Source organism: Carcharodon carcharias, chromosome 10 (genome assembly GCF_017639515.1).
Source record: "Carcharodon carcharias isolate sCarCar2 chromosome 10, sCarCar2.pri, whole genome shotgun sequence".
NCBI lineage: Eukaryota > Metazoa > Chordata > Chondrichthyes > Lamniformes > Lamnidae > Carcharodon > Carcharodon carcharias.
Genome location: NC_054476.1, coordinates 21,482,819 through 21,554,183, shown reverse-complemented (window position 1 = coordinate 21,554,183; position 71,365 = coordinate 21,482,819).

The following is a 71,365-nucleotide window of genomic DNA, read 5'->3' as shown; positions in this document are numbered from 1 at the left end:
CTGCACAGCCTGTGCAGTGTGACACTTTGCCCAAAGCCAATGTGGTGTGTCAGTTTTCCCACAGTCAGTGCAATGTGTCTCTTTTCCCCGCAGTCAGGGCAGTTTGTCCCTGTTCCCATAGTCAGTGCAGTGCGTCACTTTGCCCACAGTCAGTGCAGAGTGTCACTTTTCCCCACTTTCAGGGAAATATGCCACTTTGATTCTGTCCGTGCAATATGCCACTACGCCCACAGTCAGTGCAATGTGTCACTTTGACCACTGTCGGTGAAGTGTGTCACTCTGCCCACAGTCAGTGCAATGTGCCACTTTGCCTACAGTCAGTGCAGAATGTCAGTTTTCCCACAGTCAGTGCTGTGTGTCACTTTCCCCACAGACAGTGCAGTGTGTCACTTTCCCCACAGACAGTGCAGTGTGTCACTTTCCCCACAGTCAGTGCAGTGTGTCACTTTCCCCACAGTCAGTGCAGTGTGCCACATTGCCCACAGTCAGTGCAGTGTGTCACTTTGCCCACAGTCAGCGGTGTGTCACTTTTACCCACAGTCTGTGCAGTGTGCCGCTTTGCCCACAGGCAGTGCAGTGTGCCACATTGCCTACAGTCAGTGCAGTGTGCCACATTGCCCACAGTCAGTGCAGTGTGTCACTTTGCCCACAGTCAGCGGTGTGTCACTTTTACCCACAGTCTGTGCAGTGTGCCGCTTTGCCCACAGGCAGTGCAGTGTGTCACTTTTCACCACAATCAGTGCAGTGTGTCACTTTTCCCATAGTCAGTGCAGTCTGTTTCTTGTCCCTACAGTCAGGGTTATGTGTCACATTTCCCGACAGTCATTGCAGTGTGACACTTTGCAAACAGTCAGTGCAGTGTGACTCTTTTCCCCGCAGTCAGGGCAGTGTGTCACTTTTACACACACACCATGCAATGTGCCACTCTCCCCACATTCAGTGCATTGTGCCACTTTTACCCATAGTCAGTGCAGTGTGTTTCTTTTCCCTACAGTCAGGCAGTGTGTCACATTTCCCCACAGTCAGTGCAGTGTGTCACTTTGCAAACAGTCAGTGCAGCATGTCTCTTTCGCCGCAGTTAGTGCAGTTTGTCCCAGCTTCCACATTCAGTGCAGTGTTTCTCTTTTCCTCACAGTCAGTGCAGTGTGCCATTTTTCCCCACAGTCAGTGCAGTGTGCCACTTTGCCCACAGTCAGCGGTGTGTCACTTTTACCCACATTCAGTGCATTGTACCACTTGACCCCAATTCAGTGCAGTGTGTCACTTTTCCCCACAGTTAGTGCAGTTTGTCACTCTGCCCACAGTCAGTGCAGAATTTCACTTTTCCCAAAGTCAGTGCAGTGTGGCACTTTTCACCATAGTCGGTGCAGTGTGTCACTTTTCCGAAACAGAGCAGTGTGTCACTTTTCCACACATTCAGTGCAGTGTGTTTCTTTTCTCCATCGTCAGGGCAGGGTGTTAGATTTCCACACAGTCAGTGAAGTGTATCACTTTGCATACAGTCAGTGCAGTGTGACACTTTGCCCACAGCCAATGCGGTGTGGCACTTTTCCCACAGTCAGTGCACTGTGTCTCTTTGCCCCACAGTCAGGGCAGTTTGTCCCTGTTCCCACAGTCAGTGCAGTGTGTCACTTTTCCCCAAATTCAGTGCAGTGTGTCACTTTTCCCAAAGACAGTGCTGTGTGTCACTTTTACCCACAGTCAGTGCATTGTACCACTTTGCCCACAGTCATTGCAGTGTGCCACTTTGCCCACAATCAGTGCAGTGTGTCACTTTGACACAGCCCGTGCAATGTGCCTCTCTCCCCACAGTCAGTGTATTGTGTCACTTTTACCCATAGTCAGTGCAGTGTATTTCTATTCCCCACAGTCAGGGCAGTGTGTCACATTTCCCCACATTCAGTGCAGTCTGTCACTTTTCACCACTGTCCGTGCAATGCGCCACTACACCCACAGTCATTGCAGTGTGTCACTTTCCCACAGTCGTTGAAATGTGGCACTTTGCCCATTGTCAGTGCATTGTGCCACTTGGCCCACAATCAGTGCTGTCAGTTTCTCTTCCACACAGTCAGGGCAGTGTGTCACTTTTCCCCACAGTCAGTGTTGTCTGTTACTTTTACCCACAGTCAGTGCAGTGTGACACTTTGCCCACACTCAGTGCAGTGTGCCACTTTGCCCATAGTCATGCTGTGTTTCTCTTTTCCCCACAATCAGTGCATTTTTGCTACTATTCCCCACAGTCAGTGCTGTCTGTTACTTTTACCTACAGTAAGCACTGTGTGGGACTTTGCCCACAGTGTATGCAATGTGCAACTTTGCCCACAATCAGTGCAGTGTGTAACTTTTCTCCGCAGTCAGTGCATTGTGCCACTTTGCCCACAGTCAATGCAGTGTGCTCACTTTGCACACAGTCAGTGCTGTGTCACTTTTACCCAAAGTCAGTGCAGTGTGCCACTTTGCCCACAGTCAATGCTGTGTGTCACTTTTACACACAACCCGTGCAATGCGCCACACTCCCCAGTCAGTGCGGTGTGTCACTCTGCCCACAGTCAGTGCAGAATTTCACTTTTCCCAACGTCAGTGCAGTGTGACACTTTTCACCATAGTCAGTGCAGTGTGCCACTTTTCCGAACAGTCAGAGCAGTGTGTCACTTTTCCACACAGTCAGTGCAGTGTGTCACTCTGCCCACAGTCAGTGCAGTTTGTCACTCTGCCCACAGTCAGTGCAGAATTTCACTTTTCCCAACGTCAGTGCAGTGTGACACTTTTCACCATAGTCAGTGCAGTGTGCCACTTTTCCGAACAGTCAGAGCAGTGTGTCACTTTTCCACACAGCCAGTGCAGTGTGTTATTTTTCCCCACAGTCAGTGCAGTGTGTTATTTTTCCCTACAGTCAATGCAGTGTGTCACTTTTCCACACAGCCTGTGCAATGTGACTCTTTGCCCACAGCCAATGCGGTCTGTCACTTTTCCCACGGTCAGTGCAGTGTGTCACTTTTCCCCAAATTTAGTGCAGTGTGTCACTTTTCACCGCAGTCAGTGCAAGGTGCCACTTTGCCACTGTCCGTGCAATGCCCCACTACGTCCACAGTCAGTGCAGTGTGGCGCTTTGCCCACAGTCAGTGCAGTGTGTCATTTTTCCCCAAATTCAGTGCAGTGTGTCATTTTTCCCCAAATTCAGTGCAGTGTGCCACTTTGCCCACAGTCAGTGCAGAATTTCACTTTTCCCAAAGTCAGTGCAGTGTGACACTTTTCACCATAGTCAGTGCAGTGTGCCACTTTTCCACACAGTCAGTGCATTGTGTCACTTTTTCCCCGGAGTCAGTGCAGTGTGTTATTTTTCCCCACAGTCAGTGCAGTGTGTCACTTTTCCACACAGCCTGTGAAGTGTGACTCATTGCCCATAGCCAATGCGGTGTGTCAATTTTCCAACAGTCAGTGCGGTGTGTCTCTTTTCCCGCAGTCAGGGCATTTTCTCCCTATTCCCACAGTCAGTGCAGTGTGTCACTTTTCCACAAATTCAGTGCAGTGTGTCACTTTTCAGCACAGTCAGTGCAAGGTACCACTTTGCCACTGTCCGTGCAATGCCCCACTACGTCTATAGTCATTGCAGTGTGTCGCTTTGCCCACAGTCAGTGCAGTGTGTCATTTTTACCCACAGTCACTGCAGTGTGCCACGTTGCCCACAGTCAGTGCAGTCTGTCTCTTTTCCCCACAGTCAATGCAGTGTGTCGCTTTTCCCCAAATTCAGTGCAGTGTTACACTTTTCACCATAGTCAGTGCAATGTGTCACTTTTCACAGCAGTCCGTGCAATGTGATCCTTTGTCCACAGTCAGTGCATTTTGTCACTTTTCCCACATTCAGTGCAGTGTGTCACTTTTCACTACAGTCCGTGCAATGTGTTCCTTTGTCCACAGTCAGTGCATTGTGTCACTTTTCCCACATTCAGTGCAGTGTGTCACTTTTCCCCACAGTCCGTGCAATGTGTTCCTTTGTCCACTGTCAGTGCATTGTGTCACTTTTCCCACATTCAGTGCTGTGTGTCACTTTTACCCTCAGTCAGTGCATTGTGCCACTTTACCCACAGTCAATGCAGTGTGTCACTTTTATACACAACCCATGCAATGTGCCACACTCCCCAGTCAGTGCAGTTTGTCACTCTGCCCACAGTCAGTGCAGAATTTCACTTTTCCCAACGTCAGTGCAGTGTGACACTTTTCACCATAGTCAGTGCAGTGTGCCACTTTTCCGAACATTCAGTGCAGTGTGTTATTTTTCCCCACAGTCAGTGCAGTGTGTCACTTTTCCACACAGCCTGTGAAGTGTGACTCTTTGCCCACAGCCAATGCAGTGTGTCACATTTCCCACAGTCAGTGCAGTGTGTCATTTTTACCCACAGTCACTGCAGTGTACCACGTTGCCCACAGTTAGTGCAGTCTGTCTCTTTTCCCCACAGTCAATGCAGTGTGTCGCTTTTCCCCAAATTCAGTGCAGTGTTACACTTTTCACCATAGTCAGCGCAGCGTGTCACTTTTCACTACAGTCAGTGCAATGTGTTCCTTTGTCCACAGTCAGTGCTGTGTGTCAATTTTCCCCACAGTCCGTGCAATGTGTTCCTTTGTTCACAGTCAGTGCAATGTGCCACTTTTCCCACATTCAGTGCTGTGTGTCACTTTTCCCCACAGTCCGTGCAATGTGTTCCTTTGTTCAGTCAGTGCAATGTGCCACTTTTCCCACATTCAGTGCTGTGTGTCACTGTTACCCACAGTCAATGCTGTGTGTCACTTTTACACACAAACCGTGCAATGTGCCACATTCCCCAGTCAGTGCGGTGTGTCACTCTGCCCACAGTCAGTGCAGAATTTCACTTTTCCCAACGTCAGTGCAGTGTGACACTTTTCACCATAGTCAGTGCAGTGTGCCACTTTTCCGAACAGTCAGAGCAGTGTGTCACTTTTCCACACAGTCAGTGCAGTGTGTTATTTTTCCCCACAGTCAGAGCAGTGTGTCACTTTTCCCCCTCAGTCAGTGCAGTGTGTCACTTTTCCACACAGCCTGTGCAATGTGACTCTTTGCCCACAGCCAATGCGGTGTGTCATTTTTCCCACAGTCAGTGCAGTGTGTCTCTTTTCCTCGCTGTCAGGGCAATTTCTCCCTATTCCCACAGTCAGTGCAGTGTGTCACTTTTCCCCAAATTCAGTGCAGTGTGTCACTTTTCCCCACAGTCAGTGCAGTGTGTCACTTTTACACACAGCCCATGCAATGTGCCACTCTCCGCACAGTCAGTGCATTGTGTCACTTTTACCCATAGTCAGTGCAGTGTGTTTCTTTTCCCTACAGTCAGGGTTCCGTGTCACATTTCCCGATAGTCATTGCAGTGTGTCACTTTGCAAACAGTCAGTGCAGTGTGACTCTTTTCCCCGCAGTCAGGTCAGTGTGTCACTTTTACACACACACCATGCAATGTGCCACTCTCCCCACATTCAGTGCATTGTGTCACTTTTACCCATAGTCAGTGCAGTGTGTTTCTTTTCCCTACAGTCAGGCAGTGTGTCACATTTCCCCACAGTCAGTGCAGTGTGTCACTTTGCAAACAGTCAGTGCAGCATGTCTCTTTCCCCGCAGTTAGTGCAGTTTGTCCCAGCTTCCACAATTTGTGCAGTGTTTCTCTTTTCCTCACAGTCACTGCAGTGTGCCATTTTTCCCCACAGTCATTGCAGTGTGCCACTTTGCCCACAGTCAGCGGTGTGTCACTTTTACCCACATTCAGTGCATTGTACCACTTGACCCCAATTCAGTGCAGTGTGTCACTTTTCCCCATAGTTGGTGCAGTTTGTCACTCTGCCCACAGTCAGTGCAGTGTGTCACTCTGCCCACAGTCAGTGCAGAATTTCACTTTTCCCAAAGTCAGTGCAGTGTAGCACTTTTCACCATAGTCGGTGCAGTGTGTCACTTTTCCGAACAGTCAGAGCAGTGTGTCACTTTTCCACACATTCAGTGCAGTGTGTTTCTATTCTCCATCATCAGGGCAGGGTGTCAGATTTCCACACAGTCAGTGAAGTGTATCACTTTGCATACAGTCAGTGCAGTGTGTCACTTTTCTGCACAGCCTGTGCAGTGTGACACTTTGCCCACAGCCAATGCAGTGTGGCACTTTTCCCACAGTCAGTGCAGTGTGTCTCTTTTCCCCGCAGTCAGGGCAGTTTGTCCCTGTTCCCACAGTCAGTGCAGTGTGTCACTTTGCCCCAAATTCAGTGCAGTGTTACACTTTTCACTACAGTCATTGCAGTGTGCCACTTTTCCCAACATTCAGTGCAGTGTGTCACTTTTCCCAAAGACAGTGCTGTGTGTCACTTTTACCCACAGTCAGTGCATTGTACCACTTTGCCCACAGTCATTGCAGTATGCCACTTTGCCCACACTTAGTGCAGTGTGCCACTTTGCCCATAGTCATGCATTGTTTCTCTTTTCCCCACAATCAGTGCATTTTTGCTCCTATTCCCCACAGTCAGTGCTGTCTGTTACTTTTACCCACAGTCAGCGCTGTGTGGGACTTTGCCCACAGTGTATGCAATGTGCAACTTTGCCCACAATCAGTGCAGTGTGTAACTTTTCTCCGCAGTCAGTGCAGTTTGCCACTTTTCCCCACAGTCAGTGCAGTGTGCCACTTTGCACACCGTCAGTGCTATGTGTCACTTTCCACTACAATCAGTGCAATGTGACACTTTTCCTGAAATTCAGTGCATTGTGTCACTTTTCCCCACATTCAGTGCAGTGTGTCACTTTTCCCCACATTAGTGTAGTGTGCCACTTTTCCCCGCAGTCAGAGCACTGTCACTTTGCCCACAGTCAGTGCTGTGGGTCATTTTTCCCACAGTCAGTGTGGTGGGTCACTTTTCCCCACAATCAGTGCAGTGTCACTTTTCCCCACTGTCAGTGCATTGTGCCACTTTTCCCACAGTCAGTGCTGTGTGTCACTTTTACCCACAGTCAGTGCAGTGTGCCACTTTGCCCACAGTCAGTGCAGTGTGTCACTTTGCCCACAGTCAGTGCAGTGTGCCACTTTGCCCACAGTCAGTGCAGTGTGCCACTTTGCCCACAGTCAGTGCAGTGTGTCACTTTTACCCACAGTCAGTGCAGTGTGTCACTTTTACCCACAGTCAGTGCAGTGTGTCACTTTTACCTATAGGCAGTACAGTGTGTTTCTTTTCCCCACAGTCAGGGTAGTGTGTCACATTTCCCCAAAGTCAGTGCAGCGTGTCACTGTGCAAACACTCAGTGCAGCGTGTCTCTTTTCCCCACAGTCTGGGCTGTTTGTCCCAGTTTCCACAGTCAGTGCAGTGTTTCTCTTTTCCTCAAAGTCACTGCAGTTTGCCACTTTTCCCCAAAGTCAGTGCAGCGTGCCACTTTACCCCAAGTCAGTGCAGTGTGCCACTTTTCCCAACAGTTAGAGCAGTGTGTCACTCTGCCCACAGTCAGTACAGAATTTCACTTTTCCCAAAGTCAGTGCTGTGCGTCACTTTTACCCACAGTCAGTGCAGTGTGCCACTTTTCCGAACAGTCAGAGCAGTGTGTCACTTTCACCCACAGTCAGTGCAGTGTGCACTTTTACCCACAGTTAGAGCAGTGTGTCACTATGCCCACAGTCAGTACAGAATTTCACTTTTCCCAAAGTCAGTGCAGTGTGTCACTTTTACCCACAGTCAGTGCAGTGTGCCACTTTTCTGAACAGTCAGAGCAGTGTGTCACTTTTCCACACATTCAGTGCAATGTGTCACATTTCCACACAGTCAGAGCAGTGTGTCACTTTGCCCACAGCCAATGCGGTGTGTCACTTTTCCCACAGTCAGTGCAGCGTGTCTCCTTTCCCCGCAGTCAGGGCAGTTTGTCCCTGTTCTCACAGTCAGTGCAGTGTGCCACTTTTCCCCACATTCAGTGCAGTGTGTCACTTTTCCCCACAGTCCATGCAATGTGTTCCTTTGTCCACAGTCAGTGCATTGTGCCACTTTTCCCACAGTCAGTGCTGTGTCACTTTTACCCAAAGTCAGTGCATTGTGCCACTTTGCCCACAGTCAATGCAGTGTGTCACTTTTACACACAACCCGTGCAATGCGCCACACTCCCCAGTCAGTGCAGTTTGTCACTCTGCCCACAGTCAGTGCAGTGTGTCACTCTGCCCACAGTCAGTGCAGTGTGTCACTCTGCCCACAGTCAGTGCAGAATTTCACTTTTCCCAAAGTCAGTGCAGTGTGACACATTTCACCCTAGTCAGTGCAGTGTGCCACTTTTCCACAGTCAGAGCAGTGTGTCACTTTTCCCACAGTCAGAGCAGTGTGTCACTTTTCCACACAGTCAGTGCTGTGTCACTTTTACCCTCAGTCAGTGCATTGTGCCACTTTTCCCACAGTCAATGCAGTGTGTCACTCTGCCCACAGTCAGTGCAGAATTTCACTTTTCCCAATGTCAGTGCAGTGTGACACATTTCACCCTAGTCAGTGCAGTGTGCCACTTTTCCGAACAGTCAGAGAAGTGTGTCACTTTTCCACACAGTCAGTGCAGTGTGTTACTTTTCCACACAGCCTGTGCAATGTGACTCTTTGGCCACAGCCAATGCGGTGTGTCACTTTTCCCATAGTCAGTGCAGTGTGTCACTTTTACACACAGCCCGTGCAATGTGCCACTTTGCCCACAGTCAGTGCATTGTGTCACTTTTACCCATAGTCAGTGTAGTGTGTTTCTTTTCCCTACAGTCAGGGTTATGTGTCACATTTCCTGGTAGTCAGTGCAGTGTGCCACTTTGCACACAGTCTGTGCTATGTGTCATTTTCCACTAGTCAGTGCAGTGTGTCACTTTTCCCCACATTCAGTGTAGTGTGCCACTTTTCCCCGCAGTCAGAGCAGTGTGTCACTTTTCCCCACAGTCAGTGCACTGTCACTTTGCCCACAGTCAGTGCTGTGGGTCATTTTTCCCACAGTCAGTGAGGTGGGTCACTTTTCCCCACAATCAGTGCAGTGTCACTTTTCCCCGCTGTCAGTGCAGTATATCATTTTTCCCCACCGTCCATGCAATGAGTTACTTTGTCCACTGTCAGTGCATTGTGCCACTTTTCCCACAGTCAGTGCTGTGTGTCACTTTTACCCACAGTCAGTGCAGTGTGCCACTCTCCCCACAGTCAGTGCAGTGTGTCACTTTTACCCACAGTCAGTGTTTTGTGTCACTTTTACCTATAGGCAGTACAGTGTGTTTCTTTTTCCCACAGTCAGGGTAGTGTGTCACATTTCCCCAAAGTCAGTGCAGTGTGTCAGTCTGCCCACAGTCAGTGCAGAATTTCAATTTTCCCACAGTCAGTGCAGTGTGTCACTTTTCCGAACAGTCAGAGCAGTGTGTCACTTTTCCACACATTCAGTGCAGTGTGTTACTTTTCCCCACAGTGAGTGCAGTGTGTCACTTTTACCCACGGTCAGTGCAGTGTGCCACTTTTCTGAACAGTCAGAGCAGTGTGTCACTTTTCCACACATTCAGTGCAGTGTGTCACATTTCCACACAGTCAGAGCAGTGTGTCACTTTGCATACAGTCAGTGCAGAGTCTCACTTTTCTCACAGCCTGTGCAGTGTGACACTTTGCCCACAGCCAATGCGGTGTGTCACTTTTCCCACAGTCAGTGCAGCGTGTCTCCTTTCCCCGCAGTCAGGGCAGTTTGTCCCTGTTCCCACAGTCAGTGCAGTGTGCCACTTTTCCCCACATTCAGTGCAGTGTGTCACTTTTCCCCAAAGTGCATGCAATGTGTTCCTTTGTCCACAGTCAGTGCATTGTGCCACTTTTCCCACATTCAGTGCTGTGTGTCACTTTTACCCACAGTCAGTGCGTTGTGCCACTTTGCCCACAGTCAATGCAGTGTGTCACTTTTCCCCACATTCAGTGCAGTGTTACACTTTTCACCATAGTCAGTGCAGTGTGTCACTTTTCCCCAAAGTCCATGCAATGTGTTCCTTTGTCCACAGTCAGTGCATTGTGCCACTTTGCCCACAGTCAATGCAGTGTGCCACTTTGCACACAGTCAGTGCTGTGTCACTTTTACCCAAAGTCAGTGCATTGTGCCACTTTGCCCACAGTCAATGCAGTGTGTCACTTTTGCACACAACCCGTGCAATGCGCCACATTCCCCAGTCAGTGCGGTGTGTCACTCTGCCCACAGTCAGTGCAGAATTTCACTTTTCCCAACGTCAGTGCAGTGTGACACTTTTCACCATAGTCAGTGCAGTGTGCCACTTTTCCGAACAGTCAGAGCAGTGTGTCACTTTTCCACACAGTCAGTGCAGTGTGTCACTTTTCCCCAAATTCAGTGCAGTGTGTCACTTTTCACCACAGTCAGTGCAAGGTGCCACTTTCCCACTGTCCGTGCAATGCACCACTACGTTCACAGTCCATGCAGTGTGTCGCTTTGCCCACAGTCAGTGCAGTGTGCCATTTTTACCCACAGTCACTGCAGTGTGCCACTTTGCCCACAGTCAGTGCAGTCTGTCTCTTTTCCCCACAGTCAATGCAGTGTGTCGCTTTTCCCCAAATTCAGTGCTGTGTGTCACTTTTACCCTCAGTCAGTGCAATGTGCCACACTCCCCAGTCAGTGCGGTGTGTCACTCTGCCCACAGTCAGTGCAGAATTTCACTTTTCCCAAAGTCAGTGCAGTGTGACACTTTTCACCCTAGTCAGAGCAGTGTGCCACTTTTCTGAACAGTCAGAGCAGTGTGTCACTTTTCCACACAGTCAGTGCAGTGTGTTACTTTTCCCCACAGTCAGAGCAGTGTGTCACTTTTCCCCTCAGTCAGTGCAGTGTGTTATTTTTCCCTACAGTCAATGCAGTGTGTCACTTTTCCACACAGCCTGTGCAATGTGACTCTTTGCCCACAGCCAATGCGGTCTGTCACTTTTCCCACAGTCAGTGCAGTGTGTCATTTTTCCACAGTCAGGGCAGTGTCACTTTGCCCACAGTCAATTCAGTGTGTCACTTTGCCCACAGTCAGTGCAGTGTGCCACTTTGCCCACAGTCAGTGCAGTGTGTCACCTTTACCCACAGTCAGTGCAGTGTGCCACTTTGCCCACAGTCAGTACAATGTGCCACTTTGCCCACCATCAGTGCATTGTGCCACTTTGCCCACAGTCAGTGCTGTGTGTCACTTTTACCCACAGTCAGTGCAGTGTTTCACTCTGCCCACAGTCAATGCAGTATGTCACTCTGCCCACAGTCAGTGCAAATATCAGTTTTCCCACAGTCAGTGCCATGTGATACTTTGACCCGAGGCAGTGCAGTGTGCCACTTTTCCCCATAGTCAGTGCAGTGTGTCACCTTTCCCCACAGTCAGTGCAGTGTGACACTTTTCACCATAGTCAGTGCAGTGTGCCACTTTGCCCACAGTCAGTGCAGTGTGTCATTTTTCCCTAGTCACTGCATTGTGCCACTTTTCCCCACAGTCAGAGCAGTGTGTCACTTTGCCACACATTCAGTGCAGTGTGTTACTTTTCCCCACAGTCAGCGCACTGTGTCACTTTTTCCCCTCAGTCAGTGCAGTGTGTTATTTTTCCCCACAGTCAGGGTAGAGTGTCACATTTCCACACGGACAGTGCAGTGTGTCACTTTGCATTCAGTCAGTGCAGTGTGTCACTTTCCCACACAACCTGTGCAGTGTGCCACTTTGCCCACACCCAATGCGGTGTGTCACTTTTCCCACAATCAGTGAGTGTGTCTCTTTTCCCCGCAGTCAGGGCAGTTTGTCCCTATTCCCACAGTAAGTGCAGTGTGTCACTTATCCCCAAATTCAGTGCAGTGTGACACTTTTCAGCATAGTCAGTGCAGTGTGCCACTTTGCTCACAGTCAGTGCAGGGCGTCACTTTTCTCTACAGTCAATCCAGTGTGTCACTTTGCCCACAGTCAGTGCAGTGTGCCACTTTGCCCACAGTCAGTGTAGTGTGTCACCTTTACCCACAGTCAGTGCAGTGTATCACTTTGCCCACAGTCGTTACAGTGTGCCACTTTGCCCACAGTCAGTGCATTGTGCCACTTTGCCCACAGACAGTGCATTGTGCCACTTTGCCCACAGTCAGTGCTGTGTGTCTGTTTTACCCCCAGTCAGTGCAGTGTTTCACTCTGCCCACAATCAGTGCAGTATGTCACTCTGCCCACTGTCAGTGCAAATATCAGTTTTCCCACAGTTTGTGCTGTGTGACACTTTGACCCGAGGCAGTGCAGTGTGACACTTTTCCCCATAGTCAGTGCAGTGTGCCACTTTGCCCACAGTCAGTGCAGTGTGTCACTTTTCACTACAGTCACTGCAGTGTGCCACTTTTCCCCACAGTCAGAGCAGTGTGTCACTTTGCCACACATTCAGTGCAGTGTGTTACTTTTCCCCACAGTCAGAGCAGTGTGTCACTTTTTCCCCTCAGTCAGTGCAGTGTGTTATTTTTCCCTACAGTCAGGGCAGAGTGTCACATTTCCACACAGGCAGTGCAGCGTGTCACTTGGAATACAGTCAGTGCAGTGTGTTACTTTTCCACACAGCCTGTGCACTGTGACTCTTTGCCCACGCCCAATGCGGTGTTTCACTTTTCCCACAATCAGTGCAGTGTGTCTCTTTTCCCCGCAGTCAGGGCAGTTTGTCCCTATTCCCACAGTCAGTGCAGTGTTTCCCTTTTCCCCACAGTCAGTGCAACGTGCTACTTTACCCACAGTCAGTGCATTCTGCCACTTTTCCCCACAGTCAGTGCAGTGTGTCACTCTGCCCACAGTCAGTGCACAATGTCACTTTTCCCAAAGTCATTGCAGTGTGACACTTTTCACCACAGTCAGTGCAATGTGTCACTTTGCCCACAGTTGTTGAAATCTGCCACTTTGCCCACAGTCAGTGCATTGTGCCAATTTGCCCACGGTCAGTGCTGTGTGTTACTTTTACCCACAGTCAGTGCAGTGTGCGACTTTGCTCACAGTCAATGCAGTATGCCACTTTGCCCATAGTCATGCAGAGTATCTCTTTTCCCCACAATCAGTGCATTTTTGCCACTTTTCCCCACGGACAGTGCAGTGTAGCACTTTGCCATCAGTCAGTGCTGTGTGGGACTTTGCCCATAGTGAGTGCAGTGTGTACCTTTTCACCACAGTCAGTGTAGTTTGCCACTTTTCCCCACAGTCAATGCAGTGCGCCACTTTGCCACAGTCAGTGCAGTGGGTCACTTTGCCCACAGTCAGTGCAGCATGCCAATTTGCACACAATCAGTGCAGTGGGTCACTTTGCCCACAGTCAGTGCAGCGTGCCAATTTGCACACAGTCAGTGCAGTGGGTCACTTTACCAACAGTCGGTGCAATGTGCCACTTTGCCCACAGTCAATGCAGTGTGTCACTTTTCCAAACAGTCTGTGCAGTGTGTCACTCAGCCCACAGTCAGTGCAGAATGTCAGTTTTCCCACAGTGCAGTGTGACACTTTCACCTGAGTCATTTCAGTGCGCAACCTTTCACCACAATCAATGCAGCGTGTCTCTTTTCCTCGCAGACATCACATTTTGTCCCAATTCCCACAGTCAGTGCAGTGTGTCTCTTTTCCTCACAGTCACTACAGTGTGCCACATTTCCCCACAGTCAGTGAAGTGTCACTTTGCCCACAGTCGATCCAGTGGGTCACATTTCACCACAATCGTTGCAATGTCACTTTTCCCCGCAGTCAGAGCTGTGTATCATTTTTCCCAAAGTCAGAGCAGTGTGCCACTTTTCCCCACAGTTAGTGCAGTGTGGCAGTCCGCCCACAGTCAGTGCAGTGTGTCACTTTGCATACAGTCAGTGCAGTGTGTCACTTTTCCGCACAGCCTGTGCAGTGTGACACTTTGCCCACAGCCAATGAGGTGTGTCACTTTTCCCAAAGTCAGTGAAGTGTGTCAATTTTCCGCACAGTCTGTGCAGTGTGCAACTTTGCCCCACAGTCAGTGCTGTGTGTCACTTTTACCCACAGTCATTGCAGTGTGCCTCTTTTCCTGACAGTCAGCGCAGTGTGCCACTTTTCCCCACATTCTGTGCAATGTGCCACTTTTTCCCATAATCAGTGCAGTGTGCCAATATTGCCCACAGCCACTGCGGTGTGTCACGTTCCCCACATTCAGTGCAGTGTTTCTCCTTTCCCTGCAGTCAGTGCAGTGTACCACTTTTCCTCATAGTCTCTCCAGAGTGTCACTGGGCCCACAGTCCGTGCATTATGTCACTTTTACCCACAGACATGCAGTGTGTCAATTTTCCCAACAATCTGTGCATTTTTGTCACTTTTGCCTTCAGTCAGTGCAGTGTGGCAATTTACCAACAGTCAGCGCTTTGTGGGACTTTGTCCACAGTCCGTGCAATGTGTTACTTTCCCACATTCAGTGCAGTGTGCCAATTTTCCCTGCATTCAGTGCAGTTTGCCACTTTGTCCACAGACAGTGCAGAGTGCCACTTTGCCCACATTCAGTGTAATTTGCCACTTTACCCGACAGTCTGTGCAGTGTGCCACTTTTGCCCACATTCAGTGCAGAATGCGACTTTGCCCACAGTCAGTGCAGTGTGTCTCTTTTCCCAGCAGTTCTTGCAGTGAAACACTTTGTGCACAGTCAGGGCAGTGTGTCACTTTACCCTGAGTCGGTGCAGTGTGCCACTTCTCCACACAGTCAGGGCTGTGTGCCACTTTACCCACAGTCAGTCCAGGGTTCCACCTTTCCCCACAGTCATTGGAGATTGTCACTTTGCCCACAGTCAGTGCAGTGTGTCACATTTTCCACGGTCAATGCAGTGTGCCACTTTGCCCATAGTCATGCAGTTTGTCTCTTTTCCCCACAATCAGTGCATTTTTGCCATTTTTCCCCACAGACAGTGCAGCGTGGCACTTTGCCAACAGTCTGTGTTGTGTGGGACTTTGCCCACAGTCAGTGCAGTGTGTCTCTTTTCCCTGCAGTCAGGGCAGTTTGTCCCTATTCCCAAAGTCAGTGCATTGTGTCTCTTTTCCCCAAACTCAGTGCAGTGTGTCACTTTTCAGCACAGTCAGTGCAAGGTGCCACTTTGCCACTGTCCGTGCAATGTGCCAGTACGCCCACAGACAGTGCAGCGTGTCAATTTGCCCACAGTCAGTGCAGTGTGTCACTTTGCCCACAGTCGGTGCAATGTGCAAATTTGCCGACTGTCAGTGCATTGTGCCACTTTGCCCTCAGTCAATGCAGTGTGTCACTTTTACACACAGTCCATGCAACCTGCCACTTTCCCCACAGTCAATGTATTGTGTCACATTGCCCACAGTCAGTGCAGCGTGTCGCTTGTCCAATCAGTCAGTGCAGTGAGTCACTCTGCCCACATTCAGTGCAGAATATCACTTTTGCAACAACAAGTGCAGTATGACATTTTGGCCTGAGTCAGTGCAGTGTGTCACTTTTCACCACATTCAGTGCAGTGTGCCACTTTTTACCACAGTCAGTGCAGTGCACTACTTTTCCCCACAGTCAGTGCATTGTGTCACTTTTACCCAAATCCAGTGCAGTGTGTCAGTTTTAACCACTGTCAGTGCATTGTGTCACTTTTACTCATAGTCAGTGCAGTGTGTCCCTTTTCCCCACAATCAGTGCATTGTGTCACTTTTCCCAAAGTCAGTGCAGTGTGTCTCTTTTCCCCGCAGTCAGTGCAGTGATTCAATTTGCCCTGACTCAATGCAGAGTTACACTTTTCCACACAGTCATTGCAGCGTGTCAATTTTCCCCACAGTCGGTGCAGTGTGCCACTTTGCCCACAGTCATTGCAGTGTGTCACTTTTCACCACAATCAATACAGTGTGCCACACTTCCCCACAGTCAGTGCAGTGTGTCACTTTTCCCCGCAGTCAGGGCGGTTTGTCCCTATTCCCACAGTCAGTGCAGCGTGTCACTTTTCACCAAATTCAGTGCAGTGTGTCGCTTTGCCCAACAGTCAGTAGTGTGTCACTTTACCCACAGTCGGTGAAATGTGCCACTTTGCACACAATCAGTGCATTGTGCCTCTTTGCCCGCAGGCAGTGCAGTGTGTCACTTTACACCACAATCAATGCAGTGTGCCACTTTTTACCACAGTCAGTGCAGTGTGTCACTTTTACCCAAATCCAGTGCAGTGTGTCAGTTTTAACCACTGTCGGTGCATTGTGTCACTTTTACTCACAGTCAGTGCAGTGTGTCTCTTTTACCCAAATCCAGTGCAGTGTGTCGGTTTTAACCACTGTCGGTGCATTGTGTCACTTTTACTCACAGTCAGTGCAGTGTGTCTCTTTTCCCCACAATCAGTGCATTGTGTCACTTTTACTCACAGTCAGTGCAGTGTGTCTCTTTTCCCCACAATCAGTGCATTGTGTCACTTTTCCCCACGGTAAGTGCAGTGAGTCACTTTGCCCACAGTCAGTGCAGTGTGCCACTTTGCCCACAGTCAGTGCAGTGTATCACTTTTCACCACAATCAATACAGTGTGCCACACTTCCCCACAGTTAGTGCAGTGTGTCAGTCCGCCCACAGTCAGTGCCTAATGTCACTTTTCCCAAAGTCAGTGCAGTGTGACTTTTACCCACAGTCAGTGCAGTGTGTCACTTTTCCCCACATTCAATGCAGTATATCACTTTTCAGCACAGTCAGTGCAGTGTGTCACTTTTACCCACAGTCAGTGCAGTGTGTTTCTTTTCCCCACAGTCAGGGCAGAGTGTCACATTTCCACACAGTCAGTGCAGTGTGTCACTTTGCATAAAGTCAGTGCATTGTGTCACTTTGCATAAAGTCAGTGCAGTGTGTCACTTTTCCGCACAGCCTGTGCAGTGTGACACTTTGCCCACGGCCAATGCGGTGTGTCACTTTTCCCACAGTCAGTGCAGTGTGTCTCTTTTCCCTGCAGTCAGGGCGGTTTGTCCCTATTCCCACAGTCAATCCAGTGTGTCACCTTTCCCCAAATTCAGTGCACTGTGTCACTTTTCACCACAGTCAGTGCAAGGTGCCACTTTGCCACTGTCCGTGCAATTCGCCACTACAACCTCAGTGAGTGCAGTGTGTCGCTTTGCCCAATAGTCATTGCAGTGTGTCACTTTGCCCACAGTCGGTGAAATGTACCACTTTGCCCACAATCAGTGCATTGTGCCTCTTTGCCCGCAGGCAGTGCAGTGTGTCACTTTTCAGCACAATCAATGCAGTGTGTCACTTTCCCCACAGATAGTGCAGGATGTCAGTCCGCCCACAGTCAGTGCAGGGTGTCACTCTGCCCACAGTCAATGCAGTGTGATACTTTTCACCACAGTCAGTGCAGTGTGACTCTTTTCCCCTCAGTAAGTGCAGTGTGTCACTTTTCCCCACAGTCAGTGCTGTGTGACACTTTTACACACAGTCCATGCAATCTGCCACTTTCCCCACAGTCAGTGCATCGTGTCACATTGCCCACTGTTAGTGCAGTGTGTCACTTGTCCAAACAGTCAGTGCAGTGTGTCACTCTGCCCACAGTCAGTGCAGTGTGTCACTCTGCCCACAGCAAGTGCAGAATGTTACTTTTCCAACAGACATTTTGGCCTGAGTCAGTGCAGTGTGTCACTTTCTACCACAGTCAGTGCAGTGTGCTACTTTTCCCCACAGTCAGTGCATTGTGTCACTTTTCCCCACAGTCAGTGCAGTGAGTCACTTTGCAAACAGTCAGTGCAGAATGTCACTTTTCCCAAAGACGGTGCAGTGTGACACTTTTCATCACAGTCAGTGCAGTGTGCCACTTTTCCCCACAGTTAGTGCAGTGTGTCAGTCCGCCCACAGTCAGTGCAGGGTGTCACTCTGCCCACAGTCAATGCAGTGTGATACTTTTCACCACAGTCAGTGCAGTGTGACTCTTTTCCCCTCAGTAAGTGCAGTGTGTCACTTTTCCCCACAGTCAGTGCAGTGTGTCACTTTTATCCACAGTCCATGCGGTGTGTTTCTTTTCCCTACAGTCAGTTCAGAGTGTCACATTTCCACACAGTCAGTGCAGTGTGTCACTTTGCATACAGTCAGTGCAGTGTGTCACTTTTCCGCATAGCCTGTGCAGTGTGACACTTTGCTCACAGCCAATGAGGTGTGTCACTTTTCCCAAAGTCAGTGAAGTGTGTCACTTTTCCGCACAGTCTGTGCAGTGTGAAACTTTGCCCCACAGTCAGTGCTGTGTGTCACTTTTACCCACAGTCATTGCAGTGTGCCTCTTTTCCCGACAGTCGGTGCAGTGTGCCACTTTTCCCCACGTTCTGTGCAATGTGCCACTTTTTCCCATAATCAGTGCAGTGTGCCAATATTGCCCACAGCCACTGCGGTGTGTCACGTTCCCCACATTCAGTGCAGTGTTTCTCCTTTCCCTGCAGTCAGTGCAGTGTACCACTTTTCCTCATAGTCTCTCCAGAGTGTCACTGGGCCCACAGTCCGTGCATTATGTCACTTTTACCCACAGACATGCAGTGTGTCAATTTTCCCAACAATCTGTGCATTTTTGTCACTTTTGCCTTCAGTCAGTGCAGTGTGGCAATTTACCAACTGTCAGCGCTTTGTGGGACTTTGTCCACAATCAGTGCAATGTGTTACTTTGCCCATATTCAGTGCAGTGTGCCAATTTTCCCCGCATTCAGTGTAGTTTGCTACTTTTCCCACATTCAGTGTAATTTGCCACTTTACCCGGCAGTCTGTGCAGTGTGCCACTTTTGCCCACATTCAGTGCCGAATGCGACTTTGCCCACATTCAGTGCAGTGTGTCTCTTTTCCCCGCAGTCCTTGCAGTGAAACACTTTGTGCACAGTCAGGGGAGTGTGTCACTTTACCCACAGTCAGTCCAGGGTTCCACCATTCCCCACAGTCTGTGCAGTATGTCACTTTGCCCACAATCATTGGAGATTGTCACTTTGCCCACAGTCAGTGCAGTGTGTCACATTTTCCACGGTCAATGCAGTGTGCCACTTTGCCCATAGTCATGCAGTTTGTCTCTTTTCCCCACAATCAGTGCATTTTTGCCACTTTTCCCCACAGACAGTGCAGCGTGGCACTTTGCCAACAGTCAGCGTTGTGTGGGAATTTGCCCACAGTGAGTGCAATGTGCCACTTTGCCCACATACAGAGCAGTGTGTCACTTTTCACCACAATCAGTGCAGTGTGTCACTTTGCCCGCATTCAGTGCAGTGTGTCACTTTGCCCCACAGTCTGTGCATTGTGTCACTTTTACCCAAATCCAGTGCAGTGTGTCAGTTTTCACCACTGTCAGTGCATTGTGCCACTTTTACTCACAGTCAGTGCAGTGTGTCTCTTTTCCCCAAAGTAAGTGCAGTGAGACACTCTGCAAACAGTCAGTGCAGAATATCACTTTTCCCAAAGTCAGTGCAGTGTGCCACTTTGCCCACAGTCAGTGCAGTGTGTCACTTTTCACCACAATCAATACAGTGGGGTACATTTCCCCACAGTTTGTGCAGTGTGTCAGTCCGCCCACAGTCAGTCCAGAATGTCACTTTTCCCAAAGTTAGTGCAGTGTGACACTTTTCACCACAGTCATTGCAGTGTGCCTCTTTTCCCCACAGTCAGTGCAGTTTATCTCTTTTCACCACAGTCCGTGCTGTGTGTCACTTTTACCCACAGTCAGTGCAGTGTGTTTCTTTTCCCTACAGTCAGGGCAGAGTGTCTCATTTTGACACAATCAGTGCAGTGAGTCACTTTGCAAACAGTCAGTGCAGAATGTCACTTTTCCCACAGTCAGTGCAGCATGTCAATTTGCCCACAGTCAGTGCAATGTGTCACTTTGCCCACAGTCAGTGCAATGTGTCACTCTGCCCACAGTCAGTGCAGAATGTCACTTTTCCCAAAGTCAGTGAAGTGTGACACTTTTCACCACAGTCAGTGCAGTGTGTCACTTTTAACCACAGTCAGTGCAGTGTGCCACTTTGCCCTCAGTCAGTGCAGTGTGTCACTTTTACACACAGTCCATGCAATCTGCCACTTTCCCCAGTCAGTGTATTGTGTCACATTGCCCACAGTCAGTGCAGTGTGTCACTCTGCCCACAGTCAGTGCAGTGTGTCACTCTGCCCACAGTCAATGCAGAATGTCACTTTTCCAACAGGAAGTGCAGTATGACATTTTGGCCTGAATCAGTGCAGTGTGTCACTTTTCACCACATTCAGTGCAGTGTGCCACTTTTTACCACAGTCAGTGCAGTGCACTACTTTTCCCCACAGTCAGTGCATTGTGTCACTTTTACCCAAATCCAGTGCAGTGTGTCAGTTTTCACAACTGTCAGTGCATTGTGTCACTTTTACTCACAGTCAGTGCAGTGTGTCTCTTTTCCCCACAATCAGTGCATTGTGTCACTTTTCCCCACAGTAAGCGCAGTGAGTCACTTTGCAAACAGTCAGTGCAGAATGTCACTTTTCCAACAGGAAGTGCAGTATGACATTTTGGCCTGAATCAGTGCAGTGTGTCACTTTTCACCACATTCAGTGCAGTGTGCCACTTTTTACCACAGTCAGTGCAGTGCACTACTTTTCCCCACAGTCAGTGCATTGTGTCACTTTTACCCAAATCCAGTTCAGTGTGTCAGTTTTCACCACTGTCAGTGCATTGTGTCACTTTTACTCACAGTCAGTGCAGTGAGTCACTTTGCAAACAGTCAGTGCAGAATGTCACTCTTCCCAAAGTCAGTGCAGTGTGTCACTTTTCACCACAATCAATACAGTGTGCTACATTTCCCCACAGTTAGTGCAGTGTGTCATTCTGCCCACAGTCAATGCAGAATGTCACTTTTCCCAAAGTCAGTGCAGTGTTTCACTTTTCCCCACGTTCAGTGCTGTTTATCACTTTTCACCACAGTCAGTGCAGTGTGTCACTTTTACCCACAGTCAGTGCAGTGTGTTTCTTTTCCACACAGTCAGTGCAGAGTGTCACATTTCCACACACAGTGCAGTGAGTCACTTTGCAAACAGTCAGTGCAGAATGTCACTTTTCCCAAAGTCAGTGCAGTGTGACACTTTTCACCACAGTCCGTGCAGTGTGCCATTTTGCCCAGTCAGTGCAGTGTGTCACTTTTCACCACAATCAATACAGCGTGCCACTTTTCCCCACTTTTCCACAGTTAGTGCATTGTTTCAGTCGGCCCACGGTCAGTGCAGTGTGTCACTTTTCCCAAAGTCAGTGCAGGTGTGTCACTTTTCACCACAATCAATGCAGTGTGCCACTTTTCCCCACAGTTAGTGCAGTATGTCAGTCAGCCATCAGTCTGCGCAGTGTGTCACTTTGCCCACAGTCGGTGCAATTTGCAACTTTGCTGACAGTCAGTGCATTGTGCCACTTTGCCCTCAGTCAGTGCTGTGTGTCACTTTTAACCACAGTCAGTGCAGTGTGCCACTTTGCCCTCAGTCAGTGCAGAATATTACTTTTCCCAAAGTCAGTGCAGTGCGACACTTTTCACCACGGTCAGTGCAGAATGTCACTTTTCCCAAAGTCAGTGCAGTGTGTCACTTTTCACCACAATCAATACAGTGTGCCACTTTTCCCCACAGTTAGTGCAGTGTGTCACTCTGCCCACAGTCAGTGCAGAATGTCACATTTCCCAAAGTCAGTGCAGTTTGTCACTTTTCACCACAATCAATACAGTGTGCCACTTTTCCCCACAGTTAGTGCAGTGTGTCACTCTGCCCACAGTCAGTGCAGAATGTCACATTTCCCAAAGTCAGTGCAGTGTGACACTTTTCCCCACAGTCAGTGCAGTGTGTCACTCTGCCCACAGTCAGTGCAGAATGTCACTTTTCCCAAGTCAGTGAAGTGTGACACTTTTCACCACAGTCAGTGCAGTGTGTCACTTTTAACCACAGTCAGTGCAGTGTGCCACTTTGCCCTCAGTCAGTGCAGTGTGTCACTTTTACACAGTCCATGCAATCTGCCACTTTCCCCACAGTCAGTGTATTGTGTCACATTGCCCACAGTCAGTGCAGTGTGTCACTCTGCCCACAGTTAGTGCAGTGTGTCACTCTGCCCACAGTCAGTGCAGAATGTCACTTTTCCCAAAGTCAGTGAAGTGTGACACTTTTCACCACAGTCAGTGCAGTGTGTCACTTTTAACCACAGTCAGTGCAGTGTGCCACTTTGCCCTCAGTCAGTGCAGTGTGTCACTTTTACACACAGTCCATGCAATCTGCCACTTTCCCCAGTCAGTGTATTGTGTCACATTGCCCACAGTCAGTGCAGTGTGTCACTCTGCCCACAGTCAGTGCAGTGTGTCTCTCTGCCCACAGTCAGTGCAGAATGTCACTTTTCCAACAGCAAGTGCTGTGTGACATTTTGGCCTGAGTCAGTGCAGTGTGACACTTTTCACCACATTCAGTGCAGAGTGCCACTTTTTACCACAGTCAGTGCAGTGTGCTACTTTTCCCCACAGTCAGTGCATTGTGTCACTTTTATCCAAATCCAGTGCAGTGTGTCAGTTTCCACCACTGTCAGTGCATTGTGTCACTTTTACTCACAGTCAGTGCAGTGTGTCTCTTTTCCCCACAGGCAGTGCATTGTGTCATTTTTCACCACAGTAAGTGCAGTGTGTCACTTTTCACCACAGTCAGTGCAGTCTGTTTCTTTTCCCCACGGTCCGTGCAGTGCCATTTCTCCCTGTCAGTGCAGTGTGTCTCTTTTCCCCACAGTCATTGCACTGTGTCAATTTGCAAACAGTCAATGCACCATGTCACTCTTCTCCACAGTCTGTGCAATGTGAAACTATGCCCCACAGTCAGTGCAGTGTGCCACTTTTCCCCACAGTCAGTGCAGTGTGCCACTTTGCCCACAGTCAGTGCAGTGTTGCACTTTTCCCCGCAATCTGTGCAGTGTGTCACTTTGCCAAAAGTCATTGCAGGTTGTCACTTTGCCGACAGTCAGTGCAGTGTGTCCCTTTCCCCAGAGTCAGTGCAGTGTGTTTCTTTTCCCCACAATCAGAGCAGTGTGCCACATTGCAAACAGTCAGTGCATTTTGTCACTTTTCCGCACAAACTGTGCAGTGTGAAACTTTGACCACAACCAATGCGGTATGTTACATTCTGCAGAGTCTGTGCAGTGTGTCTCTTTTCCCTGTTGTCAGTGCAGCATGTCCATTTTCCAACAGACAGAGCAGTGGGTCACTTTGCCCATAGTCAGTGCAATGTGTCACTTTGGCCACAGTCAGTGCAGTGTGTACTTTGCCCACAGTCAGTGCAGTGTTCCACTTTTCCCTACAATCTGTGCACTGTGTCACTTTGCCCACAGTCTTTGCAGATTGTCACTTTGCCCACAGTCAGTGCACTGTGCCACTTTGCCCGACAGTCTGGGCAGTGTACCACTTTGCCCACAGTCAGTGTGCCACTTTGCCCACAGACAGTGCTATATGTCACTTTGCCCACAGTCAGTGTGCCACTTTGCCCACAGTCAGTGCTGTGTGTCACTTTTCACCACAGTCAGTGGAGTCTGTTTCTTTTCCCACAGTCAGTGCAGTGTGTCACATTACCCCACAGTCAATGCAGTCTGTTTCTTTTCCCCACAGTCAGTGCAACGTGTCACATTTCCCCACAATCAGTGTTGTGTGCCACTTTGCCCACAGACAGTGCAATGTGCCACTTTGTCCCACAGTCTGATCAGTGTGTCACTTTGCCCACAGTCAAAGTGCCACTTTCCCACAGTCAGTGCATTGCCACTTTTCCCACAGTCAGTGCAGTGTGTCTCTTTTCCCCAGTCATTGCACTGTGTCAATTTGCAAACAGTCAATGCAGCATGTCACTCTTCTGCACAGTCTGTGCAATGTGAAAATTTGCCCCACTATCAGTGCAGTGTGCCACTTTTCCCCACAGTCGGTGCAATGTGTCCCGTATCCCAACAGTCAATGCAATGTGTCACTTTTCCCCTCTGTCAGTGCAATGTGCCACTTTTCCACACTGTCAGTGCAGTGTTGCAGTTTTCCCCATAATCTGTGCAGTGTGTCACTTTGCCAAAAGTCATTGCAGATTGTCACTTTGCCCACAGTCAGTGCATTGGGTCCCTTTCCCCGGAGTCAGTTCAGTGTGTTTCTTTTCCCCACAGTCAGTGCAGTGTGTCACTTTTCCCCACACATTGCAGTGTGTCAATTTGCAAACAGTCAATGCAGCGTGTCACTCTTCTGCACAGTCTGTGCAGTATGGCATTTGCCAACAGTCATCGCAGTGCGGTACTTTCACCAATATCTGTGTAATGTGCCACTTTGCCCACACTGACTGCAGTGTGTCACTTTTCCCCTCAGTCAGTGCCATTTTTTCCCACAGTCAATGAGGTATGTCAATTTTCCCCACAGTCATTGCAGTGTGTCAATTTGCAAACTGTTAATGTAGCGTGTCACTTTTCCACACAGTCTATACAGTGTGAAACTTTGCCCCACAGTCAATGCAATGTGCCACATTGCAAACAGTCAGTGCATTGTGTCATTGTTCTGCACAGTCAGTGCAGTGTGACACTTTGCCCACAGCCAAAAAGGTGTGTCAACTTTCCCACAGTCAGTGCAATGTCCCTATTTTCCCCAAAGTCAAGGCAGGGTGTTCCTTTTCCCACAGTCATTGCAGTGTGCAACTTTGCCCACAGTCAGTGCAGTGGGTCACTTTGCCCACAGTCAGTGCAGTGTGCCACTTGGTCCACAGTCATTGCAGTGAGCCACTTTGCCCACAGTCAGTGCAATGTGCCACGTTGCCCACATTTAGTGCCGTGTTTCACTTTTCCCCGCAGTCAGTGCAGTTTGCCACTTTTTCCCACAGTCAGTGCAGATTGGCACTTTGCCAACAATCAGTGCAGAGAGCCACTTTGCCTACAGTCAGTGCAGTGGGTCATTTTGCCCATAGTCATTGCAGTGTGCCACTTTGCCCCCAGTCAGTGCTGTGTGTAACTTTTCCCCATAGTCAGTGAAGAATGCCACTTTGCCCACAGTCAGTGCATTAGGTCACCTTTCCCCACTGTCAATGCAGTGTGTCACTTTGCTCACAGTCAGGGCAGTATGTCACTTTGCCCACAGTCAGTGCAGTGTACCACATTGCCCACAGTCATTGCAGTGGATCACTTTTCCTACAGTCAGTGCAGTGTGTTACTTTGCCCACAGTCAGTGCAGTGTGCCACTTTGCCCTTAGTCAGTGCAGTGTGCCACTTTACCTACTGTCAGTGCAATGTGCCACTTTGCCTGACAGTCTGAGCAGTGCACCATTTTGCCCACAGTCGGTGCAGTATGAAACTTTGACCACAGTCGGTGTAGTGTGTCACTTTTCCCCACAGTCAGTGCAGTCGCCACTTTTCTCCACAGTCAGTGCAGTCGTCCACTTTTCCCCACAATCAGTGCATTGTGCCACATTGCAAACAGTCAGTATAATTTGTCACTTTTCCGCACAGCCTGTGCAGTGTGAAACTTTGCCCACAGCCAATGCGGTGTGTTACTTTCCCACAGTGGGTGCAGTGTGTCTCTTTTCCCCTCAGTCAGGGCAGGGTGTTCCTTTTCCCACAGACATTGCAGTGTGCAACTTTGCTCACAGTCAGTGCAGTTTGCCACTTTTTCCCACAGTCAGTGCAGATTGGCACTTTGCCAACAATCAATGCAGAGAGCCATTTTGCCTACAGTCAGTGCAATATGCCACTTTTCCCTACAGTCAGTGCAATGTGCCACGTTGCCCACATTCAGTGCAGTGTGTAACTTTTCCCCACAGTCAGTGCAGTGTGTTTCTTTTCCCCACAGTCCTTGCAGTGTATCAATTTGCAAACAGTCAATGCAGCGTGTCACTCTTCTGCACAGTCTGTGCAGTGCGAAACTTTGCCCCGCAGTCAGTGCAGTGTGCCACATTGCAAACAGTCAGTGCATTGTGTCACTGTTCCGCACAGTCAGTGCAGTGTGACACTTTGTCCACAGCCAATACTGTGTGTCAACTTTCCCACAGTGAGTGCACTATGCCTCTTTTCCCCTCAGTCAGGGCAGGGTGTTCCTTTTCCCACAGACATTGCAGTGTGCAACTTTGCCCACAGTCAGTGCAGTGGAACACTTGGCCCCCAGTCAGTGCAGTTTACCGCTTTTACCCACAGTCAGTGCAGATTGGCACTTTGCCAACAATCAGTGCAGAGAGCCCTTTTCCCCACAGTCAGTGCAATGTGTCACTTTGCCCACAGTAAGGGCAGTATGTCACTTTGCTCTGAGTAAGTGCAGTGTGCCAATTTTCCCACAGTCATGCAGTGTGTCACTTTTCCCCACAGTCAGTGTAGTTTGCCATTTTTCCCCACAGTCAGTGCAGATTGATAATTTGCCAACAGTCAGCGCAGGGTGTCTCTTTTCCCAGCAGTCAGTGCAGTTTGCCACTTTTTCCCACATTCAGTGCAGTGTGGCACTTTGCCAACAATTGGTGCAGTGAGCCACTTTGCCCACAGTGGGTGCAATGTGCCACTTTGCCCACATTCAGTGCAGTGTGTCACTTTTCCCCGCAGTCAGTGCAGTTTGCCACTTTTCCCCACAGTCAGTGAAGTGTGGCACTTTCCCAAAAATCAATGCAGAGAGCCACTTTCCCCTTAGTCAGTGCAGTGTGCCACTTTGCCCACAGTCAGTGCAGTGTGCCACTTTGCCCACAGTCAGTACAATGTGCCACTTTGCCCAACAGTCTGAGCAGTGTGCCATTTTGCCCACAGTCATCATGTCACTTTGCCCACAGTCAGTTCAGTGTGCCACTTTGCCCACAGTCATTGCAGTGGGTCACTTTGCCCACAGTCAGTGCAGTGTGTCACTTTGCCCTGAGTCAGTGCAGTGTGCCAATTTTCCCACAGTCATGCAGTGTGTCACATTTCCACACAGTCAATGTAGTTTGCCACTATTCCCGACAGTCAGTGCAGATTGGCACTTTGACAACAGTCAGCGCAGGGTGTCTCTTTTCCCCGCAGTCAGTGCAGTTTGCCACTTTTTCCCAGTCAGTACAGTGTGGCACTTTCCCAAAAATCAATGCAGAAAGCCACTTTGCCCTTAGTCAGTGCAATGTGCCACTTTGCCTGACAGTCTGAACAGTGTGCCATTTTGCCCGCAGTCATTGTGCCACTTTGCCCACAGTCTGTGCAGTATCAAACTTTGCCCTCAGTCAGTGCAGTGTATCACTTTTCCCCACAGTCAGTGCAGTGTGCCACTTTTCCACACTATCAGTGCAGTGTGCCACATTGCAAACAATCAGTGCATTTTCTCACTTTTCCGCACAGCCTGTGCAGTGTGAAACTGCCCTCAGCCAATGTGGTGTGTTACTTTCCCCACAGACAGTGCATTGTGTCTCTTTTACCCATTGTCAGTGCAGTGTGTCCCTTTTCCCACAGTCGGTGTAGTGTGCCATTATGCCCACCGTCAGTGCAGTGGGTCATTTGTCCATAGTTAGAGCAATGTGTCACTTTGCCTACAGTCAGTGCAGTGTTTCACTTTGCCCACAGTCAGTGTAGTGGGTGACTTTGCCCATAGTCAGTGCAATGTGTCACTTTGCCCACAGTCAGTACAGTGTGCCACTTTGCCCACAGTCAGTACAGTATGCCACTTTGCTCACAGTCAGTACAGTGTTCCACTATTCCCCACAATCTGTGCAGTGTGTCACTTTGCCAAAAGTCATTGCAGATTGCCACTTTGCCCACAGTCAGTGCAAGTTTCCCTTTCCCCGGAGTCAGTGCAGTGTGTTTCTTTTCCTCACAGTCAGTGCAGTGTGTCACTTTTCCCTGCAGTCATGGCAGTGTGTCAATTTGCAAACAGTCAATGCAGCATGTCACTCTTCTGCACAGTCTGTGCAGTGTGAAACTTTGCCCCGCAGTCAGTGCAGTGTGCCACATTGCAAACAGTCAGTGCATTGTGTCACTGTTCCACACAGTCAATGCAGTGTGACACTTTGCCCACAGCCAATACTGTGTGTCAACTTTCCCACAGTCAGTGCAGTGTGCCTCTTTTCCCCTCAGTCAGGGCTGTGTGTTCCTTTTCCCCCAGACATTGCAGTGTGCAACTTTGCCCACAGTCAGTGCCGTGGGTCACTTTCCCTACAGTCAGTGCAGTGTGCCACTTGGCCCACAGTCAATGCAGTGGGTCACTTTGCCCATAGTCAGTGCAATGTGTCACTTTTCCCCACAGTCAGTGCAGTTTGCCATGTTGCACATATTCATGCAGAGTGTAACTTTTCCCCACAGTCAGTGCAATGTGCCACTTTGCCCACAATCAGTGCAGTGTGTCCCTTTCCTCGGAGTCAGTGCAGTGTGTTTCTTTCCCCCACAGTCAGTGCAGTGTGTCAAATTTCCCCACAGTCATTGCAGTGTCAATTTGCAAACAGTCAATGCAGCCTGTCACTCTTCTGCTCAGTTTGTGCAGTGTGAAACTTTGCCCTGCAGTCAGTGCAGTGTGCCACATTGCAAACAGTCAGTGCTTTGTGTCACTGTTCTGCACAGTCAGTTCAGTGTGACACTTTCCCCACAGCCAATACTGTGTGTCAACTTTCCCACAGTCAGTGCAGTGTGCCTCTTTTCCCCTCAGTCAGGGCAGGGTGTTCCTTTTCCCACAGACATTGTAGTGTGCAACTTTGCTCACAGTCAGTGCAGTTTGCCACTTTTCCCCACAGTCAGTGCAGATTGGCACTTTGCCAACAATCAGTGCAGGGAGCCATTTTGTCTGCAGTCAGTGCAATGTGTCACTTTTCCCTATAGTCAGTGCAATGTGCCACATTGCCCACATTCAGTGCAGTGTGTAACTTTTCCCCACAGTCTGTGAAGAATGTCACTTTGCCCACAGTCAGTGCATTGGGTCACCTTTCCCCCCTGTCAATGCAGTGTGTCACTTTGCCCACAGTCATTATGTCACTTTGCCCACAGTCAGTGCAGTGTGCCACTTTTCCCCACAGTCAGTGCAGTGTGCCACTTTTCCCCTCAAGCAGTGCAGTGTGCCACATTGCAAACAGTCAGTGCATTTTGTCACTTTTCTACACAGCCTTTGCAGTGTGACACTTTGCCCACAGCCAATACGGTTTGTTACTTTCCCCACAGTCAGTGCAGTGTGTCCCTTTTCCTACAGTCGGTACACTGTGACACCTTTCCCAGCATTCAGTGCAGTGTGTCACTTTGCCCAGAGTCAGTGCAGTGTGTCACTCTGCCCACAGTCAGTACGGTGTTCCACTTTTCCCCACAATCTGTGCAGTGTGTCACTTTGCCTACAGTCATTACAGATTGTCACTTTGCCCACAGTCCGTGCAATGTGTCCCTTTCCCCAGAGTCAGTGCAGTGTGTCACTTTTCCCCACATTCATTGCAGTGTGTCAATTTGCAAACAGTCAATGCAGCGTGCCACTCTTCTGCACAGTCTGTGCAATGTAAAACTTTGCCCCGAAGTCAGTGCAGTGTGCCACTTTTCCCCACAGTCAGTGCATTGTCACTTTGCCAACAGTCATTACAGATTGTCACTTTGCCCACAGTCAGTGCAGTGGGTCACTTTGCCCATAGTCAGTGCAGTGTGGCACTTTGCCAACAGTCAGCGCAGTGTGGGACTTTCACCAATGTCAGTGCAATGTGCCACTTCACCCACATTCAATGGAATGTGTCAGTTTTTCCCTGCAGTCAGTGCAGTTTGCCACTTTTTCCCACAGTCAGTGCAGTGTGGCACTTTGCCAACAATCATGGCAGTGAGCCACTTTGCCCACAGTAAATGCAATGTGTTTCTTTGCCTGGCAGTCAGACCAATGTGCCACTTTGCCCACAGTCAGTCATTGTGCCACCTTGCCCACACTCAGTGCAGTCTATCACTTTTCTCCACAGTCTGTGCAGTGTGTCACATTTCCCCACAGTCAGTGAACTGTGTGACTTTTCCGCACAGTCTATGCAGTGTGAAACTTTGCCCCACATTCAGTGCAATGCCCCACTCTGCCCACAGTCGGTGCAATGTGACACCTTTCCCAGCATTCAGTGCAGTGTGTCACTTTGCCCACAGTCAGTGCAGTGTGCCATTTTTCCCCAAAGTCATTGCAGTGTGTCAATTTGCAAACAGTCAATGCAACGTGTCACTCTTCTGCACAGTCTTTGCAGTGTGAAAATTTGCCGTGCAGTCAATGCAATGTGCCACATTGCAAACAGTCAGTGCATTGTGTCACTGTTCCGTACAGTCAGTGTGATACTTTGCCCACAGCCAATACGGTGTGTCATTTTTTCCCACAGTCAATGCAGTGTGCCTCTTTTCACCTCAGTCAGGACAGGGTGTTCCTTTTCCCACAGACATTGCAGTGTGCAACTTTTCCCACAGTCAGTGCAGTGCAGCACTTGGCCCACAGTCAGTGCAGTGTGCCACTTTGCCACATACAGTGCAGTGGGTCACGTTGCCAACATTCAATGCAGTGTGTCACTATTCCCCGCAGTCAATGCAGTTTGCCACTTTTTCCCGCAGTCAGTGCAGAGTGGCACGTTGCCAACAATCAAGGCAGAGAACCACTTTGCCTACAGTCAGTGCAGTGGGTCACTTTGCCCATAGTCATTGCAGTGTGCCACTTTGCCCCCAGTCAGTGCAGTGTGTAACTTTTCCCCACAGTCTGTGAAGAATGCCACTTTGCCCACCGTAAGTGCATTGGGTCAGCTTTCCCCGCTGTCAATGCAGTGTCACTTTGCCCACAGTCAGGCCAGTATGTCACTTTGCCCTGAGTCAGTGCAGTGTGCCAATATTCCCACAGTCATGCAGTGTGTCACTTTGCCCACAGTCAGTGCAATGTGTCACTTTTCCCCGCAGTCAGGGCAGAGTGCCTCCTTTCCCCACAGTCAGTGCTGTGTGCCACTTTTCCCCACAAACAGTGCAATTTGTCACTTTGCCCACAGTCAGTGCAGTGTGTCACTTTGCTCTGAGTCAGTGCAGTGTGCTAATATTCCCACAGTCATGCAGTGTGTCACTTTTCCCCACAGTCAGTGCAGACTGGCACTTTGCCATCAGTCAGAACAGGGTTTCTCTTTTCCCCGCAGTCAGTGCAGTTTGCCAGTTTTTACCACATTCAGTGCAGTGTGTCACTTTTCCCCGCAGTCAGTGCAGTTTGCCACTTTTCCCCACTGTTAGTGCAGTGCGGCGCTTTGCCAAAAATCATTGCAGAGAGCCACTTTTCCCTTAGCCAATGCAGAGTGCCATTTTTCCCACAGTCAGTGCAGTGTGCCACTTTTCCCCACAGTCAGTGCATTGTCACTTTGCCTACAGTCATTACAGATTGTCACTTTGCCCACAGTCAGTGCAGTGGGTCACTTTGCCCATAGTCAGTGCAGTGTGGCACTTTGCCAACAGTCAGCGCAGTGTGGGACTTTCACCAATGTCAGTGCAATGTGCCACTTCACCCACATTCAATGGAACGTGTCAGTTTTTCGCTCAGTCAGTCCGGTGTGGCACTTTGCCAACAATCATGGCAGTGAGTCACATTGCCCACAGTAATTGCAATGCGTCACTTTGCCCGACAGTCAGACCAGTATGCCACTTTGCCCGCACTCAGTGCAGTGTGTCACTTAGCATACAGTCAGTGCAGTGTATCACTTTTCACCACTGTCAGTGCAATGTGTCACTTTGCCAACAATCAGTGCAGAGAGACACTTTGCCCACAGTCAATGCAATGTGCCACTTTGCCCTACAGACTGAGCAGTGTGTCACTTTGCCCACAGTCATTGTGCCACTTTTCCTACAGTCAGTGCAGTGTGTCACTTTTCCCACAGTCAGTGCAGTGTGTCACTTTTCCTCGCAGTCAGTGCAGTGTGTCACTTTTCCCCAGAGTCAGTGCAGTGTGTCACTTTGCAAAGAGTCAGTGCAGTGTGTCACCTTTCCGCTCAGTTTGTGCAGTATGAAACATGGCCTGGCAGTCAGTGCAGTGTGTCACTTTTCCCCACAGTCAGTGCAATTTGTCACTTTTCCCCACTGTCAGTGCAGTGTTTCACTTTTCCCCACTGTCAGTGCAATGTGTCACTTTTCCCCACTGTCAGTGCAATGTGCCACTTTTCCCCACTGTCAGTGCAGTGTGCCACTTTCCCTACTGTCAGTGCAATGTGTCACTTTTAGCCACAGTCAGTGCAATGTGCCACTTTTCCCCACTGTCAGTGCAGTGTGTCACTTTTCCCCACAGCCTGTGCCATGTGAAACTTTTCCCCACAGTCAGTGCAGTGTGTCACTTTGCCAACAGTCAGTGCAGTGGGAGACTTTGCCCATAGTCAGTGCAATGTGTCAGTTTGCCCACAGTCAGTACAGTGTGTCAGTTTGCCCACAGTCAGTACAGTGTGCCACTTTGCCAACAGCAGTGCAGTGTTCCACTTTTCCCCACATTCTCTGCAGTGTGTCACTTTGCCATCAGTCATTGCAGTTTGTCACTTTGCCCACAGTCATGCAGTGTGTCTATTTTCCCCACAATCAGTGCATTTTTGCCACTTTTCCCCGCAGACAGTGCTGATTGGCACTTTGCCAAAAGTAAGCGCCATGTGGGATTTTCCCCACAGTGAGTGCAAATTGCCAATTTTCCCACATTCAGTGCAGTGTGTAACTTGTCCCCGCAGTCAGTGCAGTTTGCCACTTTTCCCCACAGTCCGTGCAGTGTGGCACTTTGCCAAAAATCAGTGCAGAGAGCCAATTTGCCCACAGTCAGTGCAGTGTGTCACTTTGCCAATAGTCAGTGCAGTGTGCCACTTTTCCCCATAGTCAGTGCCATGTGCCACAATGGCTACAGCTAGTGCATTGTGTCACTTTTCTGCACAGCCTGTGCAGTTGTGACACTTTGCCTACAACCAATGCGGTGTGTTACTTTCCCCAAAGTCAGGGCAGTGTGTCCCTTTTCCCACAGTCAATGTAGTTTGCCACTTTGCTCACAGTCAGTGCAGTGTGTCTCTTTTCCCCACTGTCAGTACAGTTTGGCACTTTGCCAACAGTCAGCACAGTGGGGGACTTTGGTCACAGTCAGTGCAATATGCCATGTTGCCCACATTCAGTGCAGTGTGTAACTTTTCCCCGCAGTCAGTACAGTTTGGCAAATTGCCAACAGTCAGTGCATTGAGCCATCTTGCCTACAGTCAGTGCAGTGTGCCACTTTGCCCACAGTAATTGCAATGTGCCAAATTGCCCAACAATCAGAGCAGTGTGCCACTTTGCTCACAATCAGTCATTGTGCCACTTTGCCAACACTCATTGCAGTGTGTCTCTTACTCCACAGTCAGTACAGTGTGTCACTTTTTGCCACAGTCAGTGCAGTGTGTCACTTTTCCCCACTGTCAGTGCAGTCTACAACTTTTCCCCACAGTCATTGCAGTGTGCCACTTTTCCCCACAATCAATGCAGTGTGCCACATTGTAAATAGTCAGTGCAGTGTGTCACTTTTCCGCACAGCCTGTGCAGTGTGACACTTTGCCCACAGCCAATACGGTGTGTCAATTTTCCCACAGTCAGTGCAGTGTGTCTTTTTTCCCCGCATTCAGGGCAGTGTGGCACTTTGCTAACAATCAGTGCAGAGAACCACATTGCCCACATTCAGTGCAGTGTGCCACTTTGCCCACAGTTAGTGCAATGTGCCACTTTGCCTGACAGTCTGAGCAGTGTGCCACTTTGCCCACAGTCAGGGTGTCACTTTTCCCTGCAGTCAGTACAGTTTGCCACTTTTCCCCACAGTCAGTGCAGCGTGGCACTTTGCCAACAATCAGTGCAGTGAGCCACTTTGCCCACAGTCAGTGCAATGTGCCACTCTTCCCCACCGTCTAAGCAGTGTGTCACTTTGCCCGCAGACAGTGTGTCGCTTTTCCGACAGTCAGTCTAGTGTGTCACTTTGCCTGCAGTCAGTGCAATGTGCCACTTTCCCCTATAGAATGAGCAGTGTGCCACTTTTCCCACAGTCATTGTGCCACTTTTCCCACAGTCAGTGTGGTGTGTCACTTTGCCCGCAGTCAGTGCAGTGTGTTACTTTTACCGCAATCATGCATTGTGTCTCTTTTCCCACAGTCAGTGCAGAGTGTCACTTTTCCCCACAGTCAGTGCAGTGTGTCACTTTGCAAACAGTCAATGCAGCGTGTCACTTTTCCCCACTGTCAGTTCAAAGTGTCACTTTTCCACACAGTCAGTGCAGTGTGCCACATTTCCCCACTGTCAGTTCAAAGTGTCACTTTTCCGCACAGTCAGTGCAGTCTGCCACTTTTCCCCACAATCAGTGCAGTGTGGCATTTGCCAAAAATCAGTTCAGAGAACCACTTTGCCCACATTCAGTGCAGTGTGCCACTTTGCCCACAGTCTGTGCAATGTGCCACTTTCCCTGACAGTCTGAGCAGTGTGCCACTTTGCCCACAGTCAGTGTGTCGCTTTTCCCTGCAGTCAGTGCAGTTTGCCACTTTTTCCCACAGTCAGTGCAGTGTGTCGCTTTGCCAACAATCAGTGCTGAGAGCCACTTTGCCCACAGTCAGTGCAATGTTCCACTTTGCCCCACAGTCTGAGCAGTGTGTTACTTTGCCCACAGTCAGTGTGTCACTGTGCCCACAGTCAGTGCAATGTGCCACTTTGCCCTACAGACTGATCAGTGTGCCACTTTGCCCACAGTCATTGTGCCACTTTTCCTACAGTCAATGCAGTGTGTCATTTTTCCCACAGTCAGTGCAGTGTGTCACTTTTCCTCGCAGTGCAGTGTGTCACTTTTCCCCAGAGTCAGTACAGTGTTTCACTTTGCAAAGAGTCAATGCATTGTGTCACTTTGCAAAGAGTCAATGCAGTGTGTCACCTTTCCACTCATTTTGTGCAGTATGAAACATTGCCTGGCAGTCAGTGCAGTGTGTCACTTTTCCCCACTGTCAGAGTAATGTGTCACTTTTCCCCACTGTCAATGCAGTGTGTCACTTTTAGTCACAGTCAGTGCAGTGTGTCACTTTTCCCCACAGCCTGTGCCGTGTGAAACTTTTCCCCACAGTCAGTGCAGTGTGCCACTTTTCCCCACTGTCAGTGCAGTGTGCCACTTTTCCCTACTGTCAATGCAATGTGTCACTTTTAGCCACAGTCAGTGCAGTGTGTCACTTTTCCCCACAGCCTGTGCCGTGTGAAACTTTTCCCTACAGTCAGTGCAGTGTGTCACTTTGCCAACAGTCAGTGCAGTGGGACACTTTGCCCAGAGTCAGTGCAGTGTGTCACTTTTCCCCATATTCTGTGCAGTGTGTCACTTTGCCATCAGTCATTGCAGATTGTCGCTTTGCCCACAGTCAGTACAGTGTGCCACTTTGCCAACAGTCAGTGCAGTGTGTCACTTTTCCCCAGAGTCAGTGCAGTGTGTCACTTTGCAAAGAGTCAGTGCAGTGTGTCACCTTTCCGCTCAGTTTGTGCAGTATGAAACATGGCCTGGCAGTCAGTGCAGTGTGTCACTTTTCCCCACAGTCAGTGCAGTTTGTCACTTTTCCCCACTGTCAGTGCAGTGTTTCACTTTTCCCCACTGTCAGTGCAATGTGTCACTTTTCCCCACTGTCAGTGCAGTGTGTCATTTTTAGCCACAGTCAGTGCAGTGTGTCACTTTTCCCCACGATCAGTGCAGTGTGTCACTTTTAGCCACAGTCAGTGCAATGTGTCACTTTTCCCCACAATCAGTGCAGTGTGTCACTTTTAGCCACAGTCAGTGCAGTGTGTCACTTTTCCCCACTGTCAGTGCAGTGTGTCACTTTTCCCCACTGTCAGTGCAATGTGCCACTTTTCCCCACTGTCAGTCCAGTGTTCCACTTTTCCCTACTGTCAGTGCAATGTGTCACTTTTCCTACAGTCAGTGCAGTGTGTCCCTTTTCCCTGCAGTCAGTGCAGTGTGTCACTTTGCAAACATTTAATGCAGTGTGCCACTTTTCCCCACAGTCAGCGCAGTGTGGCACTTTTCCCCACAATTGGTGCAGGATGCCACATTGCAAATAGTCAGTGCATTCTGTCGCTTTTCCGCACAGCCTGTGCTGTGTGACACTTTGCCCACAGCCAATGCGGTCTGTCACTTTTCCCACAATCAGTGCAGTGTGTCTCTTTTCCCCTCAGTGAGGGCAGGGTGTTCCAGTTTGCCTGACAGTCTGAGCAGTGTGCCACTTTGCCCACAGTCAGTGCAATGTGCCACTTTGCCTGACAGTCTGAACAGTGTGCCACTTTGCCCAACGTCATTGTGCCACTTTTCCCACAGTCAGTGCAGTGTGTCCCTTTTCCCTGCAGTCAGTGCAGTGTGTCACTTTGCAAACAGTTAATGCAGTGTGGCACTTTTCCCCACAGTCAGCGCAGTGTGGCACTTTTCCCCACAATTGGTGCAGGATGCCACATTGCAAATAGTCAGTGCATTCTGTTGCTTTTCCGCACAGCCTGTGCAGTGTGACACTTTGCCCACAGCCAATGCGGTCTGTCACTTTTCCCACAATCAGTGCAGTGTGTCTCTTTTCCCCTCAGTGAGGGCAGGGTGTTCCACTTTGCCTGACAGTCTGAGCAGTGTGCCACTTTGCCTGACAGTCTGAACAGTGTGACACTTTGCCCAACGTCATTGTGCCACTTTTCCCACAGTCAGTGCAGTGTGTCCCTTTTCCCTGCAGTCAGTGCAGTGTGTCACTTTGCAAACAGTTAATGCAGTGTGTCACTTTTCCGTACAGTCTGTGCAATTTGTCACTTTTCCCCACAGTCAGTGCAGTGTGTCACTTTTCCCCACAGTCAGTGCAGTGTGTCCCTTTTCCCCACAATTATTGCAATGTGCCACTTTTCCCCACAATCAGTGCATTCTGTCACTTTTCCACACAGCCTGTGCAGTGTGACACTTTGCCCACAGCCAATGCTGTGTGTCACTTTTCCCACAATCAGTGCAGTGTGTCTCTTTTCTCCTCAGTGAGGGCAGGGTGTTCCTTTTCCCATAGTCATTGCAGTGTGCAACTTTGCCCACAGTCAGTGCAATGGGTCACTTTTCCCACAGACAGTGCAGTGTGGCACTTTGCCCACAGTCATTGCAATGTGCCACTTTGCCCACAGTCAGTGCAGTGTGCCAAATTGTCCACAGTCAGTGCATTGTTCCACTTTTCCCCACAATCTGCGCAGTGTGTCACTTTGCCAGCAGTCAGTGCAATGTGCCACTTTGCCCACATCAGTGTGTCACTTTACCCTGCAGTCAGTGCAGTTTGACACGTTCCCCCACATTCAGTGCAGTGTGCCACTTTTCCCACATTCAGTGCAATGTGCCACTTTGCCTGACAGTCTGAGCAGTGTGCCACTTTGCCCGCAGTCAGTGCAATGTGCCACTTTGCCCACAGTCAGTGTGGCACTTTACCCTGCGGTCAGTGCAGTTTGCCACGTTGCCCCACAGTCAGTGCACTGTGCCACTTTGCCAACAATCTATCCAGAGAGCAACTTTGCCCACAGTCAGTGCAGCGGGTCACTTTTCCCCACAGTCAGTGCAGTGTGTTTCTTTTCCCCACAGTCAGTGTAGTGGTGTCACTTTGCCCACAGTCACTGCAGATTGTCACTTTGCCCACATTCATGCAGTGTGTCTCGTTTCCCCACAATCAGTCAACTTTTGCCACTTTGCCCACAAACAGTGCAGGTTGGCTCTTTGCTGACAGTCAGTGCTGTTTTGGTCTTTGCCCACAGTGAGTGCACTGTGACAATTTGCCCACATTCAGTGCAGTCAGTCATTTTTTCCCACAGTCAGTGCAATGAGGCACTTTTCCCCACAGTCAGTGCAGTATGGCACTTTGCCAACAATCAGTGCAGAGAGCCTCTTTGCCCACAGTCTGTGCCGTGTGAGACTTTGCCCCACAGTCAGTGCAGTGTGTCACTTTTCTCCACAATCAGTGCAGTGTGTCTCCTTTCCCCGCAGTCATGGCTGTGTGGCACTTTGCCCCACAGTGTGTCACTTTTCCCTGTAGTCAGTGCATATTGCCACTTTGCCCACAGTCAGTGCAATGTGGCACTTTGCCCACAGTCAATGCAGGGTGGCACTTTGCCTAACAGACTGAGCAGTGTGCCACTTTGCCCACCGTCATTGTGCCACTTTGCCCACTGTCAGTGCAGTGTGCCACTTTTCCCCACAGTCAGTGCAGTGTGCCACTTTGCCCCACAGTCAGTGCAGTGTGCCACTTTTCCCCACAGTCAGTGCAGTGTGCCACTTTTCCCCACAATCAGTGCAGGATGTCACATTGCAAATAGTCAGTGCATTCTGTCACTTTTCCGCACAGCCTGTGCAGTGTGACACTTTGCCCACAGCCAATGCGGTGTGTCAATTTTCCCACAATCAGTGCACTGCCCTTTCCACGCAGCCATGCAGTGTCGCACTTTGCCAACAATCAGTGCAGAGAATGACATTGCCCACATTCAGTGCAGTGTGCCACTTTGCCCACAGTCAGTGCAATGTGCCACTTTGCCTGACAGTCTGAGCAGTGTGCCACTTTGCCCTCAGTCAGTGCAATGTGCCAATTTGCCTGACAGTCTGAGCAGTGTCCCACTTTGCCCACAGTCAGTATGTCACTTTACCCTGCAGTCAGTGCAGTTTGCCACGTTCCCCCATAGTCAGTGCAGTGTGCCACTTTGCCAACAATCAGTCCAGAGAGCCACTTTGCCCACAGTCAGTGCAGTGTGTCACTTTTCCCCACAGTCAGTGCAGTGTGTTTCTTTTCCCCACAGTCAGTGTAGTGTGTCACTTTGCCCACAATCACTGCAGATTGTCACTTTGCCCACATTCATGCAGTGTGTCTCGTTTCCCCACAATCAGTCAATTTTTGCCACTTTGCCCACAAACAGTGCAGTTTGGCTCTTTGCCGACAGTCAGTGCTGTTTTGGTCTTTGCCCACAGTGAGTGCACTGTGACAATTTGCCCACATTCAGTGCAGTCTGTCATTTTTTCCCACAGTCAGTGCAATGAGGCACTTTTCCCCACAATCAGTGCAGTATGGCACTTTGCCAACAATCAGTGCAGAGAGCCACTTTGCCCACAGTCTGTGCAGTGTGAAACTTTGCCCCACAGTCAGTGCAGTGTGTCACTTTTCTCCACAATCAGTGCAGTGTGTCTCCTTTCCCCACAGTCATGCCTGTTTGGCACTTTGCCCCACAGTGTGCCACTTTGCCCTGTAGTCAGTGCATTTTGCCACTTTTCCCCACAGTCAGTGCAGTGTGTCACTTTGCAAACAGTTAATGCAGTGTGTCACTTTTCCGCACAGTCAGTGCAGTGTGGCACTTTGCCCACAGTCAGTGCAGTGTGGCACTTTGCCAAACACACTGAGCAGTGTACCACTTTGCCCACCGTCATTGTGCCACTTTTCCCACAGTCAGTGCAGTGTGTCCCTTTTCCCCACAGTCAGTGCAGTGTGTCACTTTGCAAACAGTTAATGCAGTGTGCCACTTTTCCGCACAGTCTGTGCAATTTGTCACTTTTAGCAACTGTTAGTGCAGTGTGCCACTTTTCCCCACTGTCAGTGCAGTATGCCACTTTTCCCCACAGTCAATGCAGGATGCCACATTGCAAATATTCAGTGTAGTGTGACACTTTGCCCACAGCCAATGCGGTGTGTCAATTTTCCCACAATCAGTTCACTGCCCTTTCCCCGCAGTCAGGGCAGTCTGGCACTTTTCCAACAATCAGTGCAGAGAACCACTTTGCCACATTCAATGCATTGTGCCACTTTTCCCACATTCAGTGCTATGTGCCACTTTTCCTGACATTCTGAGCAGTGTGCCACTTTGCCCACAGTCGCTGCAGATTGTCACTTTACCCACACTCCTGCAGTGTGTCTCTTTTCCCACATTCATGCAGTGTGTCTCTTTTCACACAATCAGTGAATTTTGGCCACTTTTCCCCACAGACAGTGCAGTTTGGCACTTTGCCAACAGTCCGTGCTGTTTTGGTCTTTGCCGTCAGTGAGTGCAACGTGACAATTTGCCCACATTCAGTGCAGTGTGTCCTTTTTTCCCACAGTCAGTGCAATGTGGCGCTTTTCCCCAGATTCAATGCAGTGTAGCACTTTGCCAAAAATCAGTGCAGAGAGCCACTTTGCCTACAGTTTGTGCAGTGTGAAACTTTACCCCGCAGTCAGTGCAGTGTGTCACTTTTCTCCACATTCCATGCAATGTGTCACTTTTCCCCGCAGTCATTGCAATGTGCTACTTTTTCCCACAATCAGTGCAGCGTGCCACGTTGCAAACAGTCAGTGCTGTGTGTCACTTTTCTGCACAGCATGTGCAGTGTGACTCTTTGCCCACAGCCAAGGCGGTGTGTCTCTTTTCCCACAGTCAGTGCAGTGTGATACTTTGCCCACAGTCAGGGCAGTGTGTCACCTTTTCCCCACAATCAGTGCAATGTGCCACATTGCAAATAGTCAGTGCATTGTGTCACTTTTCCGCACAGCTTGTGCAGTATGACACTTTGCTCACAGTCAGCCCTGTGTGTCTATTTTCGCCGCAGTCAGGGCAGTGTGTTCCTTTTCCCACCGTCATTGCAGTGTGCAACTTTGCCCACATTCAGTGCAGTGGATCACTTTTCCCACAGTCAGTGCAGTGTGTCATTTTGCCCACAGTCAGTGCAGTGGGTCACTTTTCCCCACAGTCAGTGCAGTGTTCCACTTTTCCCCACAATCTGTGCAGTGTGTCACTTTTTCCACAGTCATTGCAGATTGTCACTTTGCCCACAGTCAGTGCAGTGTGTCACTTTTCCTGCAATCATACAATGCGTCTCTTTTCCCTGCAGTCAGTGCATTTGCCACTTTTCCCCACACTCAGAGAGTGCAGTCTGGAACTTTGCCAACAGTCAGTGCTATGGGGAATTTGCAGTGTGTAACTTTTCCCCACAATCAGTGCAGTTAGTCACTTTTGCACACAGTCAGTGCAGTATGTGTTTTTTCCCCGCAGTCAATGCAGTGAGTCACTTTTCCCACAGTCATGGCAGTGTGTCACTTTGCCCACAGTCATGGCAGTGTGTCACTTTGCCCTGAGTCAATGCAGTGTGCCACTTTTCCCATAGTAACTCAGTGTGTCACTTTTCCCCACAGGTCATCGTAGTTTGCCTCTTTTCCCCACAGTCAGTGCAGTGTGTCACTTTTCCCCACTGTCAGTACAGTTTGGCACTTTGCCAACAGTCAGCACAGTGTGGGACTTTGGTCTCTGTCACTGCAATGTGCCACGTTGCCCACATTCAGTGTTGTGTGTCAGTTTTCCCCGCAGTCAGTGCAGTTTGCCACTTTTTCCCACAGTCAGTGCAATGAGGCACTTTTCCCCACATTCAGTGCAGTATGGCACTTTGCCAACAATCAGTGCAGAGAGCCACTTTGCCCACAGTCTGTGCTGTGTGAAACTTTGCCCCACAGTCAGTGCAGTGTGTCACTTTTCTCCACAATCAGTGCAGTGTGTCTCCTTTCCCCGCAGTCATGGCTGTGTGGCACTCTGCCCACAGTGTGTCACTTTTCCCTGGAGTCAGTGCATTTTGCCACTTTTCCCCACAGCCAGTGCAGTGTGGCACTTTGCCCACCGTCAGTGCAGTGTGGCACTTTGTCCAACAGACTGAGCAGTGTGCCACTTTACCCACCGTCATGGTGCCACTTTTCCCACAGTCAGTGCAGTGTGTCACTTATCCCCACATTCCGTACAATTTGTCACTTTTCCCCACTCTCAGTGCGATGTGGCACTTTTCCCCACAGTCAGTGCAGTGTGGCACTTTTCCCCACATGTAGTGCAGTTTGGCACTTTGCCAAAAGTCAGCACTGTTTTGGACTTTGCCCACAGTGAGTGCAATGTGACAACTTGCCTACAATCAGTGCAGTGTATCATTTTTTCCCACATTCACTTTGCCCACTGTCATGGCAGTGTGTCACTTTGCCTTGATTCTATGCAGTGTGTCATTTTTCCCATAGTAACTCAGTGTGTTACATTTCCCCACAATCAGTGTAGTTTGCCACTTGTCCCCCCAGTCAGTGCAGTGAGCCAATTTTCCCCACTGTCAGTACCGTTTGGCACTTTGCCAACATTCAACGCAGTGGGGGACTTTGGCCACAGTCAGTGCAATGTGCCACGTTGCCCACATTCAGTGCAGTGTGTCACTTTTTTGCGCAGTCAGTACAGTTTGCCACTTTTTCCCACAGTCAGTGCAGTGTGGCACTTTGCCAACAATCAGTGCAGTGAGACACATTGCCTACAGTCAGTGCAAGGTGCCACTTTGCCCGACAGTCTGAGCAGTGTGCCACTTTGCCCACAGTCAGTGTGTCACTTTTCCCTGCAGTACGTGCAGTTTGCCACCTTTCCCCAGTCAGTGCAGTGTGTCACATTTCCCCAGAGTCAGTGCAATGTGTCACTTTTCCCCACTGTCAGTGCGGTGTGCCACTTTTCTCCACGTTCTGTGCAATGTGTCACTTCCCCGCACAATCAGTGCAATGTGTCAATTTTCCCCACGGTCAGTGCAGTGTGCCACTTTTCCCCACAATCAGTGCAGTGTGCCACATTTCCCCACAATCAGTGCAATGTGTCAATTTTCCCCACAGTCAGTGCAGTGTGCCACATTGCAAACTGTCAGTGCATTGTGTCACTTTTGCCGCAATCATGCAATGTGTCACTTTTCCCCACAATCTGTGCATTTTTGCCACTTTTCTCCACACTCAGAGAGTGCAGTCTTGCACTTTGCCGACAGTCAGTGCTGTGGGGGATTTGCCCATATTGAGTGCATTGTGCCACTTTGCCCACATTCAGCGCAGTATGTAACATTTCCCCGAAATCACTGCAGTTAGCCACTTTTCCCCACAGTCAGTGTAGTTTGCCACTTGTCCCCACAGTCAGTGCATTTTGTCACGTTTCCCCACTGTCAGTACAGTTTGGCATTTGCCACCATTCAGTGCAGTGTGGGACTTTGGCCACAGTCAGTGCAATGTGCCACGTTGCCCACATTCAGTGCAGTGTGTCACTTTTTCGCACAGTCAGTACAGTTTGCCACTTTTTCCCACAGTCAGTGCAGTGTGGCACTTTGCCAACAATCAGTGCAGTGAGACACATTGCCTACAGTCAGTGCAAGGTGCCACTTTGCCCGACAGTCTGAGCAGTGTGCCACTTTGCCCACAGTCAGTGTGTCACTTTTCCCTGCAGTACGTGCAGTTTGCCACCTTTCCCCAGTCAGTGCAGTGTGTCACATTTCCCCAGAGTCAGTGCAATGTGTCACTTTTCCCCACTGTCAGTGCGGTGTGCCACTTTTCTCCACGTTCTGTGCAATGTGTCACTTCCCCGCACAATCAGTGCAATGTGTCAATTTTCCCCACGGTCAGTGCAGTGTGCCACAGTGCAAACAGTCAGTGCAGTGTGCCACTTTTCCCCACAATCAGTGCAGTGTGCCACATTTCCCCACAATCAGTGCAATGTGTCAATTTTCCCCACAGTCAGTGCAGTGTGCCACATTGCAAACTGTCAGTGCATTGTGTCACTTTTGCCGCAATCATGCAATGTGTCACTTTTCCCCACAATCTGTGCATTTTTGCCACTTTTCTCCACACTCAGAGAGTGCAGTCTTGCACTTTGCCGACAGTCAGTGCTGTGGGGGATTTGCCCATATTGAGTGCATTGTGCCACTTTGCCCACATTCAGCGCAGTATGTAACATTTCCCCGAAATCACTGCAGTTAGCCACTTTTCCCCACAGTCAGTGTAGTTTGCCACTTGTCCCCACAGTCAGTGCATTTTGTCACGTTTCCCCACTGTCAGTACAGTTTGGCATTTGCCACCATTCAGTGCAGTGTGGGACTTTGGCCACAGTCAGTGCAATGTGCCACGTTACCCACATTCAGTGCAGTGTGTCACTTTTCCCCGCAGTCAGTGCAGTTTGCCACTTTTTCCCACAGTCAGTACACTGTGGCACTTTGCCAACAATCAGTGCAGTGAGACACATTGCCTACAGTCAGTGCAATGTGACAGTTTGCCCGACAGTCTGAGCAGTGTGTCACTTTGCCGATAGTCAGTGTGTCACTTTTCCCTGCAGTCAGTGCAGTTTGCCACTTTTCCCCACAGTCAATGCAGTGTGTCACATTTCCCCGCAGTCAGTGCAGTGTGAAACTGCCCTGCAGTCAGTGCAGTGTGTCACTTTTCCCCACAGTCAGTGCAATGTGACACTTTTCCCCACTGTCAGTGCGGTGTGTCACTTTTCCGAAAGTCAGTGCAGTGAGTCTCTTTTCCCCACAGTCAGGGCAGTTTGTCCCTATTCCCACAGTCAATGCAGTGTGCAACTTTGCCCACAATCAGTGCAGTGAGTCACTTTTCCCACAGTCAGTGCAGTGTGACACATTGCCCACAGTCAGTGCAGTGTGGCACTTTGCCCATAGTCAGAGCAATGTGCCACTTTGCCCACAGTCAGTGCGGTGTGCCAATTTTCCCACAGTCAGTGCAGTGTGTCTCCTTTCCCCACATTCAGGGCAGTGTGGCACTTTGCCAACAATCAGTGCAGACACCTACTTTGCCCACATTCAGTGCCGTGTGGCACTATTCCTCGCAGTCAGTGCAGTTTGCCACTTATTCCCACATTAAGTGCAGTGTGGCACTTTGCCAACCATCAGTGCAGAGAGCCACATTGCCTCCAGTCACTGCAATGTGCCACTTTGCCTGACAGTCTGAGCAGTGTGTCACTTTGCAAACAGTCTGAGCAGTATGAAACTTTGCCCGGCTGTCAGTGCACTGTGTCACTTTTCCCTACAGTCAGTGCAATTTGTTACTTTTACTCACTGTCAGTGCAGTGTATCACTTTTCCCCACTGTCAGTGCAATTTGTTACTTTTCCCCACAGTCAGTGCAGTGTGTCACTTTTCCCCACTGTCCGTGCAATGTGTCACTTTTCCGCACAGCCTGTGCAGTGTGACACTTTGCCCACAGCCAATATGGTGCGTCACTTTTCCCACAGTCAGTGCAGTATGTCTCTTTTCCCCGCAGTCAGGGCAGTTTGTCCCTATTCCCACAGTCAATGCAGTGTGGCACTTTGCCCATAGTCAGTGCAATGTGCCACTTTGCCCTCACTCAGTGCAGTGTGCCAATTTGCCCACATTCAGTGCAGTGTTCCACTTTTCCCCACAATCTGTGCAGAGTGTCACTTTTCCCACAGTCATTGCAGATTGTCACTTTGCCCACAGTCAGTGCAGTGTGTCACTTTTCCCGCAATCATGCAATGTGTCTCTTTTCCCCACAATCAGTGCATTTTTGCCACTTTTCTCCACACTCAGAGAGTGCAGTCTGGCACTTTGCCAACAGTCAGTGCTGTGGGGGATTTGCCCACATTGAGTGCATTGTGCCACTTTGCCCACATTCAGCGCAGTATGTAACATTTCCCCGAAATCACTGCAGTTAACCATTTGTCCCCACAGTCAGTGCATTTTGTCACTTTTCCCCACTGTCAGTAAAGTTTGGCATTTGCCACCATTCAGTGCAGTGTGGGACTTTGGCCACAGTCAGTGCAATGTGCCACGTTACCCACATTCAGTGCAGTGTGTCACTTTTCCCCGCAGTCAGTGCAGTTTGCCACTTTTTCCCACAGTCAGTACACTGTGGCACTTTGCCAACAATCAGTGCAGTGAGACACATTGCCTACAGTCAGTGCAATGTGCCAGTTTGCCCGACAGTCTGAGCAGTGTGTCACTTTGCCGACAGTCAGTGTGTCACTTTTCCCTGCAGTCAGTGCAGTTTGCCACTTTTCCCCACAGTCAATGCAGTGTGTCACATTTCCCAGCAGTCAGTGCAGTGTGAAACTGCCCTGCAGTCAGTGCAGTGTGTCACTTTTCCCCACAGTCAGTGCAATGTGATACTTTTCCCCACTGTCAGTGCGGTGTGTCACTTTTCCGAAAGTCAGTGCAGTGAGTCTCTTTTCCCCACAGTCAGGGCAGTTTGTCCCTATTCCCACAGTCAATGCAGTGTGCAACTTTGCCCACAATCAGTGCAGTGAGTCACTTTTCCCACAGTCAGTGCAGTGTGACACATTGCCCACAGTCAGTGCAGTGTGGCACTTTGCCCATAGTCAGTGCAATGTGCCACTTTGCCCACAGTCAGTGCGGTGTGCCAATTTGCCCACAGTCAGTGCATTCTTCCACTTTTCCCACAATCATTCAATGTGTCTCTTTTCCCCACAAGCAGTGCATTTTTGCAACTTTGCCCACAGTCAGTGCAGTCTGGCACTTTGCCAACAGTCAGCGCTGTTTTGGTCTTTGGCAACAGTGAGTGCAGAGTGTCACATTGCAAACAGTCTGAGCAGTATGAAACTTTGCCCGGCAGTCAGTGCACTGTGTCACTTTTCCCCACAGTCAGTGCAATTTGTTACTTTTCCCCATTGTCAGTGCAATTTGTTACTTTTCCCCACTGTCAGTGCAGTGTGTCACTTTTCCCCACTGTCCGTGCAATGTGTCACTTTCCCGCACAGTCAGTGCAGTGTGCCATTTTGCAAATAGTCAGTGCATTCTGTCACTTTGCCGCACAGCCTGTGCAGTGTGACACTTTGCCCACAGCAATGCGGTGTGTCAATTTTCCCACAGTCAGTGCAGTGTGTCTCCTTTCCCCACATTCAGGGCAGTGTGGCACTTTGCCAACAATCAGTGCAGACACCTACTTTGCCCACATTCAGTGCCGTGTGGCACTATTCCCCGCAGTCAGTGCCGTTTGCCACTCTTTCCCACATTAAGTGCAGTGTGGCACTTTGCCAACCATCAGTGCAGAGAGCCACATTGCCTCCAGTCACTGCAATGTGCCACTTTGCCTGACAGTCTGAGCAGTGTGTCACTTTGCAAACAGTCTGAGCAGTATGAAACTTTGCCCGGCTGTCAGTGCACTGTGTCACTTTTCCCTACAGTCAGTGCAATTTGTTACTTTTACTCACTGTCAGTGCAGTGTATCACTTTTCCCCACTGTCAGTGCAATTTGTTACTTTTCCCCACTGTCAGTGCAGTGTGTCACTTTTCCCCACTGTCCGTGCAATGTGTCACTTTTCCGCACAGTCTGTGCAGTGTGACACTTTGCCCACAGCCAATATGGTGTGTCACTTTTCCCACAGTCAGTGCAGTATGTCTCTTTTCCCCGCAGTCAGGGCAGTTTGTCCCTATTCCCACAGTCAATGCAGTGTGGCACTTTGACCTCACTCAGTGCAGTGTGCCAATTTGCCCACATTCAGTGCAGTGTTCCACTTTTCCCCACAATCTGTGCAGTGTGTCACTTTTCCCACAGTCACTGCAGATTGTCCCTTTGCCCACAGTCAGTGCAGTGTGGCACTTTTCCCGCAATCATGCAATGACCTCTTTTCCCCACAATCAGTGCATTTTTGCCACTTTTCTCCACACTCAGAGAGTGCAGTCTTGCACTTTGCCAACAGTCAGTGCTGTGGGGGATTTGCCCATATTGAGTGCATTGTGCCACTTTGCCCACATTCAGCGCAGTGTGTAACATTTCCCCGAAATCACTGCAGTTAGCCACTTTTCCCCACAGTCAGTGTAGTTTGCCACTTGTCCCCACAGTCAGTGCATTTTGTCACTTTTCCCCACTGTCAGTACAGTTTGGCATTTGCCACCATTCAGTGCAGTGTGGGGCTTTGGCCACAGTCAGTGCAATGTGCCACGTTACCCACATTCAGTGCAGTGTGTCACTTTTCCCCGCAGTCAGTGCAGTTTGCCACTTTTCCCCACAGTCAATGCAGTGTGTCACATTTCCCCGCAGTGAGTGCAGTGTGTTTCTTTTCCCCACAGTCAGTGCAGAGAGCCACTTTGTCTTCAGTCTGTGCAGTGTGAAACTGCCCTGCAGTCAGTGCATTGTGTCACTTTTCCCCACAGTCAGTGCAATGTGACACTTTTCCCCACTGTCAGTGCGGTGTGTCACTTTTCCGAAAGTCAGTGCTGTGAGTCTCTTTTCCCAACAGTCAGGGCAGTTTGTCCCTATTCCCACAGTCAATGCAGTGTGCAACTTTGCCCACAATCAGTGCAGTGAGTCACTTTTCCCACAGTCAGTGCAGTGTGACACATTGCCCACAGTCAGTGCAGTGGGTAACATTGCCCACAGTCAGTGCAGTGTGGCACTTTGCCCATAGTCAGTGCAATGTGCCACTTTGCCCACAGTCAGTGCGGTGTGCCAATTTGCCCACAGTCAGTGCATTCTTCCACTTTTCCCACAATCATTTAATGTGTCTCTTTTCCCCACAAGCAGTGCATTTTTGCAACTTTGCCCACAGTCAGTGCAGTCTGGCACTTTGCCAACAGTCAGCGCTGTTTTGGTCTTTGGCAACAGTGAGTGCAGAGTGTCACATTGCAAACAGTCTGAGCAGTATGAAACTTTGCCCGGCAGTCAGTGCACTGTGTCACTTTTCCCCACAGTCAGTGCAATTTGTTACTTTTCCCCATTGTCAGTGCAATTTGTTACTTTTCCCCACTGTCAGTGCAGTGTGTCACTTTTCCCCACAGTCCGTGCAATGTGTCACTTTTCCGCACAGTCAGTGCAGTGTGCCATTTTGCAAATAGTCAGTGCATTCTGTCACTTTGCCGCACAGCCTGTGCAGTGTGACACTTTGCCCACAGCAATGCGGTGTGTCAATTTTCCCACAGTCAGTGCAGTGTGTCTCCTTTCCCCGCATTCAGGGCAGTGTGGCACTTTGCCAACAATCAGTGCAGACCCCTACTTTGCCCACATTCAGTGCCGTGTGGCACTATTCCCCGCAGTCAGTGCCGTTTGCCACTTTTTCCCACATTAAGTGCAGTGTGGCACTTTGCCAACCATCAGTGCAGAGAGCCACATTGCCTCCAGTCACTGCAATGTGCCACTTTGCCTGACAGTCTGAGCAGTGTGTCACTTTGCAAACAGTCTGAGCAGTATGAAACTTTGCCCGGCTGTCAGTGCACTGTGTCACTTTTCCCTACAGTCAGTGCAATTTGTTACTTTTACTCACTGTCAGTGCAGTGTATCACTTTTCCCCACTGTCAGTGCAATTTGTTACTTTTCCCCACTGTCAGTGCAGTGTGTCACTTTTCCCCACTGTCCGTGCAATGTGTCACTTTTCCGCACAGCCTGTGCAGTGTGACACTTTGCCCACAGCCAATATGGTGTGTCACTTTTCCCACAGTCAGTGCAGTATGTCTCTTTTCCCCGCAGTCAGGGCAGTTTGTCCCTATTCCCACAGTCAATGCAGTGTGGCACTTTGACCATAGTCAGTGCAATGTGCCACTTTGCCCTCACTCAGTGCAGTGTGCCAATTTGCCCACATTCAGTGCAGTGTTCCACTTTTCCCCACAATCTGTGCAGTGTGTCACTTTTCCCACAGTCACTGCAGATTGTCCCTTTGCCCACAGTCAGTGCAGTGTGGCACTTTTCCCGCAATCATGCAATGATCTCTTTTCCCCACAATCAGTGCATTTTTGCCACTTTTCTCCACACTCAGAGAGTGCAGTCTTGCACTTTGCCGACTGTCAGTGCTCTGGGGGATTTGCCCACATTGAGTGCATTGTGCCACTTTGCCCACATTCAGCGCAGTGTGTAACATTTCCCCGAAATCACTGCAGTTAGCCACTTTTCCCCACAGTCAGTGTAGTTTGCCACTTGTCCCCACAGTCAGTGCATTTTGTCACGTTTCCCCACTGTCAGTACAGTTTGGCATTGCCACCATTCAGTGCAGTGTGGGACTTTGGCCACAGTCAGTGCAACGTGCCACGTTACCCACATTCAGTGCAGTGTGTCACTTTTCCCCGCAGTCAGTGCAGTTTGCCACTTTTTCCCACAGTCAGTACACTGTGGCACTTTGCCAACAATCAGTGCAGTGAGACACATTGCCTACAGTCAGTGCAATGTGACAGTTTGCCCGACAGTCTGAGCAGTGTGTCACTTTGCCGACAGTCAGTGTGTCACTTTTCCCTGCAGTCAGTGCAGTTTGCCACTTTTCCCCACAGTCAATGCAGTGTGTCACATTTCCCCGCAGTCAGTGCAGTCTGTTTCTTTTCCCCATAGTCAGTGCAGGGAGCCACTTTGTCTTCAGTCTGTGCAGTGTGAAACTGCCCTACAGTCAGTGCAGTGTGTCACTTTTCCCCACAGTCAGTGCAATGTGACACTTTTCCCCACTGTCAGTGCGGTGTGTCACTTTTCCGAAAGTCAGTGCAGTGGGTCTCTTTTCCCCACAGTCAGGGCAGTTTGTCCCTATTCCGACAGTCAATGCAGTGTGCAACTTTGCCCACAATCAGTGCAGAGTCACTTTTCCCACAGTCAGTGCAGTGTGACACATTGCCCACAGTCAGTGCAGTGGGTAACATTGCCCACAGTCAGTGCAGTGTGGCACTTTGCCCATAGTCAGTGCAATGTGCCACTTTGCCCACAGTCAGTGCGGTGTGCCAATTTGCCCACAGTCAGTGCATTCTTCCACTTTTCCCACAATCATTCAATGTGTCTCTTTTCCCCACAAGCAGTGCATTTTTGCAACTTTGCCCACAGTCAGTGCAGTCTGGCACTTTGCCAACAGTCAACGCTGTTTTGGTCTTTGGCAACAGTGAGTGCAGAGTGTCACATTGCAAACAGTCTGAGCAGTATGAAACTTTGCCCGGCAGTCAGTGCACTGTGTCACTTTTCCCCACAGTCAGTGCAATTTGTTACTTTTCCCCACTGTCAGTGCAGTGTGTCACTTTTCCCCACTGTCAGTGCAATGTGTCACTTTTCCGCACAGTCAGTGCAGTGTGCCATTTTGCAAATAGTCAGTGCATTCTGTCACTTTGCCGCACAGCCTGTGCAGTGTGACACTTTGCCCACAGCAATGCGGTGTGTCAATTTTCCCACAGTCAGTGCAGTGTGTCTCCTTTCCCCGCATTCAGGGCAGTGTGGCACTTTGCCAACAATCAGTGCAGACACCTACTTTGCCCACATTCAGTGCCGTGTGGCACTATTCCCCGCAGTCAGTGCAGTTTGCCACTTTTTCCCACATTAAGTGCAGTGTGGCACTTTGCCAACCATCAGTGCAGAGAGCCACATTGCCTCCAGTCACTGCAATGTGCCACTTTGCCTGACAGTCTGAGCAGTGTGTCACTTTGCAAACAGTCTGAGCAGTATGAAACTTTGCCCGGCAGTCAGTGCACCGTGTCACTTTTCCCTACAGTCAGTGCAATTTGTTACTTTTACTCACTGTCAGTGCAGTGTATCACTTTTCCCCACTGTCAGTGCAATTTGTTACTTTTCCCCACAGTCAGTGCAGTGTGTCACTTTTCCCCACTGTCCGTGCAATGTGTCACTTTTCCGCACAGCCTGTGCAGTGTGACACTTTGCCCACAGCCAATATGGTGTGTCACTTTTCCCACAGTCAGTGCAGTATGTCTCTTTTCCCCGCAGTCAGGGCAGTTTGTCCCTATTCCCACAGTCAATGCAGTGTGGCACTTTGCCCATAGTCAGTGCAATGTGCCACTTTGCCCTCACTCAGTGCAGTGTGCCAATTTGCCCACATTCAGTGCAGTGTTCCACTTTTCCCCACAATCTGTGCAGTGTGTCACTTTTCCCACAGTCATTGCAGATTGTCCATTTGCCCACAGTCAGTGCAGTGTGTCACTTTTCCCTACATTGAGTGCAGAGGCTCACACTGCAAACAGTCTGAGCAGTATGAAACTTTGCCCGGCAGTCAGTGCACTGTGTCATTTTTCCCACAGTCAGGGCAGTGAGTCTCTTTTCCCCACAGTCAGGGCTGTTTGTCCCTAGTCCCACAGTCAATGCAGTGTGCAACTTGGCCCACAGTCAGTGCAGTGGGTCACTTTTCCCACAGTCAGTGCAGTGTGACACATTGCCCACAGTCAGTGCAGTGGGTCACTTTGCCCACAGTCAGTGCAGTGTGGCCCTTTGCCCATAGTCAGTGCAATGTGCAACTTTGCCCACAGTCAGTGCGGTGTGCCAATTTGCCCACAGTCAGTGCATTGTTCCACTTTTCGCGCAATCATGCAACGTGTCTCTTTTCCCCACAAGCAGTGCATTTTTGCAACTTTGCCCACAGTCAGTGCAGTCTGGCACTTTGCCAACAGTCAGCGCTGCTTTGGTCTTTGGCAACAGTGAATGCAGAGTGTCACATTGCAAACAGTCTGAGCAGTATGAAACTTTGCCCGGCAGTCAGTGCAGTGTGTCACTTTTCCCCACAGTCAGTGCAATTTGTTACTTTTCCCCGTTGTCAGTGCAATTTGTTACTTTTCCCCACTGTCAGTGCAGTGTGTCACTTTTCCCCACTGTCCGTGCAATATGTCACTTTTCCGCACAGTCAGTGCAGTGTGCAACTTTGCCCACAGTCAGTGCATTCTGTCACTTTGCCACACAGCCTGTGCAGTGTGACACTTTGCCCACAGCAATGCGGTGTGCCAATTTTCCCACAGTCAGTGCAGTGTGTCTCCTTTCCCCGCATTCAGGGCAGTGTGGCACTTTGCCAACAACCAGTGCCGAGAACTACTTCGCCCACATTCAGTGCCGTGTGTCACTATTCCCCGCAGTCAGTGCAGTTTGCCACTTTTTCCCACAGTAAGTGCAGTCTGGCACTTTGCCAACAGTCAGCGCTGTTTTGGTCTTTGGCTACAGTGAGTGCAGAGTGTCACATTGCAAACAGTCTGAGCAGTATGAAACTTTGCCCGGCAGTCAGTGCAGTGTGTCACTTTTCCCCACAGTCAGTGCAATTTGTTACTTTTCCCCATTGTCAGTGCAATTTGTTACTTTTCCCCACTGTCAGTGCAGTGTGTCACTTTTCCCCACTGTCAGTGCAATGTGTCACTTTTCCGCACAGTCAGTGCAATGTGCCATTTTGCAAATAGTCAGTGCATTCTGTCACTTTGCCGCACAGCCTGTGCAGTGTGACACTTTGCCCACAGCAATGCGGTGTGTCAATTTTCCCACAGTCAGTGCAGTGTGTCTCCTTTCCCCGCATTCAGGGCAGTGTGGCACTTTGCCAACAATCAGTGCAGACACCTACTTTGCCCACATTCAGTGCCGTGTGTCACTATTCCCCGCAGTCAGTGCAGTTTGCCACTTTTTCCCACAGTAAGTGCAGTGTGGCACTTTGCCAACCATCAGTGCAGAGAGCCACATTGCCTCCAGTCACTGCAATGTGCCACTTTGCCTGACAGTCTGAGCAGTGTGTCACTTTGCAAACAGTCTGAGCAGTATGAAACTTTGCCCGGCAGTCAGTGCACTGTGTCACTTTTCCCTACAGTCAGTGCAATTTGTTACTTTTCCTCACTGTCAGTGCAGTGTATCACTTTTCCCCACTGTCAGTGCAATTTGTTACTTTTCCCCACTGTCAGTGCAGTGTGTCACTTTACCCCACTGTCCGTGCAATGTGTCACTTTTCTGCACAGCCAGTGCAGTGTGCCAGATTGCAAATAGTCAGTGCATTCTGTCACTTTTCCGCACAGCCTGTGCAGTGTGACACTTTGCCCACAGCCAATACGGTGTGTCACTTTTCCCACAGTCAGTGCAGTAAGTCTCTTTTCCCCGCAGTCAGGGCAGTTTGTCCCTATTCCCACAGTCAATGCAGTGTGCAACTTTGCCCACAGTCAGTGCAGAGTGTCACTTTGCCCATAGTCAGAGCAATGTGCCACTTTGCCCACACCCTGTGCAGTGCGCCAATTTGCCCACACTCAGTGCAGTGTTCCACTTTTCCCCACAATCTGTGCAGTGTGTCACTTTGCCCACAGTCAATGCAGTGTGGCACTTTGCCCATAGTCAGTGCAATGTGCCACTTTGCCCTCACTCAGTGCAGTGTGCCAATTTGCCCACATTCAGTGCAGTGTTCCACTTTTCCCCACAATCTGTGCAGTGTGTCACTTTTCCCACAGTCATTGCAGATTGTCCCTTTGCCCACAGTCAGTGCAGTGTGTCACTTTTCCCACAATCATGCAATGTGTCTCTTTTCCCCACAATCAGTGCATTTTTGCCACTTTTCTCCACACTCAGAGAGTGCAGTCTGGCACTTTGCCAACAGTCAGTGCTGTGGGGGATTTGCCCATATTGAGTGCATTGTGCCACTTTGCCCACATTCAGCGCAGTGTGTAACATTTCCCCGAAATCACTGCAGTTAGCCACTTTTCCCCACAGTCAGTGTAGTTTGCCACTTGTCCCCACAGTCAGTGCATTTTGTCACTTTTCCCCACTGTCAGTACAGTTTGGCATTTGCCACCATTCAGTGCAGTGTGGGACTTTGGCCACAGTCAGTGCAATGTGCCACGTTACCCACATTCAGTGCAGTGTGTCACTTTTCCCCGCAGTCAGTGCAGTTTGCCACTTTTTCCCACTGTCAGTACACTGTGGCACTTTGCCAACAATCAGTGCAGTGAGACACATTGCCTACAGTCAGTGCAATGTGACAGTTTGCCCGACAGTCTGAGCAGTGTGTCACTTTGCCGACAGTCAGTGTGTCACTTTTCCCTGCAGTCAGTGCAGTTTGCCACTTTTCCCCACAGTCAATGCAGTGTGTCACATTTCCCCGCAGTCAGTGCAGTGTGTTTCTTTTCCCCACAGTCAGTGCGGAGAGCCACTTTGTCTTCAGTCTGTGCAGTGTGAAACTGCCCTGCAGTCAGTGCAGTGTGTCACTTTTCCCACAGTCAGTGCAGTGAGTCTCTTTTCCCCACAATTAGGGCAGTTTGTCCCTATTCCCACAGTCAATGCTGTGTGCAACTTTGCCCACAGTCACTGCAGTGAGTCACTTTTCCCAAAGTCAGTGCAGTGTGACACATTGCACACATTCAGTGCAGTGGGTCACATTGCCCACAGTCAGTGCAGTGTGGCACTTTGCCCATAGTCAGTACAATGTGCCACTTTGCCCACAGTCAGTGCGGTGTGCCAATTTGCCCACAGTCAGTGCATTGTTCCACTTTTCCCGCAATCATGCAATGTGTTTCTTTTCCCCACAAGCAGTGCATTTTTGCAACTTTGCCCACAGTCAGTGCAGTCTGGCACTTTGCCAACAGTCAGCACAGTTTTGGTCTTTGGCAACAGTGAGTGCACTGTGACAATTTGCCCACATTCAGTGCAGTGTGTCATTTTTTCCCACAGACAGTGCAATGTGGCACTTTTCCCCATTGTCAGTGCAGTGTGGCACTTTGCCAACAATCAGTGCAGAGAGCCACTTTGCCTACAATCTGTGAAGTGTGAAACTGTTCCGCAGTCAGTGCAGTGTGTCACTTTTCCCCACATTGAGTGCAGAGGCTCACATTGCAAACAGTCTGAACAGTATGAAACTTTGCCCGGCAGTCAGTGCACTGTGTCACTTTTCCCACAGTCAGTGCAGTGAGTCTCTTTTCCCCATTGTCAGGGCAGTTTGTCCCTATTCCCACAGTCAATGCAGTGTGCAACTTTGCCCATAGTCAGTGCAGTGGGTCACTTTTCCCCACAGTCAGTGCAGTGTGACACATTGCCCACATTCAGTGCAGTGGGTCACTTTGCCCACAGTCAGTGCAGTGTGGCACTTTGCCCATAGTCAGTGCAATGTGCAACTTTGCCCACAGTCAGTGCGGTGTGCCAATTTGCCTACAGTCAGTGCATTGTTCCACTTTTCCTCCAATCATGCAATGTGTCTCTTTTCCCCACAAGCAGTGCATGTTTGCAACTTTGCCCACAGTCAGTGCAGTCTGGCACTTTGCCAACAGTCAGCGCTGTTTTGGTCTTTGGCAACAGTGAGTGCAGAGTGTCACATTGCAAACAGTCTGAGCAGTATGAAACTGTGCCCGGCAGTCAGTGCACTGTGTCACTTTTCCCCACAGTCAGTGCAATTTGTTACTTTTCCCCATTGTCAGTGCAATTTGTTACTTTTCCCCACTGTCAGTGCAGTGTGTCACTTTTCCCCACTGTCAGTGCAATGTGTCACTTTTCCGCACAGTCAGTGCAGCGTGCCATTTTGCAAATAGTCAGTGCATTCTGTCACTTTGCCGCACAGCCTGTGCAGTGTGACACTTTGCCCACAGCAATGCGGTGTGTTAATTTTCCCACAGTCAGTGCAGTGTGTCTCCTTTCCCCGCATTCAGGGCAGTGTGGCACTTTGCCAACAATCAGTGCCGAGAACTACTTTGCCCACATTCAGTGCCGTGTGTCACTATTCCCCGCAGTCAGTGCAGTTTGCCACTTTTTCCCACATTAAGTGCAGTGTGGCACTTTGCCAACCATCAGTGCATGGAGCCACATTGCCTCCAGTCACTGCAATGTGCCACTTTGCCTGACAGTCTGAGCAATGTGTCACTTTGCAAACAGTCTGAGCAGTATGAAACTTTGCCCGGCAGTCAGTGCACTGTGTCACTTTTCCCTACAGTCAGTGCAATTTGTTACTTTTCCTCACTGTCAGTGCAGTGTATCACTTTTCCCCACTGTCAGTGCAATTTGTTACTTTTCCCCACTGTCAGTGCAGTGTGTCACTTTACCCCACTGTCCGTGCAATGTGTCACTTTTCTGCACAGCCAGTGCAGTGTGCCAGATTGCAAATAGTCAGTGCATTCTGTCACTTTTCCGCACAGCCTGTGCAGTGTGACACTTTGCCCACAGCCAATACGGTGTGTCACTTTTCCCACAGTCAGTGCAGTACGTCTCTTTTCCCCGCAGTCAGGGCAGTTTGTCCCTATTCCCACAGTCAATGCAGTGTGCAACTTTGCCCACAGTCAGTGCAGTTTGCCACTTTTTCCCACAGTCAGTACACTGTGGCACTTTGCCAACAATCAGTGCAGTGAGACACATTGCCTACAGTCAGTGCAATGTGCCAGTTTGCCCGACTGTCTGAGCAGTGTGTCACTTTGCCGACAGTCAGTGTGTCACTTTTCCCTGCAGTCAGTGCAGTTTGCCACTTTCCCCCACAGTCACTGCAGTGTGTCACATTTCCCCGCAGTCAGTGCAGTGTGATTCTTTTCCCCACAGTCAGTGCAGAGAGCCACTTTGTCTTCAGTCTGTGCAGTGTGAAACTGCCCTGCAGTCAGCGCAGTGTGTCACTTTTCCCCACAGTCAGTGCGGTGTGTCACTTTTCCCACAGTCAGTGCAGTGAGTCTCTTTTCCCCACAATCAGGGCAGTTTGTCCCTATTCCCACAGTCAATGCAGTGTGCAACTTTGCCCACAGTCACTGCAGTGAGTCACTTTTCCCACAGTCAGTGCAGTGTGACACATTGCACACAGTCAGTGCAGTGGGTCACATTGCCCACAGTCAGTGCAGTGTGGCACTTTGCCCATAGTCAGTACAATGTGCCACTTTGCCCACAGTCAGTGCGGTGTGCCAATTTGCCCACAGTCATTGCATTGTTCCACTTTTCCCGCAATCATGCAATGTGTTTCTTTTCCCCACAAGCAGTGCATTTTTGCAACTTTGCCCACAGTCAGTGCAGTCTGGCACTTTGCCAACAGTCAGCACTGTTTTGGTCTTTGGCAACAGTGAGTGCACTGTGACAATTTGCCCACATTCAGTGCAGTGTGTCATTTTTTCCCACAGACAGTGCAATGTGGCACTTTTCCCCATATTCAGTTCAGTGTGGCACTTTGCCAACAATCAGTGCAGAGAGCCACTTTGCCAACAATCTGGGCAGTGTGAAACTGCCCTGCAGTCAGTGCAGTGTGGCACTTTGCCAACAATCAGTACAGACAGCCACTTTGCCTACAATCTGTGAAGTGTGAAACTGTTCCGCAGTCAGTGCAGTGTGTCACTTTTCCCCACATTGAGTGCAGAGGCTCACATTGCAAACAGTCTGAACAGTATGAAACTTTGCCCGGCAGTCAGTGCACTGTGTCACTTTTCCCACAGTCAGTGCAGTGAGTCTCTTTTCCCCACAGTCAGGGCAGTTTGTCCCTATTCCCACAGTCAATGCAATGTGCAACTTTGCCCATAGTCAGTGCAGTGGGTCACTTTTCCCCACAGTCAGTGCAGTGTGACACATTGCCCACAGTCAGTGCAGTGGGTCACTTTGCCCACAGTCAGTGCAGTGTGTCACTTTGCCCATAGTCAGTGCAATGTGCAACTTTGCCCACAGTCAGTGCGGTGTGCCAATTTGCCTACAGTCAGTGCATTGTTCCACTTTTCCTGCAATCATGCAATGTGTCTCTTTTCCCCACAAGCAGTGCATTTTTGCAACATTACCCACAGTCAGTGCAGTCTGGCACTTTGCCAACAGTCAGCGCTGTGCAGTGTGTCACTTTTCCCCGCAGTCAGTGCAGTTTGCCACTTTTTCCCACAGTCAGTACACTGTGGCACTTTGCCAACAATCAGTGCAGTGAGACACATTGCCTACAGTCAGTGCAATGTGACAGTTTGCCCGACAGTCTGAGCAGTGTGTCACTTTGCCGACAGTCAGTGTGTCACTTTTCCCTGCAGTCAGTGCAGTTTGCCACTTTTCCCCACAGTCAATGCAGTGTGTCACATTTCCCCGCAGTCAGTGCAGTCTGTTTCTTTTCCCCACAGTCAGTGCAGAGAGCCACTTTGTCTTCAGTCTGTGCAGTGTGAAACTGCTCTGCAGTCAATGCAGTGTGTCACTTTTCCCTACAGTCAGTGCAATGTGACACTTTTCCCCACTGTCAGTACAGTTTGGCATTTGCCACCATTCAGTGCAGTGTGGGACTTTGGCCACAGTCAGTGCAATGTGCCACGTTACCCACATTCAGTGCAGTGTGTCACTTTTCCCCGCAGTCAGTGCAGTTTGCCACTTTTTCCCACAGTCAGTACACTGTGGCACTTTGCCAACAATCAGTGCAGTGAGACACATTGCCTACAGTCAGTGCAATGTGACAGTTTGCCCGACAGTCTGAGCAGTGTGTCACTTTGCCGACAGTCAGTGTGTCACTTTTCCCTGCAGTCAGTGCAGTTTGCCACTTTTCCCCACAGTCAATGCAGTGTGTCACATTTCCCCGCAGTCAGTGCAGTCTGTTTCTTTTCCCCACAATCAGTGCAGAGAGCCACTTTGCCTACAATCTGTGAAGTGTGAAACTGTTCCGCAGTCAGTGCAGTGTGTCACTTTTCCCCACATTGAGTGCAGAGGCTCACATTGCAAACAGTCTGAACAGTATGAAACTTTGCCCGGCAGTCAGTGCACTGTGTCACTTTTCCCACAGTCAGTGCAGTGAGTCTCTTTTCCCCACTGTCAGGGCAGTTTGTCCCTATTCCCACAGTCAATGCAGTGTGCAACTTTGCCCATAGTCAGTGCAGTGGGTCACTTTTCCCCACAGTCAGTGCAGTGTGACACATTGCCCACATTCAGTGCAGTGGGTCACTTTGCCCACAGTCAGTGCAGTGTGGCACTTTGCCCATAGTCAGTGCAATGTGCAACTTTGCCCACAGTCAGTGCGGTGTGCCAATTTGCCTACAGTCAGTGCATTGTTCCACTTTTCCTCCAATCATGCAATGTGTCTCTTTTCCCCACAAGCAGTGCATGTTTGCAACTTTGCCCACAGTCAGTGCAGTCTGGCACTTTGCCAACAGTCAGCGCTGTTTTGGTCTTTGGCAACAGTGAGTGCAGAGTGTCACATTGCAAACAGTCTGAGCAGTATGAAACTGTGCCCGGCAGTCAGTGCACTGTGTCACTTTTCCCCACAGTCAGTGCAATTTGTTACTTTTCCCCATTGTCAGTGCAATTTGTTACTTTTCCCCACTGTCAGTGCAGTGTGTCACTTTTCCCCACTGTCAGTGCAATGTGTCACTTTTCCGCACAGTCAGTGCAGCGTGCCATTTTGCAAATAGTCAGTGCATTCTGTCACTTTGCCGCACAGCCTGTGCAGTGTGACACTTTGCCCACAGCAATGCGGTGTGTTAATTTTCCCACAGTCAGTGCAGTGTGTCTCCTTTCCCCGCATTCAGGGCAGTGTGGCACTTTGCCAACAATCAGTGCCGACACCTACTTTGCCCACATTCAGTGCCGTGTGGCACTATTCCCCGCAGTCAGTGCAGTTTGCCACTTTTTCCCACATTAAGTGCAGTGTGGCACTTTGCCAACCATCAGTGCATGGAGCCACATTGCCTCCAGTCACTGCAATGTGCCACTTTGCCTGACAGTCTGAGCAATGTGTCACTTTGCAAACAGTCTGAGCAGTATGAAACTTTGCCCGGCAGTCAGTGCACTGTGTCACTTTTCCCTACAGTCAGTGCAATTTGTTACTTTTCCTCACTGTCAGTGCAGTGTATCACTTTTCCCCACTGTCAGTGCAATTTGTTACTTTTCCCCACTGTCAGTGCAGTGTGTCACTTTACCCCACTGTCCGTGCAATGTGTCACTTTTCTGCACAGCCAGTGCAGTGTGCCAGATTGCAAATAGTCAGTGCATTCTGTCACTTTTCCGCACAGCCTGTGCAGTGTGACACTTTGCCCACAGCCAATACGGTGTGTCACTTTTCCCACAGTCAGTGCAGTACGTCTCTTTTCCCCGCAGTCAGGGCAGTTTGTCCCTATTCCCACAGTCAATGCAGTGTGCAACTTTGCCCACAGTCAGTGCAGTTTGCCACTTTTTCCCACAGTCAGTACACTGTGGCACTTTGCCAACAATCAGTGCAGTGAGACACATTGCCTACAGTCAGTGCAATGTGCCAGTTTGCCCGACTGTCTGAGCAGTGTGTCACTTTGCCGACAGTCAGTGTGTCACTTTTCCCTGCAGTCAGTGCAGTTTGCCACTTTCCCCCACAGTCACTGCAGTGTGTCACATTTCCCCGCAGTCAGTGCAGTGTGATTCTTTTCCCCACAGTCAGTGCAGAGAGCCACTTTGTCTTCAGTCTGTGCAGTGTGAAACTGCCCTGCAGTCAGCGCAGTGTGTCACTTTTCCCCACAGTCAGTGCGGTGTGTCACTTTTCCCACAGTCAGTGCAGTGAGTCTCTTTTCCCCACAATCAGGGCAGTTTGTCCCTATTCCCACAGTCAATGCAGTGTGCAACTTTGCCCACAGTCACTGCAGTGAGTCACTTTTCCCACAGTCAGTGCAGTGTGACACATTGCACACAGTCAGTGCAGTGGGTCACATTGCCCACAGTCAGTGCAGTGTGGCACTTTGCCCATAGTCAGTACAATGTGCCACTTTGCCCACAGTCAGTGCGGTGTGCCAATTTGCCCACAGTCATTGCATTGTTCCACTTTTCCCGCAATCATGCAATGTGTTTCTTTTCCCCACAAGCAGTGCATTTTTGCAACTTTGCCCACAGTCAGTGCAGTCTGGCACTTTGCCAACAGTCAGCACTGTTTTGGTCTTTGGCAACAGTGAGTGCACTGTGACAATTTGCCCACATTCAGTGCAGTGTGTCATTTTTTCCCACAGACAGTGCAATGTGGCACTTTTCCCCATATTCAGTTCAGTGTGGCACTTTGCCAACAATCAGTGCAGAGAGCCACTTTGCCAACAATCTGGGCAGTGTGAAACTGCCCTGCAGTCAGTGCAGTGTGGCACTTTGCCAACAATCAGTACAGACAGCCACTTTGCCTACAATCTGTGAAGTGTGAAACTGTTCCGCAGTCAGTGCAGTGTGTCACTTTTCCCCACATTGAGTGCAGAGGCTCACATTGCAAACAGTCTGAGCAGTATGAAACTTTGCCCGGCAGTCAGTGCACTGTGTCACTTTTCCCACAGTCAGTGCAGTGAGTCTCTTTTCCCCACAGTCAGGGCAGTTTGTCCCTATTCCCACAGTCAATGCAATGTGCAACTTTGCCCATAGTCAGTGCAGTGGGTCACTTTTCCCCACAGTCAGTGCAGTGTGACACATTGCCCACAGTCAGTGCAGTGGGTCACTTTGCCCACAGTCAGTGCAGTGTGTCACTTTGCCCATAGTCAGTGCAATGTGCAACTTTGCCCACAGTCAGTGCGGTGTGCCAATTTGCCTACAGTCAGTGCATTGTTCCACTTTTCCTGCAATCATGCAATGTGTCTCTTTTCCCCACAAGCAGTGCATTTTTGCAACATTACCCACAGTCAGTGCAGTCTGGCACTTTGCCAACAGTCAGCGCTGTGCAGTGTGTCACTTTTCCCCGCAGTCAGTGCAGTTTGCCACTTTTTCCCACAGTCAGTACACTGTGGCACTTTGCCAACAATCAGTGCAGTGAGACACATTGCCTACAGTCAGTGCAATGTGACAGTTTGCCCGACAGTCTGAGCAGTGTGTCACTTTGCCGACAGTCAGTGTGTCACTTTTCCCTGCAGTCAGTGCAGTTTGCCACTTTTCCCCACAGTCAATGCAGTGTGTCACATTTCCCCGCAGTCAGTGCAGTCTGTTTCTTTTCCCCACAGTCAGTGCAGAGAGCCACTTTGTCTTCAGTCTGTGCAGTGTGAAACTGCCCTGCAGTCAATGCAGTGTGTCACTTTTCCCTACAGTCAGTGCAATGTGACACTTTTCCCCACTGTCAGTGCGGTGTGTCACTTTTCCCACAGTCAATGCAGTGAGTCTCTTTTCCCCTTAGTCAGGGCAGTTTGTCCCTATTCCCACAGTCAATGCAGTGTGCAACTTTGCCCACAATCAGTGCAGTGAGTCACTTTTCCCACAGTCAGTGCAGTGCGACACATTGCACACAGTCAGTGCAGTGGGTAACATTGCCCACAGTCAGTGCAGTGTGGCACTTTGCCCATAGTCAGTGCAATGTGCCACTTTGCCCACAGTCAGTGCGGTGTGCCAATTTGCCACCGTCAGTGCATTGTTCCACTTTTCCCGCAATCATGCAATGTGTTTCTTTTCCCCACAAGCAGTGCATTTTTGCAACTTTGCCCACAGTCAGTGCAGTCTGGCACTTTGCCAACAGTCAGCACTGTTTTGGTCTTTGGCAACAGTGAGTGCATTGTGACAATTTGCCCACATTCAGTGCAGTGTGTCATTTTTTCCCACAGACAGTGCAATGTGGCACTTTTCCCCATATTCAGTGCAGTGTGGCACTTTGCCAACAATCAGTGCAGACAGCCACTTTGCCTACAATCTGTGAAGTGTGAAACTGTTCCGCAGTCAGTGCAGTGTGTCACTTTTCCCCACATTGAGTGCAGAGGCTCACATTGCAAACGGTCTGAGCAGTATGAAACTTTGCCCGGCAGTCAGTGCACTGTGTCACTTTTCCCACAGTCAGTGCAGTGAGTCTCTTTTCCCCACAGTCAGGGCAGTTTGTCCCTATTCCCACAGTCAATGCAGTGTGCAACTTTGCCCACAGTCAGTGCAGTGGGTCACTTTTCCCACAGTCAGTGCAGTGTGACACATTGCCCACAGTCGGTGCAGTGGGTCACTTTGCCCACAGTCAGTGCAGTGTGTCACTTTGCCCATAGTCAGTGCAATGTGCAACTTTGCCCACAGTCAGTGCGGTGTGCCAATTTGCCTACAGTCAATGCATTGTTCCACTTTTCCTGCAATCATGCAATGTGTCTCTTTTCCCCACAAGCAGTGCATTTTTGCAACTTTGCCCTCAGTCAGTGCAGTCTGGCACTTTGCCAACAGTCAGCGCTGTTTTGGTCTTTGGCAACAGTGAGTGCAGAGTGTCACATTGCAAACAGTCTGAGCAGTATGAAACTTTGCCCGGCAGTCAGTGCACTGTGTCACTTTTCCCCACAGTCGGTGCAATTTGTTACTTTTCCCCATTGTCAGTGCAATTTGTTACTTTTCCCCACTGTCAGTGCAGTGTGTCACTTTTCCCCACCGTCCGTGCAATGTGTCACTTTTCCGCACAGTCAGTGCAGTGTGCCATTTTGCAAATAGTCAGTGCATTTTGTCACTTTGCCGCACAGCCTGTGCAGTGTGACACTTTGCCCACAGCAATGCGGTGTGTCAATTTTCCCACAGTCAGTGCAGTGTGTCTCCTTTCCCCGCATTCAGGGCAGTGTGGCACTTTGCCAACAATCAGTGCAGACACCTACTTTGCCCGCATTCAGTGCCGTGTGTCACTATTCCCCGCAGTCAGTGCAGTTTGCCACTTTTTCCCACAGTAAGTGCAGTGTGGCACTTTGCCAACCATCAGTGCAGAGAGCCACATTGCCTCCAATCACTGCAATGTGCCACTTTGCCTGACAGTCTGAGCAGTGTGTCACTTTGCAAACAGTCTGAGCAGTATGAAACTTTGCCCGGCAGTCAGTGCACTGTGTCACTTTTCCCTACAGTCAGTGCAATTTGTTACTTTTCCTCACTGTCAGTGCAGTGTATCACTTTTCCCCACTGTCAGTGCAATTTGTTACTTTTCCCCACTGTCAGTGCAGTGTGTCACTTTACCCCACTGTCCGTGCAGTGTGTCACTTTTCTGCACAGCCAGTGCAGTGTGCCAGATTGCAAATAGTCAGTGCATTCTGTCACTTTTCCGCACAGCCTGTGCAGTGTGACACTTTGCCCACAGCCAGTACGGTGTGTCACTTTTCCCACAGTCAGTGCAGTATGTCTCTTTTCCCCGCTGTCAGGGCAGTTTGTCCCTATTCCCACAGTCAATGCAGTGTGCAACTTTGCCCATAGTCAGTGCAGTGGGTCACTTTTCCCCACAGTCAGTGCAGTGTGACACATTGCCCACATTCAGTGCAGAGTGTCACTTTGCCCATAGTCAGTGCAATGTGTCACTTTGCCCACACCCTGTGCAGTGCGCCAATTTGCCCACACTCAGTGCAGTGTTCCACTTTTCCGCACAATCTGTGCAGTGTGTCACTTTTCCCACAGTCATTGCAGATTGTCCCTTTGCCCACAGTCAGTGCAGTGTGTCACTTTTCCCGCAATCATGCAATGTGTCTCTTTTCCCCACAATCAGTGCATTTTTGCCACTTTTCTCCACAATCAGAGAGTGCAGTCTGGCACTTTGCCAACAGTCAGTGCTGTGGGGGATTTGCGCATATTGAGTGCATTGTGCCACTTTGCCCACATTCAGCGCAGTGTGTAACATTTCCCGAAATCACTGCAGTTAGCCACTTCTCCCCACTGTCAGTGCATTGTGTCACTTCTCTCCACTCTCAGTACAGTTTTGCACTTTGCCACCATTCAGTGCAGTGTGGTACTTTGGCCACATCAGTGCAATGTGCCATGTTACCCACATTCAGTGCAATGTGTCACTTTTCCCCGCAGTCAGTGCAATGTGTCACATTTCCCCGCAGTCAGTTCAGTCTGTTTCTTTTCCCCACAGTCAGTACGGAGAGTCACTTTGTCTTCAGTTTGTGCAGTGTGAAACTGTCCCGCAGTCAGTGCAGTGTCTCACTTTTCCCCACAGTCAGTGCAATGTGTCAGTTTTCCCCACAGTCAGTGCAGTGTGCCGCTTTTCCCCACAATCAGTGCAGTGTGCCACATTTCAAATTGTCAGTGCATTGTGTCACTTTTCCGCACAGCCTATGCAGTGTGACACTTTACCCACAGTCAGTGCAGTGTGGCACTTTGCCCATAGTCAGTGCAATGTGCCACTTTGCCCACACTCAGTGCAGTGTTCCACTTTTCACGCAATCATGCAATGTGTCTCTTTTCCCCACAATCAGTGCATTTTTGCCAGTTTTCCCCACACATTCAGAGTGTGCAGTCTGGCACTTTGCCAACAGTCAGTGTTGTGGGGGATTTGCCCACATTGAGTACATTGTGCCACTTTGACCACATTCAGTGCAGTGTGTAACATTTCCCCGAAATCAGTGCATTTAGCCACTTTTCCCCACAGTCAGTGCATTGTGTGTTTTTTCCCCGCTGTCAATGCAGTGAGTCACTTTGCCCACTGTCATGGCAGTGTGTCACTTTGCCTTGATTCTATGCAGTGTGCCATTTTTCCCATAGTAACTCAGTGTGTTACATTTCCCCACAATCAGTGTAGTTAGCCACTTGTCCCCACAGTCAGTGCAGTGTGCCAATTTTCCCATATTAACTCAATGTGTTATATTTCCCCACAGTCAGTGTAGTTTGCCACTTGTCTCCACACTCAGTGCAGTGTGCCAATTTTCCCCACTGTCAGTACCGTTTGGCACTTTGCCAACATTCAGCGCATTGGGGGACTTTGGCCACAGTCAGTGCAATGTGCCACGTTGCCCACATTCAGTGCAGAGTGTCAATTTTCCCCGCAGTCAGTACAGTTTGCCACTTTTTCCCATAGTCAGTGCAGTGTGGCACTTTGCCAACAATCAGTGCAGTGAGACACATTGCCTACAGTCAGTGCAATGTGCCACTTTGCCCGACAGTCTGAGCAGTGTGCCACTTTGCCCGCACACAGTTTGTCACTTTTCCCTGCAGTCAGTGCTCTTTGCCACTTTTCCCCACAGTCAATGCAGTGTGTCACATTTCCCCGCAGTCAGTGCAGAGACCCATTTTGTCTTCAGTCTGTGCGGTGTGAAATGTGCAATGTGTCACTTTTCCCCACTGTCAGTGCGGTGTGCCACTCTTCTCCACGTTCTGTGCAATGTGTCACTTCCCCGCACAGTCAGTGCAATGTGTCAATTTTCCCCACAGTCAGTGCAGTCTTTCAATTTTCCCCACAGTCAGTGCAGTGTGCCACAGTGCAAACAGTCAGTGCAGTGTGCCACTTTTCCCCACAATCAGTGCAGTGTGCCACATTGCAAACAATCAGTGCATTGTGCACTTTTCCGCACAGACTGTGCAGTGTGATACTTTGCCCACAGCCAATGCAGTGTGTCACTTTTCCCACAGTCAGTGCAGTGTGTCTCTTTTCCCCGCAGTCAGGACAGTTTGTCCCTATTCCCACAGTCAATGCAGTGTGGCACTTTGCCCATAGTCAGTGCAGAGGGTCACTTTTCCCACAGTCAGTGCAGTGTGACACTTTGCCCACAGTCAGTGCAGTGTGGCACTTTGCCCATAGTCCGTGCAATGTGCCACTTTGCCCACACTCAGTGCAGTGCGCCAATTTGCCCACATTCAGTGCAGTGTTCCACTTTCCCCACAATCTGTGCAGTGTGTCACTTTTCCCACAGTCATTGCAGATTGTCCCTTTGCCCACAGTCAGTGCAGTGTGTCACTTTTCCTGCAATCATACAATGTGTCTCTTTTTCCCACAATCAGTGCATTTTTGCCACTTTTCTCCACACTCAGAGAGTGCAGTCTGGCACTTTGCCGACAGACAGTGCTGTGGGGGATTTGCCCACATTGAGTACATTGTGCCACTTTGCCCACATTCAGTGCAGTGTGTAACATTTCCCCGAAATCACTGCAGTTAGCCACTTTTCCCCACAGTCAGTGTAGTTTGCCATTTGTCCCCACAGTCAGTGCATTGTGTCACTTTTCCCCACTGTCAGTACAGTTTGGCATTTGCCACCATTCAGTGCAGTGTGGGACTTTGGCCACAGTCAGTGCAATGTGCCACGTTACCCACATTCAGTGCAGTGTGTCACTTTTCCCCGCAGTCAGTGCAGTTTGCCACTTTTTCCCACAGTCAGTGCAGTGTGGCACTTTGCCAACAATCAGTGCAGTGAGACACATTGCCTACAGTCAGTGCAATGTGCCAGTTTGCCCGACAGTCTGAGCAGTGTGCCACTTTGCCGATAGTCAGTGTGTTACTTTTCCCTGCAGTCAGTGCAGTTTGCCACTTTTCCCCACAGTCAATGCAGTGTGTCACATTTCCCCGCAGTCAGTGCAGTGTGTTTCTTTTCCCCACAGTCAGTGCAGAGATCCACTTTGTCTTCAGTCTGTGCAGTGTGAAACTGCCCTACAGTCAGTGCAGTGAGTCACTTTTCCCCACAGTCAGTGCAATGTGACACTTTTCCCCACTGTCAGTGCGGTGTGTCACTTTTCCCACAGTCAGTGCAGTGAGTCTCTTTTCCCCACAGTCAAGGCAGTTTGTCCCTATTCCCACAGTCAATGCAGTGTGCAACTTTGCCCACAATCAGTGCAGTGGGTCACTTTTCCAACAGTCAGTGCATTCTGGCACTTTGCCAACAGTCAGTGCAGTCTGGCACTTTGCCAACAGTCAGCGCTGTTTTGGTCTTTGTCCACAGTGAGTGCAATGTGACCATTTGCCCACATTCAGTGCAGTGTGTCATTTTTTTCTCACAGTCATTGCAATGTGGCACTTTTCCTTATATTCAGTGCAGTGTGGCACTTTGCCAACAATCTGTGCAGAGAGCCAATTGGCCTCCCGTCTGTGCGGTGTGAAACTGCCCCGCAGTCAGTGCAGAGTGTCACTTTGCAAACAGTCTGTGCAGTATGATTCTTTGCCCGGCAGCCAGTGCAGTGTGTCACTTTTCTGCACAGTAAGTGCAGTGTGCCAGATTGCAAATAGTCAGTGCATTCTGTCACTTTTCCGCACAACTTGCGCAATGTGACACTATGCCCACAGCCAATGCGGTGTGTCACTTTTCCCACAGTCAGTGCAGTGTGTCTCTTTTCCCCGCAGACAGTGCAGTTTGGCTCTTTGCTAACAGTCTGCGCTGTATTGGTCTTTGCCCTCAGTGAGTGCAATGTGGCTCTTTACCCAATATTCAGTGCAATGTGACTCTTTTCCCCATATTCAGTGCAATGTGACACTTTTCCCCATATTCAGTGCAGTGAGCCACTTTTCTCCACAATCCGTGCAATGTGTCACTTCCCCGCACAGTCAGTGCAGTGTGCCACAGTGCAAACAGTCAGTGCAGTGTGCCACTTTACCCCAGAATCAGTGCAGTGTGCCACATCGCAAACTGTCATTGCATTGTGTCACTTTTCCGCACAGCCAATGCAGTGTGACACTTTGCCCACAGCCAATGCGGTGTGTCCCTATTCCCACAGTCAATGCAGTGTGCAACTTTGCCCACAGTCAGTGCAGTGGATCACTTTTCCCACTTTCAGTGCAGTGGGTCACTTTTCCCACAGTCAGTGCAGTGGGTCACTTTTCCCACATTCAGTGCAGTGTGACACATTGCCCACGGTCAATGCAGTGGGTCACTTTGCCCACAGTCAGTGCAGGGTGGCACTTTGCCCATAGTCAGTGCAATGTGCCACTTTGTCCACAGTCAGTGCAGTGTGCCAATTTGCCCACAGCCAGTGCAGTGTTCCACTTTTCCCGCAATCATGCAATGTGTCTCTTTTCACCACAAGCATTTTTGCCACTTTGCCCACAGTCAGTGCAGTCTGGCACTTTGCCAACAGTCACCCTGTTTTGGTCTTTGTCCACAGTGAGTGCACTGTGACCATTTGCCCACATTCAGTGCAGTTTGTCATTTTTTCCCACAGTCAGTGCAATGTGGCACTTTTCCCCATATTCAGTGCAGTGTGGCACTTTGCCAACAATCAATGCAGAGAGCCACTTTGCCTACAGTCTGTGCAGTGTGAAACTGCCTCGCGGTCAGTGCAGAGGGTCACATTGCAAACAGTCTGAGCAGTATGAAACTTTGCCGACAGTCAGTGCACTGTGTCACTTTTCCCCACAGTCAGTGCAATTTGTTACTTTTCCCCACTGTCAGTGCAATATGTCACTTTTCCGCACAGTCAGTGCAGTGTGCCATATTGCAAATAATCAGTGCATTCTGTCACTTTTCTGCACAGCCTGTGCAGTGTGACACTTTGCCCACAGCCAATACAGTGTGTCAATTTTCCCACCGTCAGTGCTGCGTGTCTCCTTTTCCCACTTTCAGGGCAGTGTGGCACTTTGCTAACAATCAGTGCAGAGAAACTCTTCGCCCACAATCAGTGCAGTGTGGCACTTTTCCCACAGTCAGTGCAATGTGTCACTTTTCCCTGCAGTCAGTGCAGTTTGCCACTATTCCCCACTGTCAGTGCAATGTGTCCCTTTTCCCCACAGTCAGTGCAGTGTGCCACTTTTCCCCACAATCAGTGCAGTGTGCCACTTTGCAAACTGTCAGTGCATTGTGTCACTTTTCCGCACAGCCTGTGCAGTGTGACACTTTGCCCACAGCCAATGCGGTGTGTCACTTTTCCCACAGTCAGTGCAGTGTGTCTCTTTGCCCCGCAATCAGGGCAGTTTGTCCCTATTCCCAAAGTCAATGCAGTGTGTCACTTTTCCCACAGTCAGTGCAGTCTGGCACTTTGCCAACAGTCAGCACTGTTTTGGTCTTTGTCCACAGTGAGTGCAATGCGACCATTTGCCCACATTCAATGCATTATGTCATTTTTTCTCACAGTCATTGCAATGTGGCACTTTTCCTCATATTCAGTTCAGTGTGGCACTTTGCCAACAATCTGTGCAGAGATCCAATTTGCCTGCCGTCTGTGCGGTGTGAAACTGCCCTGCAGTCAGTGCAGTGTGTCACTTTGCAAACAGTCTGTGCAGTATGAAACTTTGCCTGGCAGCCAGTTCAGTGTGTCACTTTTCTGCACAGTAAGTGCAGTGTGCCAGATTGCAAATAGTCAGTGCATTCTGTCACTTTTCCGCACAACCTGTGCAATGTGACACTATGCCCACAGCCAATGCGGTGTGTCACTTTTCCCACAGTCAGTGCAGTGTGTCTCTTTTCCCCACAGACAGTGTAGTTTGGCTCTTTGCTAACAGTCAGCGCTGTATTGGTCTTTGCCCTCAGTGAGTGCAATGTGGCTCTTTACCCAATATTCAGTGCAATGTGGCACTTTTCCCCATATTCAGTGCAGTGAGCCACTTTTCTCCACAATCTGTGCAATGTGTCACTTCCCTGCACAGTCAGTGCAGTGTGCCACAGTGCAAGCAGTCAGTGCAGTGTGCCACTTTTCCCCACAATCAGTGCAGTGTACCACATTGCAAACAATCAGTGCATTATGTCATTTTTCCGCACAGCCTATGCAGTGTGACACTTTGCCCACAGCCAATGCAGTGTGTAACTTTCCCCACAGTCCGTGCAGTGTGCCACTTTTCCCCACAGTCAGTGCAGTGTGCCACATTGCAAATAGCCAGTGCATTGTGTCACTTTTCCACACAGCCTGTGCAGTGTGACACTTTGCCCACAGCCAATGCGGTGTGTCAATTTTCCCACAGTCAGTGCAGCGTATCTCCTTTCCCCGCATTCAGGGCAGTGTGGCACTTTACCAACAATCGGTGCAGTGAACCTCTTTGCCCACAATCAGTGCAGTGTGGCACTTTTCCCACAGTCAGTGCAATGTGGCACTTTTCCCCATATTCAGTGCAGTGTGGCACATTGCCAACAATCATTGCAGTGAGCCACTTTGCCTACAGTCTGTGCAGTGTGAAACTGCCCCCAGTCAGTGCAGAGTGTCACTTTCCCCACAGTTACTGCAGATTGTCACTTTACCCAGAGTCATGCTGTGTGTCTCTTTTCCGCACAATCAGTGAATTTTTGCCACTTTTCCCCACAGTCAGTGCAGTCTGGCACTTTGCCAACAGTCAGCGCTGTTTTGGTCTTTGCCCACATTCAGTGCAGTGTGTCATTTTTTTCCCACAGTCAGTTCAGTGTGTCACTTTTCCCCATATTCAGTGCAGTGTGGCACTTTGACAAGAATCAGTGCAGAGAGCCACTTTGTCTTCAGTCTGTGCAGTGTGAAACTGCCCCGCTGTCAGTGCAGTGTGTCACTTTTCTCCACAATCAGTGCAATGTGCCACTGTGCAAAGAGTCAGTGCATTGTGCCACTTTTCCCCACAGTCAGTGCAGGATGCCACATTGCAAACTGTTAGTGCAGTGTGGCACTTT